A 56,931-nucleotide genomic window follows, 5' to 3' on the forward strand; every position below is an offset into this window, starting at 1 on the left:
ATAATTTTTCTATTTTTTTTACGTTACTTTTTCTTTTTCTGATTATATAATTATAAAATTAATTAGAGAAATACTGTATAGTTAAAAGGGGTATTGCTTATTTTTGTTACATAAATTAAGGGATATTTATATAAGATGAAAAATATTAAATAAAATATATTATGAGAGTATAATTTGCTCTTGTATTAAAAAAAAAAACCTCATTGTGTAATTATGAAAGTTTTATTTAATTTGTTATTTTAAATATGATGATAATTATCGCTTATCTAAATATATTTTGATCACTAAAATTATAATATATTACAAATTAAACATATTAAATTAAATTAATATTATTTTTATTAAAAGTTACACATACAAGATTAAAAGATTGTGATTTATAAATTGGTTAAAAGTACTCATTAATGGATATTATATTAATATGTATTTTGATTTTTTATTCAATTTATACAGTAATATTTTTAATTTATTAAAATTATGTAATTTTGATTGCTTTTTGTTGAAATGTTTATCAAATATAAAAATTCTAAAAAATTTAAAATATGAAAAGTCAACGTATAAATATGAGATAAATGAAAAATAATTAAAATAAATAAAAATGATCACTATTTTAAAAATAAAGAATTAGAACATATCCAACTGTATTGGAAATATTTTTAATGAAAAATATAAATAAAAAAAAGAAACTTATCAAACCACCTAAATTCTATGTATATAGAACTAGCTCCTAACTCCTTATTGTAAATATTCTTCAATCTAACATTGTAGTGGTAAATGAAAAAAAGAGCTAAATGTCCTAACAAATAATACTCAATGTGTCATAATTTTAATTGAGAGTATCCCTTATCGGCCCCATCATCTTCTCAGGTAGGTAATTCTGCAAAGAAAAAGTGGGACCCTTAATGGCTTTTCTGCAGCCCTCACCATCTGCACCGAATAGAAAATCAAATCTATCCAAAACAGCTTCTTTTTTTAATCAAACAGCAAAACTTAAGTCATTCATTCTGCTGTGGTCCCATCTCCACGTACTCTTCCATCCCATAAACACTGTCCTTCACATTCTGCTGATCCATCAGAGACTGCACGTTGAGTGTGCAGCGCAAACAAAATTACCTATTCTACTTCAATATATATACATAAAATAAGACATAACTAGAATATGGTTTGGTTCGTTTTACTTATGGCTATTTTATTATATCACCATTGACCAAAGCAAGTGCAATGGAAAGGCATACGATCAATGAAGGGGTGTACTTGCCATCCATTACTAAAACCAGAAGTACTAATAACATGTTATTTTAAACATACTATTAACTAACTATTTGTCATTGATCAGTTTAAAAAAAAAGTCATTTTTAATAAGACACAATTTAGATAGAGTTGTTTGGACATTGTTGATGTTGTTTGCTAAACAATTTTAGAGTTTTTAATCGTTACTCATAGCATCTATAAAACATCACCTAATTCTTTTTTTTCCTTTTTAAAAGGTTATCAATTTATGAGATGAGAGCTTTATTATTATTTTTAAATGATCAATCACAAAAAATAGACTTTGTAAATGGAGTTTTTCATGGATCGTATTAGCTGAAAATCTAATTAAAGAGAGAGGAGATTATTTCATTTTATTGGATGTTAAACTTTTAATCGAAATAACTTCTCTCAGTTGATAGATGTTTTTTTGGTTTCTTTTGTTTAATGATTGAATATATGTCTCAGCCATTAATAAAAGCTATTTACAATGATATTTTCAAATAATGTATTGATAAAAATAATAGTTAATTAGAATATTTGAATCGAAAACTTTTGAGTGTGAAGAGCAAAGTTAAGAGGATAGGGCTGTATGCCGATATGCGGAGTTAATACAGACCTAACAGTTTCTTACAATTAATATATTGATATTGATTTCATTCTAATAAACGCTATTAATATTCATAAAACGATAGGAACCTACCTCCACTTTCCAAATTTTATTACAAGAGACTGATTTGCAGGTAGTAGGCTCTGCTACCATTATTTCCTTATTATATGTGCGCCATCGAAGAGTTAATGCATTGCCTTACAGACAAGTATTATTATACAATAAAAAATCAATAAATAATAATCTCTTATTCATTTAATATTATTAATGTATTAAATTTTATAATCTTTTAACGTTTGACTTTGAATATAGAATAGATTTAAGAAAATCATAATAATAATAAAGTAAATAAGTGAAATTAAACACAGCTTACATAGTTACATTTACTTCACACGTGACATGAAGCGAGCAAATCGTAAATTTTGCTCGATGCCATGCCATGTCCTCTCACATTGAAGTTTGAAGACTGAAATAAATTTTGACAAAGGTTACTTCAATCAAAAGCAGTTTTCAATTGTGTAATGTGGTACTGTGGCAGATAGGAGGAGTGGAAAATAGTGTGGATGTATGCTAATTGCTAAGGTAGAACAGTAGATAGTGAATTTCTGACAGTTTCTAAAATGCGAGAAGTGATTGAAAGAGAGAGAGAGAGAGAGAGGAACATAAATGAAGAGATGGGAAGGTGGGTTGGGAACTTTTAACAGAGGAAAGAGTGACGAAGAAAGATGAGGAAGAAAGCAAGGTTGCTTCATGCTGGTCACTGTTCAAGTCTGCATTTATGTGAATTCAAAGTGGTTTAATGAAGGCAGGTGAACTTGTTTGAGATTCAACATTGAACCCTACATCTCTTTCTCAATGCCTTTAATGGCCCGGTAGGTAGGACCCTTTTTTCCTTCTCCCATTTCTCTTCCTTTTCAAATTTCTCATTTCTCAATTTCAAATGTTTTTTCTTTCTTAAGTTAGAATAATATTATCTTTAATTTTAGTATTTTAGTTTGATTATTAATATATTCATTTTTTATTTAAGAATTATTAATTAGGTTTTTATATTTTAATAATTAATAATTAATTGATTCCCATTTTATTTAATAAATTAAGTTAAGGTTAAAGTTGAGACATAATATCCTTCATTTAGGATTCTATATAAGTTAGATAAAATATTCTTCATTTGTGTTATAATACAGAGATTTAATTAGAATTCGTATGAGTTCCCATAAGTAACGTTTGGTTACAGGAAAGAGACACTTAGACGGAAACACGAAAGCACGCGTATTATGTTTAGTTAGTATCTCGTTGGAGAGTCCGAAATACAAAAGACATGCAGAACACAAATTCAAAGAATATCAGTATACCTCCTAGAAAAAGGGACATTAGTGCCCCAGTTTTAGAGACACGGAGGTAAACTTTTGAAAATAAAAATACTTCTCACAATTTTTTAAAATTGTATAGACTATCCTTATAATATTTATATCTAAACACAATACAAGATGCAATACACTACATTTTTTTTCACTTCCAAACACAATACACAGACACAAACATGAGTGTCTTTGTCCTTCATTATCATAGTGTCTCTATTTCCCGTGTCTAAAGATAGTATCTAAACGCTACTATACTTAAGCTTGGATCAAGATCGAATTATATCCTATCCTATAATTTTAAATTTTAGAATTGATTAGCTGGAGTAACTTATTGGATCGAGTTATGATCAAGCCAGTAGTCTAAATATCCTAAAAGAATGGTTAGATAAAAAAAATTAGTAAAATCAAAATCAAAATTGGATGAGTTAGTGTTAATTAACCTGTCTAAACTTTTTTTTAAAAGAAAGTTTTGCAGGTTTTTGATTTTTTTTAAAACAAGTAAATGTTTATGTATGACTTGCTAATATTTATATATTTATTGTAAAAAAATTTATCTTATAAATATTTAAATTATGATGAATTTAACCCTAATTCAATAATATGTGTTTTAACTATTGAACGATAAATTACTGTCTTTGTTGATTCAATCACAAGTCTAATTTTAAAAATATTGCTCCATCCAACTCTTACAAAACCATAAATTCATAGGTTTAATTAAAAGTATTTTATAAGTTAAGTGTTTTAACTACAAAATTTTAAACACCGAGACTTATTAAGATATATACTCCATTCACCATTATTGATCGAGAACATGAAAAAAAAGTAAATAATAATGAGAAAATTAAACGTAGGATTCGCCTTGCAGTACATGACGAATATCTTTGTGACAAGCAACAAACTTCGTGGTGTTAACTTAAATATCCATTTGAGGGCTCTCGTCAAATTTATTTAGTAGTGGTGAACTTTGGCGAAGACACACGTCGACCCCTAAATATAGAAGAAGAACCCAAAACTCATTTTATATCAGATAATGTTTTGGCACATTTTGCCTGGCATCTTTTTTTTTTTTTCATTTGATTTTATAATTAATGATTTGAATGTGTATTTCATTGAATAATACAACGAATTTAGATCCATTCATTTTGTTAAATTGCAGGATATAATCATATAAACGAGATAACCTAAAAATACAACATTTATTAAAGGATCTATATTATTAGTTACTTTCTTATAAAAATTATTTTTTCTCTAATATAATCATGGGAGGAATAGTTGTTCATGATAATGAGAATCAGAGTAGTTTATCATAATGGTATATGGATATACTAGACTAAAATATTATGACATAATTACATTAGATTTTCAAGGCATACCATCCGATGGACCCTTGATTTGTATATAGTATATGTAGAAGCATGTGCAAATTAACAAACATTTGTCTCATTGTCTTTTACACGTCTGAGTTGCATATAATGACGATTGCATAATTGTTTTGCTGTTTCAAGGAAACGAATACATGAAAGCACAGTTGTCAATATCTTGGGAGGAAGTGGGCAAGTATCTGTGAGCATGAAATCCAGCTGCAAGAATCAGGGGTGGTGATGGGAAGTGGTTGTTCTAAACATTTATTTAGGAGAGAAGGAACAATAAATTTCCTTTTTTTTTTTTGGAGTAACTTCATAGGACTTGGTTGATTTAATGGTCGAGGGAGCTGAGAGCCTTTATTTCTAATGTGTTAAAGAGCATAGGTCACCCAATGGATGTGGATCAGTTTGTTTTAATGGCTGCAAAGGAAGTTGATGGCTTTGATGTCTTTAGATTTAGTGAAGTCTTAAATGTCAGTGAAAATTTTGATAGTGGATATATATATTCTTGCCAAATGTAAAAGATTTCTCGTGATATTTAAAAATTACAGATATTGACATACAAGATTAAAAAAATATGGGTAATAAATTTTTGTAGCGATTATTATCACTTTTATATACTACTCTAATTTGATTTTTTTTATGTAAAATATTTTTACTAGTGCTATATTTTTTAACAAAAAATTATTATTGTAGACTTTTTTGTTGTGCTTTCTTGTGCAAACATTAAAATTTTTTGTTGATATATTAGTCATTTTCAAGAATTTACTCTCTCCATTTTTTATTTTGTTTTAAAAAGTTATCATTTTAGAAATTCAAGACTTAATTTAATTTAATTTTTTCAATCATTTTCTCATTTAATAATTATATGAATAAATTGTTTAAAATTATGTCAACTAAGTAACAGGGTACAAAATATTTACACTATAATTATATTTTTACTCAATTAAATTCATTAAATAAAGATGTTATTTTAGTAAAATGTAATAATAAGATTTTACATCAATTAACGGTTTTTTAAATCTCTGTGTCTTAAACTTAAAAAACAATATAGTTTTTAAATAAAGGGAGAAAAATTAAGTATTACAGTGACCAACATTTGTTATTCCTAAAAATAAGGAGAGTTTTAGCATTTCAATAATCTAATTTTGTTGTTAATTATTCTAATGAACTAATTTTTATTTCTTAATTTTGGAATGAACTAATTGGGGAAGTTGGAGTTATTATCGACATTAAAGAACCATTGTCATCCGAGACCTTCCCTTCAACTGTATGCAGACTCCCAACATTAATGACTGTGCCATACATCTCCTTCTTCCTCCTTTCACACCGACTTTCATGATCATAAGTACCAAATTAATTTATAACATGTCATGTCATGGAGAAGCAAAATTAAATTTACCCTAAGATTAGTGTAGCGGATTTGTTTTCGTTGGTGCTACATATTTATATAAATGGTGCTTTAAAGTGTAAAACTCATGCATGGGAAGTATTGGAATTTTTTTGACTTAATATGTGTTGGTTAAAATTTCACATATATTAGGCATGATTCATTTATTATATGATCTTCAACCCTACTCTTTGCAAGAGTACTTTAGAAGCGGGAAAGTGCATGAACCAATTTTTTGTATTCAAGAATGAGACAATGCTAGTAAAAACCAAACTCGTAGCATTATGATCTTAATAAAATAACTTAAAGCTTAAGCTGTGAAAGTGTGTACTATGAAAGATTAGGCAACTTGAAATGCACGTCACAGTTCACACGTACGTAGGCAAAGACCACCTATTTTGATTTTTGACGCTTCGACCTTCAAGTTCTGCCACCTACTACTATATAACCACCTCAAACTTTTCATATATTTCACTTACTCAGATACGAAAACCTCACTCTTTACATTTAAGCTATGGTCTCCTTTCACAAAGTGCTGGTTGAGACCCCCAAAACTGATCCTCCTTCAGAATTTGAAGCCTTACCACACAAGAGAAAGTTTGATGAAAAAAAACTCACTGAAGAATTCTTCAAGCAGGATCAAACATATTCAGAGAAGAGAAAACCCACCTTTGATATAGAGCTAAACCTGGAAACACCATTATCTTCCTATCAATTGCATCAATACCTCACTATCCAGGTATATATATATTTTTTGGTAAATACTAGGAAATCAGAAGTGATTTTTTTTTTTTTTTTGTAAAAAATGTTATTGTATGATTTTTAATGGATTTCTAACGTAATTTTTATTTAATAATCTATCTTCTTCTTTTTTTATTCTTTAATCGGTGTGTTGAGGTACTGATTAGCAAGAGTCATCTTATATACTGGAGAACTTTATTGAAGGCTTACTTTTGGTTCTCTTGAGTATATCTAATCAAATGTCTCATCTTCTTTGTGCAGTCAGGGCAGATACACTTGTGTAACACAAAGATGAACAAAACAGCGGATTCAAAGGGAAACCTTGAGGTTGGTCAAATGAGCCTAGACCTTGAACTGAACTTGACATGTGAATCATTGAAGAAAAAAGAAGAGAGTTATGACATAAATGAGAAGAAGAATTCTGGTTCCCCCCGTAATTTTGGTGAAGGTGATCTATTGAATGAATCAATCAATCATAAAAGGGATTCATGTGCTTTAACTCGAACTCCATCATGGTTATCATCAGAAGGTGATCACAAAGAGATGATTGCAACTGTTTGTATGAGATGTCACATGTTGGTCATGCTGTGCAAATCATCCCCATCTTGTCCTAATTGCAAATTCATGCACCCACCAGATCAGAACCCTTCCAAATTCTTGAAGAGAAGAAGGTGCAGCCTCTTGTGCTAATTAATTAGCAACATAATTTCTAAGGAAATGGCCCAAGCCTATATTATCTTCTAATTCCCTCTTGAATATATGGTCCAAGTTTATTTATATTTTATATAGCTATGTTAAAAACAAGGGGTATTTAATCGACCTCTATGTAGTGGTAAATTAACTGTTAGGATAGATGAGTAATGGGTGATTGATAAGAAACTAACCTAGTGTATCATAATCATATCTATGTACATATAATTAAGGGTGTTCTTGATCATCCTGAATTTATGGCTATTTCAGGATTTGAAATTAAGAAAGATCATTTTCCCTGACGAGGCCTCTTAGCTCAATCACTACTGCATGTTTCTTCAAGTTGTAGCAAATGTTCTATGTATTGTCATTTTCTTTTCCAGTTACTAGAACAGAGGCTTTGACATGTTGCAGGGTCACTTATCTTTTATGTAAATCAAGTTTGTGTTAATGTGCTAATTTCGATACAAAATCAGAAGGCTTTATTCTTGTTTCTCTTTTCCCGCTTTTCGGCCTTATAGAAGGATAGCTATTTTTGAGGCTTCATGGTAATTAATAAATATTTCTCATTCCTTTTGCTCCTGAACAACAAAAGAATACAAGTTAATGATTGAATCGTATATCATGTCAAAATAAGGACATACATTTCCCTGAAAGGAAGATCATGCAGCAAGAAAAATTATTACCCAAACACTCAGAAAATGTTTATGTAATCACTAAGCATATGCTGCAGCAATATCCAAAAGTCATTGTTAAGTAATACTCTAAAGAGATCGCTTAAATAATTAAATAATAAAAATATTTAAATGTATTAAAATCATTCGATAAAAGCTAATTAGTATTTTAAGGACAAGGATTAAAAAGTTCAAAGATTTTTAAAAAAATATTATTAAACACTTATTTCTTAATTTTAATAAAAAATAATTTTAAATCGTTAACAATGCTCTTATTTCTAAAAATTGGTTAACAAAATCTTAATTATTATTCTTTAACTAATGCCTAAAGAGGATGTTAATATTATTGAATTATAGTTTTTAATATATGTCAATCATTACCATGGCATTTAAATATGCTAATTTGGTACGTTATAAGACATTTAAATATGACTCATAGTTTTTAATAATATGATACCATGGCATAAGTAATCAAGAATCCATAATTTCTTTAAAACATTTCTTTTGACATTATTTTATTAGTTAAGATTTATTAAAAATTATAAATATATGAGTAAATTATTAAATTAACTGTAAAAATAACTATATTAGAAGTAAGATTTATGTAATTTTTATTTTTAATAAATTTTATTTAATCATTAATTTAATACTAATATTCCTCTTTTACCTAATTCAAAAAACAATTTAGCTTACCTTAAAAACAGTAAAGGGTATTGAATAGCTGAAAGTACGCATTTATCATGAGAAGCTAAATAAATTGTATTGAATAACTTGTCGCTTCTGTCATGGTTTTGAAAAACTTTTAACTTATTTATTTTTAACGTGTTCAGTTTCATCTCAAATCTAGTACTTTACTGTGCATTGGCTTGAATTCTTACTAGTTTTGCCTTCAGATTTATTGACTCACTTACTTTCTTAGGTTGATATTGACTGTAGTAAAAGAGAATGATATGCTTATTAATTATTTGGTAAATACAGTGTGGTATTTGTGGTTACATAGAAATAGAATTGTGTTTTCTAATGGTGTTTTGGATGAGAGGGAAGTCCTAGATTCTATTATTCTGAGGTCCTAGAAATGATTATCACTTGTTAGTAAGGGAGAAACTATTTTGTTAGCTGATTGGTATTTGAACTCACGAAATTGCATCCGTCTTAGTTTTGTATAAATATATTTTTACTTTTTATTTCTCTGAGTAAATAATTTTTTTTCTATGTAAATAGATTTTGAGTTCTCTTTAAACTTTCTCTAATAATATATATTTTACTTATACAAAATAAAAATAAGAAGCTAAATAAATAGTGGTATAAAAAGTGCAAAACTAAGTACCTAAAAATTCGTGTAACTGGAAATGTTGTGAGTGAGATTATGATAACCCTTTCGTCTAAAATTAGCTAATCTAATTGTAATGACCTTGATCATCACTCCACCCGAAGTGGAGAAAAGACTATAATTAATGACAGCAAATGAATATCTGAAAAATAGCAATTGCATTAATTAGCTTACGTCGGTTATAATACGTTTTCATTCACATTAAATGCGTATTGAGCGTTATGGTGTAGCGTCATACTCATTTACATTTCTTGCTCCATAAATTCCAGATAGCGAAGTAATAATTGGTTTTGTTATATTTTTTTAATAATTTTTTAACCAATATAACACTATATATTATAAATAATAATTTTTATTGAAAAAATAACATTTAATAGTATTAATATTTCAAATTCTATATTTTAATAAAAAAATATTATATATAAATTCCTATTTCGTAATAAAAAATATTTTTAATAATTTTTCTATTTTATAAAATAAATATCAAACAAACGATAGGAAAATTTAAAAATATTCAACAATAAATAGTTGATGCTTACGTATTCCACATTAAATACTCAGTTATAAAATTCAAGAAAAAGGGAGAACTAAGTAGTAAGTTTATTGTCAGCTAAGTAGTAGTGCATTGATTCTTGAATTTAGATGGATTAATATGTCGATGGACAATAATAAATGAAGAATACTGTAACGAGTATTTGTAGAATATTGGTTAAGAAATAGAAATATTTACATATTGATATATTTTATTAAAATAAAATATCATTTTTATAAAATGATTTTAGTTTAATTATATTTTTAGTGCATATTTTAATTATGTCTACATTTGATCCATTTAAGTTTAATATTTCATATTTAGTGTTTTTTATTTTTGATTATTTAAATTAATTTTTTATATTAAGGTATCTTAAATAATTAATAAAAATGTAAGACAAGTAGTTAAGAAAAAGTAAGTATAACATTTTATTAATCTATATAAATTAATAAAAAAAACATAAATTATTCAAATAAAAATAATAAATAATATGTATAAAATATATTTATTTTTAATTTAATTTTTTATATTTTTTTTGTGAATTTATATAAATATATAGTATATTATATTTTATCATATTTATATTATTGAAATTTTTTTTTATGTAAGAGACTTAGTTCGAATAATTACATATTTTTAAAAACTATACGTGAACAATTAATATTAAAGAGATTGAAATAAAGAATAACCTAAAATACAAAGATTAAAATTGTAATAAAGAAAAAGCACACAAATCAAAATTCAATCATAAATATGACTATAAAGTCTTAAACTAATTTACAAAAAGTTTAATTTTAATAAATTTTGCTATAAAACATATAACATAAATTTAGAAATTTAGCAAAAAATATGAGGCACTTATATAAAACGTAAGAAAACTCTTTAAACATCTCTTTAGTGTGTGAGACACAAACTGATCTTTAGTTTGTTCATAAAAATGCTAAACTCCTTTTGGATGGAGGAACTACCGAGTCAGCCGCATTTATGGAATGCTTCATCGTCTGAGGCGATGGATAATTCTCTGCTGCAGTTACGAAATTCTTTCTAGAATTTCTTTTTCATTTTCTATTCCTACTCTTCACAAAAATTGATGTATTCAATATTTTAAAATAATAAAAACATTTAGCATTTATTGTTTTGTAAGTAAAAAATTAATTAGTAAAATTTATAATTTTTCTTTTAATTTTTGGAGACCAATAATAAAATAATAAATAACATTTTATGAAGAATTAATTGAAAAGAAAGAAAAAACAGAAACATATTTCATTTTTACAAGTAGTGTAAATATAAAGCAACGATGTTTTATTTTTAAAAAAATTCTATAGTAAAATTTTGTATGTAATATAATAATTTTTACTCAAATAAAATTTAATTTATATAAATATGGTTTTCTTTTTATTTTATCCTTTCTAATTTTTCGTTTTATTCACCATACATTTTTTTAAGAAATACTTATTATTATTATTGTTTATTTATTTAAAAAAACCTTAAAAGTTAAAATTAATATTTTTCATAAAAATAATAGAACTCATAAAACAAGCTATTCAGTCCAATTGAACCAATCTACTGTAGATGAGTTTTAGCGGGTCCAATTAAAAATGTCCAAATTTAATTTAAGGTTGCCAAAATAATATTTAAAAATGACTAAACCTCAATTTTTACATGCCTAATCCACATTAAACATAATCCGATCAAGCTAAAAAAGCCTATATATAATTTGGACTAAAAAATAAAATTTAAATCCTATATTTTCTTAGACCGGTGGAGATCGATTTAGTTAAAAAATATCATTTTAGTAGTCGTAAACAATAAATTTTAGATAAGTTTAAAAATATAAAATAGTATTTTTTTATTAAAACAATATAATATTTATTATATTTTTCATTCTCGGAATAATAAATAATTTTTAAATAAAAATTGACAATTTTTTTTTACTTATCATGAATTCTATGAACCAGGTTAACATTTTTGACGAGAAAGAAAAAGCAGTGTATTTTAATTTTTTGAAGGCAACTCTAGTGGTCTACCTCATTAATATCAAAGAAGTTGCCCTTTCACTATCTCCTACCTCTTACTTTGTTGGTTTCTAGTTGGAAAGACACTTATCCAAATCAAAGAAAACCGTGTGAGATGTATTCCTTTTTTATTAGCTTTCCCCTTCTTTATGCGTTTTTAAGATCATAATAATTGAAAAAAATCGTTCATCTATATCCATTAATTCTATCTTAGATGCAAATATAGAAATTTAAAATTTAATAATACGATATCTTTCTTTTGCAAACAAGATATTATATCATAGCATATATTAAAAAGGTTACGATCTCATGCATATAGTTATTGGGAGAATTTAGTTTTCCTTTATTTTAAAGTAAGATACTCGATAAATATTATGCATTTTATAATTTAAAATTAAAAAAAAAAGAAATTACTAAATAAAAAAAGATAATTTATAAATGTTAAATAAAGGAAGGTTTTGAAACATGCATGCTCCTAATTCTTTTGAGCAGGCTTTGGCTTGCTACGGGAATTTGGCGAATGCTTTGATCCAGTCAAGTCAAAGTAGAACAAAGGTTGATGTTTATTGGATGATGATGGAAGTTATTGGAGAATGCTTAGTGTTCAGTGGTGGGAGAACATATAAAGGCATTCTCACATTAAAAGAAAAGAAGTTAGTAAGAATTTGAGTAGAGTAACAATATATGAAAATGTCTCTTACCCAGTGATGTAAGGGTCAGCTTCTTCTATATATAGAGTTTGAATGTGAGTGAGTGAAGCGCCTCTAGAGATAAAGTCTAATAATGCCTTGTAATTGTTGAATTAGAAGTTCATAGCTTAGGGTGTGTGGCTTGATAGCTATGATTCTCTACTACAAGGTGTTTAGTCTTTTTAACGAAATATTTGTGTAACAAACATAAATTTGCTAACGATTCCTTATAAATTAGGAGGTAATTTTTATAATCTCCAAAATAATTATCATGATTAATTCTATATCAATAAACAGTAGAGTTGATAGTTTATTTAGGAAAAAATATAAATTATTTAATCTCTACAATATTAAAAAAATTACAACTACAAATTTAAAGATGATATAAAATATTTTTTCAAAAGTTTAAGAATACTATAACATTCACCTAAATTTATTTAATAAAGTAAATAAAATGAACAATTGCTAACATTTTTTAAAATACTACTCTGTTTTCATTTTTTTTATATCCTTTTATATTTCCGCTTTTATCTATTTAGTTTTTAAAAATACAATATCTCTTTCTATATTATGTTCAATTTTCAAAACACCTCACAAATTTTTTTTAAAACTACTAAAATATAATATTTTTTATATATTTTTATTTAACAAAATCATCAAATCTTAGTTATTTATAACATAAAATTGAAAAATTTAAAATATGATTTTTTATACTATCAAATTTCATTTAATAAACAATATTTAAATAAGAATAAAATTGAAAAAAAATCCTAATTTTTAAGATGGTAAATAATTTTAAAAAACTTAAATATGAAGTTTAATAATTATTTTAAAAAGTATATGATTATTTAAAATAAATTTTTGTCAAGAATATTAATTATACTGTTTATCTATTATATATTTCTTAAGTAGTTGTCAAACACTTTTAGTTTAATTAATTAATTAATTAACTTTTATCTTTTGACTTTTACTTAGCTTTTTGAGCTAATGTTTTACTTTTTAAATAACTTGTGCATGCATGGTAGTGTTGTGTGTTTGGTAATTGAGAAGCTCAACATGCCACGGTAGTTCTGGCTCAATTAAATGGTGAACAATGAGTCTTTAACCTTTTTGATAGCCTCGCCAGAGCTAGAGGATAGGATATGCCATACCAATGCCTGCTCCTCGCATGTAATTTCATCCTTTCTGCACACACAAAAAAATAAAAAATAAAAAATAAAAAATTTAGTTTTACAGTTGAATAAATGAGAAAATAGACAGTGTACATATTAACACAACAAATTCATCAACAGATAAAGTAACTCGGGCTCAATAACAAGTAAATAACAAGGTTCTACCAAAGTAGCAACAGTAATAAATTAACAAGGGTAACTATACAAGTATGATTTAATTTTAAATTGCACTTGTAATCGTGACATTACAATTTTAAAGTCTCTGCTAAAAAGGAATAAGCACGTGTTTAATTCTTTTTAAAATTTCAATATTTTTAAAGAATCTCTTGGAATTGATAAAATAATTATTTAACGTGATATATTTAAGAGCGCAGAATAAAAAATTAATAAATAATGAATTTTATTTAAAAATATTATATTTCATAATATGAATTTATTGAACTCAATATCATATAAATTTTAATAAAAAATATATATTACATTAAAATAAAAGAATATAATAAATAATTTTTAATAACGTTTATTATTTTTATATGTTAAACAAAAAGAAAAATTGAAACAAGGGGGCGGGAAGAGAGAATGTTTGTTAAGCCACGTGTCAGAGAAGAAAATTTTGGGCACGATTGTGATATTAAAAGTAAAAAGCAGCAGAGATAGCCAGAGATAGTGAGAGCGAGAGGGAGAGTGTAAGACAATGGAAAAGGATGAGAAGAAGTGTGTGAAATCGGAAACGACACTGCGTCGCTGCGGAAAAGCCGCATTGCTTCTCTATGCCTTGAAATCCACCAACTCCGAAGAACAACAGGTTCTTCTCTATACTATACCCTTAACCTACTCAATTTCTTTCTCTGTTTCTCTAATTGATTCTTTCAGGCGATGTGGAAGAGGGAAATTCATGACCTGAAGATTCAGTTGCTGAAGGAGCGTTTCAAAAACGCCAGCATAAAGCTCTGCGCCTTCTTTGAGCTACTTGTTCAGCTCCTCTTGTTGCTCACTCTTTGGACCTTCTTCTTGCTCTTTTTCTTCAAACCTCGTTGATCTGTGTCTCTACGCGTGAACCAATCCAACTTCCCAAAGCTTCTTCTTTGGTCTCTTGTAGTTCCGCTCAGGCTATTTTCTTGTATGGTTTTAGGCTACGCTTAATGCATGTCATGTCAATGGATGTTGCTGAGTCATGCCATTAAATCAGGTTTTGAGTAAAAACAAAATATTGCTCTGATTTAAAATTTAACTTGCCTTGGGTTAATATGGAGATTTTTTTTTTTAATTTTTTGCTCCAATAAAAATTAATTAATTAAGACAGTATAGTGGTGGGGTTTTAGGCGATAAATGTGACTAAGAAATTGGCCGGTCATAGATTATAAAAGAATGATTGGAGCAGTCCTAATAATTGTTTTCTTATACACATTCATTCCGGTGAGAATCTGGGTAACTCAGCATCTTAATGATGAGATAGTCTTGAATGATTCCTCTCATTTGATAATTGAGCATTTAACTTATATGTAATAAGCTATCCGTGGATGAAATTACCTCTTTTATTGTTAGTGTTCGTTAAAATTGGATAAATATATTTTCAATCCTCGTAGATATAGTTAATTTTAATTTTATTTTATAATTTTTTAATAACAGTTGAATTGATGAAATTTAATATAAAAAAAACTATCAATAATTCTTAAGACTTAGATAAGCAAGTAATAGTAAAATTTCATTAAAAAATTATTTATTATATTTTTTTAACTTTAATATAATAAATATATATTTTTTAATAAATTTTTTATTTATAGATATTTAAACTAAGAGCTAAAGTATAACTCTTATATATTAATTACGTAATTATTAACTAACTTTTAGTCCATATATACAAAGTGCAATTTACAGCCATGTTCCATATATCATGAAATTATTCGTGATATGATAGTGACATTTCATTTACAAAACAATCTCCAAGCCCGTTCAATAGAGACAGACTCCGCAAACAGCTGGCAATTTTGTTTTAACAAATCACAAGGTGGAACTAACATATAGTCATATCACTTGAATAGATCCACCACTTGCTCTTTTCTGTCGTCGGCTGCAGTAGAGTCTGACCAGAAGAAATAGAATTTACTCCAGCTTGATGATTTCAATCTTCATTCCATTTTCCGACCTATTCACATATTGGTCGATCCTGAGCAGCAAAAATAAAATGGAAAGTTATAGAAGCCATGGATCAATCGAGTAGTCCATTGGTAGGTACCCTTCAAAAGAAATGAATTGCTAGGTCGCAAGTTAAATCCCTACTCTCACACATTACAATGAGTATCACACACATGCACGCAGAGAGAGAGAAAGGGGTGAGGGGCATATACATATAATAGGGATTAGGTATAAAGCTTTGCTATAATCTTAAATTTGAAAGATAAGAAAAGTTTCAGATAGTTTATACATCAAAGAAAGGCGCCAAATCCATAGACATTCATTCCATTTGATCAAGGGCAGCTGTTGCCAGCCAGACAAACTTATTCAGAGAAATGGATAAAATTCTAGTCCTACAAAATCCAGGGAGCGGGGATGATGATCTTGTCGAAGTGAATTTTGAATGTAGGATAAACAAATAATATGCTTAATTCATGTCATAATTCCTCAATCTAAACAAAGAATGGCAACTTCTCTTTTCCAACTGTGGGGTAATACCAATACCTGGTGAACAACCTGCCATGTAACATATTCAAGGTGCCTGTGTATCAAAATTACCAAAAACGAAGTGACAAAAAAGGTATTAACCGGAACTCATAAGATCTACTAACAATCCTAAGAAACTATGATAATATTGTTCAATTTCAACTCAGCTTGGCTATTTTTTGGGTCCTATACAACTGTATCTTAATCTATAACTTATATATTGTAATGGTATTCAAGAAAATAGCAATCCATGCCCAGTGGAAAATCAAAAAGCAGTCAAGGAAAAAGGGACAGTCACTCAAGTAGACTACACTTTTATGAACCATAAGAAAGCCTTTAGCCAACTATTAGTTCATTAGCTAATATTTCAGAACTGGAAATGTGCTGACGGTGTAATTTGCATAATGTAACATAGGTATGCAATTACTCTTATAAAATTAGTCTTCTAAAATTTTCATGTGGTTGAAGGACACAGCATATAGAGTACACATTTTCCAATAGTATTCTAGGTTTATGGGAGACAAAAATGTAACTGAAAAGAGGATAAAAGTGAACCAAGTAACTGTGGGCTGTAATTCAAATTCAAGGTATTTATTCCCTGGTAGAGGCTATGACCGAGAGTCTGAGACAACAAATTATTGAATTGCAAGGAACAGTACTCAGTCATTGCATGGAGTCTATTTTAATTTAAGCATATCTTAAAACAGTGCATAGGAAGCTTTGAATGGGCTTTAGTTCTTATGGCTTTTCGTAGGAACTAGGAAGAAGCGTCATATTTCAAAGGAAATAAAATTTAGGATTACAGTAATTGTTTCTAAATACCTCTAATCAAATGCATAAGGATCATCTGCATATGGATTGAGAGACCCTTCTGAAAATAAATCACCGATGTTTGAAGGATGAGGATGTCCTCCACCTTTGATGCTCTGCATCAATGTGATGTAAAAAAGTAAAATTATTTACAAGCTATTACTACAGCACCCAGGGAATAAGCAAAGCATATGGAGAAACATTTATTTGTCACCTTAAACAAAAGTTTGTACAATTGTTCAAAGATTAATATCCCATCAGTTTATCCTAAATTCTTTTAGAAACCAAAGGAGAAAAAAAAAAATCTCAGCACAAACCCTTTGTCTTTTTGCTTTTGTTGAAATTATGGTATTTTAGGTATAGAGGGATGGACGAAGAAAGATAAAAAGATTATTGATATTAATTGAGATGCATAATAAATTTACAATGTGATGGGATATTCATAAAACTTACAGCACTAACTCCAATTTATACAAATTATTAATTAAAGAAATGAATCATGATAACAAAATATGGCAACTAATCTTAAGAGATAACAAGGAAATGGGCAAACTAATCCTGGAGGATAACATGAGATATGATAAGATGTAATTAAATAATTCTGAATATTTTTGTATATTCTAACGCTTCTAATTGTACCATTTTGGTAGGCATTAGATGCAACAACTCAATACATATTGTGGCAAAACAATTGGACCTAAGAATATTTAAAAGCATAAGGTTTTTATAGAACTAATTACAACCTTGCATTTACTGAGAAAAGCTATATAGTTTACACATCAAATAATCAACAAGGAAAAGATTCAAATTTCAAAAAAATTAACTGGATTAAATATAATCTTTAAACTAACAAGGCTATATTAGCTCCTAACCATTGTTATTTCTGGTAGCATCAGAATTGTATAATAATGAAAATTAAATTGTTGAAGTTTAAGAGCTTTCTACCTTGATATTTTAAAGAAATAATGCTAAGAGAAAGCCATACATGACATTCTGATAAAAGAGAAAATTTAGCTGAGTTGATTACCTTAACAATACTTCCAGGGGTATTTACTTTTGGGGTATTAATCTTTTGATTTCTGGGGTCCTGATAAGGATAAGAAATTCAATATTTACAGCATGTAAGAAGTCTTCACTTGGAAGTCAAGAGATCTTCTGTGATAATGTAGTTCATGTGTAAATGTAAGTGTTAATAGCATATAGAGAAACAGATACATGCCTCAAACATGACAGTACTTCTTGTTTTCCTTTTCTTTGTAATAGTTCTTCCATTAGAAGTCTCAACTTCGTATTCGTGACGAGTTACCTGCCCATTAAGGAGCTAAGGGAATTTCCAAATATCATAAGTTATTTACTTCTACTTTCTTTTCACGCCATTGTTAGATATCTGTATAAGCTCATCAGTTCTATGTAATTGCTGCAATATAAGTTTCCTTCCTCTGGGCCATAAGTTCATAGAGAAACAAGTCACCTTTCTATGATGGTTAGGAATGCTCGTTGCACTTCCTGTTTTCACATTCTCCATTTTCTTCAACAACTTTGGCACTGGTGTCTGTGTTGCTTCAAAGTAAGGAGAGTCCTATGAAAAGGGGGAAGGATAAAAAATTAGGTGACTTGGTGAGATCATTATATTAACATGTTATGAAGGAAGGATAAAGTAATATTTCATTTTCTCAAATTCCATTCTTACCAGTTCACGCTGCCTTCTTTTGCCACCACAAGAACTCCTTCTTTTAATTGATGAAATGGAGTAATCCTATCATATGAAAAACATTATGCTAATTTTGCATGTTCAATAGAAATCCTATCATATGAACTCTGGCTAATGTATTCTAACACCTATCTACCAGATTGTCATCATTTTCACATGTTCATTGCATTTTCCAAAAATGGAAATTGCTTAAGATCTTAGTCACTCATAATCCATCTTTCAGGAGAATTTTCTAGCATATATATGAAATCAGAATAGAAAAGAGAATATTGCAATAACCTTATACTCATGAATTCACTAGCAAGTAAGTGCCATTACTTTCTCTAGCGTTCATCTTTAAGATAATAAGGAGCTTGAAATGACATGTGATTACAGTAACCAATACCAGATAACAACCAAACTAATATCTATCACCTAAAAAAATAAAAACACAATATTTTCTGCTCCAACATGAAGCCTTTGGAGATCTGTCTCAATCTTTCCGTCTGTGTTGAGCAAAATCATTAATAAAACTTTTAAATTTAAATCTTAAATCTATCTAATAGCATGTCAATAAATAGTCATTAAATAAGTATGCTATCAGTAACCAGATTATGCTTGCTTATAAGTGACAACATTACAATGAAGAAAATACATATGTTGACATTGGTTCCTTATTTGCATCACCCTGCTATGCATTTTCATAATTCATAGACTTTTGTTGAAAGAATTATAAAAGAATATTAAGTTACAACATCATACATGCAATGTCTTCTCTTTTCCTCAACTGTGCCTACCGAAAGATAAATGTAATATGTCAAACCCAAGGTATCCAAACATGCAAATTAACCAATATGACATCTATGAGTTTGGAGACCGACACAGGCAAAGAGATTGGAAACACTAGTAAACCTGTTTTGAATTCACTTCTTGGTCCTCTTTTGGCTTGTCACTCATCACTTTCCACTGCAACTGCAACAAAGCCCTTTGCCTCTCTTCCTGCAATATATTCCAAAAATAATAGTAGTAAAAGTAGTGATGAAATTAATTATTATATCTGGTATTCCATACTTTGGATTTCTGAAGATGCAACTCCTCTTCTAGCTTCCGACACTCATCTTCAAGTTCACACCTCAATGCTTTTATCTGAGCTTCATGGTCATTCCTCAGAAACATTGTTTTCTACATATAGTCAAGGAGTTACTCGGAGAAGTAATTTTTAAACAAATTTTCACTTAGACGTAAGTGTGTGTGTGTGTTTTGCACCTCTCTGAGTTCATTTTCAGCTTCCAGTTGGCTACGCTTTAGTTGTTCGTTTTGTTCAGCTATCAGGCTTAGTTGCCTCTTCTCCTGCTCCTGCTGCATTTGAGTTACCTGTAAATTGAGAATGAAATCAAGTGACCTAGTGCCTGGAAGTTTTGCAATTTAATGTTAAGAAAATTTCATCAAAAGAAAAGTAATGATGCAATAACATTCCTGCAAGTCACGGGAGGTACATACCCCATAAAAAAAGAGTAGATGACAATAATACTCAAAGACAAGCTTCAATGTACTTGGACCAATTTACACAATCACTTGAAATTTTGATGCATTTACATAATAAACTGAATATAGTAATTATTAATATCATGAATTAAATATCCCAAAAACTTAAGTTGTCTGGTGAAAACACATGCGTGATTTTATATTAACATGCCATTCATGCAAGCAAGATTCATTTGGGCTTGAACCATGGATAATGCACAAGTCCACCAACTATGAGCTGAAATTCAACCCTTCATTAAAAGAATAAAAGCAGAAAGGATTGAGCTCTAGATCGCTTAGCCATAGAGGCTTCAACACCTCGCTATGAATCAAATATCCCTAAAGCTTAAGCTGTTAGGTGAAGACACGTGAATGACTTTATATAACATCTCTAACAATAACTAATCACAAATTAACTTTATTTAAACAGGACTATTTGAAGAAAATAACACATACAAAATTAGAAGTACCAGCCAAGACAAATCAGACCAATTATAATCACATGTAATAGAAAATGCAATGCTAGAACCCAGAATACTTCTAAGTAGTCCATAATTTCAATTTCTAGTCATTTTGTTCGCATACCAACAAAGTGTGTTCCTCCTGAATGTGGATCAACTGCTGCCTTGATTCTTCTTTGCATTCTGCAAGTTTTTGGCCACACTTTCCCTCAATTTCTTCAATAGCTTTATGAGCCTGAAGGTTCAATTTGGTCAGAAACGTGTCAATGGATATTATATGCTAAAATGCCAGCATATCATGTCAAACCTTGTCTTTTTCCATGTTGACAATTTCCATCTTCTCCAATTCATACTTCCTCTTAATGTCATTAATAGCCTGTTAAAATAATGGAATTTTCATGTGAAGTTAGTGCACAATACATCAAGCACCTATGGTAGGTAACCGGTTATATGTAAGACCTGATCATTTCTCTGAGATATTTCTTTCAAATGCCTTGATAATTCTAACTGCTTATTCTCTACCATTTGATCATATTGCTTTTTAGCTTCTGAAAGTTTACTTTCAGCGGCAGTCAATAATGATTGATTCTGCAAAGTCATGCAGAAACCTTAAGTAATACAAAAAAGTCAGTTAGGATTAGGCAGTATGCGCTATATGTTTGCTCCAAAACCTCTGTGATCTGATCTTCAAGCTTCTTTTCCTGTTCCTTATACTGTAAAATACACTGTTCTTTTTCATCTAAGACATTATGAAGCTGGATGACTTCTTTATCAAGAGAATCTGCATGCTGCTCTAGTTTCATTCTCTCCTTTTGCAAAGTATCTATTTCCTCTGATTTCTTCAATAAATCTGCCTGCAGTCTTTCTTCATTTTCTTTGTTTTCAGTCTCTAATGCTGAAACCTTCAGCAATAAACTTTGCTGCAAAGCATTAGCTATCTCAATAAAGTACCAGAAAATGTATGTTAATAGGAAATTAAGTTACAATTAAATAGAGCAGCTTAGTTGCCATACCATTTTGTTGTCTGATGATCTAGAACTTTCTAACAGATTTTCAACTTTCTCCTCTAATTTGCAAATGAAGACCTCTGCTTCTGCATTTTTTGAGATTAAAGTTTCAGCTTCTGACTCCAAACTTTGAATTCTCTCAGCAGCTAATTGAGATTGCATCACATGTTGAGCTATAGTAGACTCTTGGACTTTCTGAAGTTCATTCACAGTTTTGCTTAACTCACAATTTTTCATTTCAATTACATTTTTTTCTGATGCCAAGATCAAAAAATTATTATTAAGATCATTATACTTGTATTGAGCATGCTTCAAGTATGTTTCCCTCTCTTGCTGAAGCAATTTGAAGCAAGAACCATAGACCAAGTTCATTTCATCAAACTTGCTCAAAAGGTTCAGGCTTTCTTTGTCTAAATTTAACAAATGTGCGGCCAATGCCTGAATTGATCCTTCCAGGTTTTTTATTTCCTGAAGTGACATGTTGAGTTTTTCAGTAAGCCCAGCATTATTCAACTGAAGATCATTCTTTTCTTTCTCCAATTTCTCTTGACTGGTTATGTGATTCATATTTTCATCTTCTTTGACTTTTAACTGATGGTGTACCTCTCCCAACTTTGAGTTCAAATTCTCTGTAGCCAGTTTACTAGCTGTTAACATTTCTTCTAAATTTGTTATCATTGTATCTGTAAAAAAATTAGCATTCAAATCAAATCAGTAGCAAGTTGGCGGAACTGGATATTCAGTCTCCTGAAAATTATGAGGATTTAAGTAAGGAAGAAATGAGACTCAATAATCTGAAACTGATCAATTTGATGTGATACAAAAGACAGAGTACTAACCCCAGTATGACATGAGATGAAAGCCACTTGATATTATTTTATTCTCATGACATTTATCATACAATCTTTCCGTTAGATATCAAAATAATGTTATTTTTAAGCTAAAACATCAGTTACTTTCACATCTTTGTTCTTAGGGAATATATCATATCATTAAGCAATCAAGAACTCTTATGCATAATAATTTGTTAATTGTAGTACACCTAAAGCAAAGAATATGCATGTACTTAGTTGTGATACCAGTATAAAACGAGGTATAGAAACATTCTAAGAACTTAATGAATATAGTGTATTCTCTCTATTCAAATATATTATATTTTATCTTTCTCTTCCGAAAACTTGTGTTTTTCGACATTGGTACAAGCACTATTAATAACTTCAAAACCTTGCCCTGCAATAGCTTTCTCTAAAATACAACCACCACCACTAAACCTTATTTCATCAGGGGAGGTTGGCTACATGAAACACACGGCTCATTGAGTTCGATCAAAAATTAAATTTTTAGAAATTTAGTTAATCAAAATGTCTTATTTAATAATTTCGTCTAAGGTTCTTTTGGGTCTCTTTCGACCCCTCTTTATCAAACTAAGAGTTATGCAATTCACTCTCTTTACTAACGCCTTTCAAAGGTCTTCTTTGCACATGACTAAAATATCTTAGAAACAATTTTTACCCATGTTTTCCACTATAAGTGTTACTCTAATATTCTATCATATACTATTATTTGTATTCTGTCCTTTCTCATGTATCCACTCATCCACCTCAACATTCTCATTTTTGTTACTCCCACTTTTTTCTTATATTGTTCCTTTAAAACACAACACTCACTACCATAAAGAATAGTCAATCGTATTGTCGTACGGTAAAATTTTTCTTTCAGCTTGATAGGTACTTTACGGTCACAAATAACTCTCGATGTCTTTCTCTATTTTAACTACCCAACTTGTATTCTCTAACTAACATCATTAATTTTTTCATTATTTTGTATAATCGATCCCAAGTACCTGAAACTAACAATTTGTGGTATAATATTATCTCCAAGTTTAAATTTTAACATATGATCCTCATCTTATTTTTTGCTAAACCTACAATGCATGTATTCTATAGTCTCATTCTATAACTAAAGTTTAACATTAACTTCTTCTTTCAATTTCTCGACCAACACTATATCATCTGCAAATAGCATACACTAAAGGATAATCATTTGTATGTCATATGTAAGCACATCTAAAATAAGATTAAACAAGGGCTCAAAACATAGCCTTGATGTAAACCTATTCCTACTGGGAAGTCTTTAGGTACGCTTCCAAAAGTTCTCACACATGTAATTACCCTCTTATACATGTCTTGTATAGACCGAATATATGCTACACAAACCCCTTTCTTTCCTAAAGTCTATCATAACACTTCACTTGGTACTCCATTATATGTCTTTTTTAAGTCAATAAAAACCATGTGTAAGTCTCTTTCCTTGTAGCGATAACTTTCCGTCATCTTTCGTAAAAGATATATACCTTCTGTTGTAAACCTTCCTGGCATAAAACCAAATTGATTTTCTTTAATCTTAGTTTCCTCCTATATTCTATGTTCAATCATGTTTTGCTACAACTTCACTTTTCTAAAATGAAAAGGAAAAAATATTCCTATTAACTTCCATGGTTTTGATTGCCTTATATCATGCATATCACATAGTTTCAAGGATATATGTATTTTGCAGTAAGAGTTAAACTGATTTCACCTTAGGTTATTTATTACAAATTTCTTGCTTTTCTCTCCGCCCAGTGGTTTGTGCCTATATGAGCTCTTGGTGATAAATGGTTGCTTCTAGCACATAAAATGTTGACTTAGTTTACTTGTTAGCTCTTTTTTAAATGTAAGCATAGAATGACTGAATGAGGGCTCAAACATCATAAGAGTTGCTGGTTACATGTTGATCTACAGCGTTTATGTTTTCAAGTAATTGTTGAATTGTTCAAACAGAGGTATATATTGTATTTTTTTCTGTTCCAAATATGTACTATCCCATTCTTCAACCAACATCAATGAAATGAGTGAATTGTGATAACAGCATATAATAGGATAGATTATAAATCATTACTATTATTGTTTACTACAATTCTGTGCATTTAGATGAAAACTGAAAAGTTCCATTAACAATCTAAATAAACTATGTACATGATATAAATAGATATAGAAAGACATACAGAAATATAAGTCTACTCTTCAATTCAACTCAATACTCTTTAACTTATTATCAGCTCCAAGTGCAAGTATCCTTACCTTAGATAAGCATGACCAAAGGAATTTTACAACTCTTAATGCCAATACACCTTCTAGGTTTGAAATGTACTCAGAGGGGATCGTCACTACATTGTGCTGAATCTTCTACTGCTTATGACTAGAGTTCCATTATGGAACCTTCTATTAAGTATGGAAGTGACAGTAAACATTCCCAAAAATAAATTCATTAAAGAAAGGCTAGTATAAGTACTGAATAAGATAATAATAAACCATTAATGTTAGAAAAGAAAAGACAACTACGATCATAATATTGCTGTATGCACCTATATATGTGTATATATATAGATAAATAAACTCAACTCATGACCGTAGTGGACCAAAATTGTTTACTAATGACCACCCTAATCTGAAACTGTTTAACTACACATTACCAAGCAATCCTGTATTCCATAAAATGAAACATTAAACACAATCATATAAATTCTTAGCAATTGTAATTTACAATTTAATCCTCACCCTTTTCTTGTACAATAGTGGCAGCTCTGCACTGTTCATCTCTGTGAAACTTCTCCCTTTCTTCTGTAGCAAATTTGAGTTTCTCTAGCTCATTATCACCTATATTAGGGATAACAGTATATGATATATTGGAACATCACAAATATAATAAATCAAACCATTCTACATTTCAAACCAGCTTTTCACCAAAGTTCTAAATTAACAAAAAGAACTTACGGGATCTAATTGTTTCCAGAGAAGAATCTAGCTTCAAAGACAAACCATCCATCTGCTTATTCAAGCTATCAAGAGCTTCTGAACTTGACGACAATTTATTTTCCAATGTTTCCTTATCTTTCTCGGCTATACCAGCAAGAAAAAACAATTGACTCATTAAGGAAAAATAAAAGAAAGAAAAAGAAAAAATAAATAGAAAACACAAGGAAAATGAATATTCATACCATCCTGAACCAGACCAGCCAAATGCTGTAAAGTCTCAGTAAGTTGATCACACAAAGTCTTAGTAGACGAGAACTTAGACTCCAATCCTTTCCAGAGTTTTTCATCTTCGTTCTGCTTGACCTTGAGCTTGGCATTCTCATTAAAGGCATTCTGCAATTTTTCTTCTAAAGCATGGATATGCTCCTGCGATTTCTTAAGCTTAGCATTCTGTACAGGAACAGCAAGAAAGCAACAACAGTTCAATAAAACAACGAAACCAAACATTAAGCAATATACATATTAACGTAGCGTGCATTCCTCGCCTTAAAGCACAAGCACAATAACAAATAAAAATCTTATTATACCGCATTTTCAAGGTCAGTCTTCACCGATGCTTGCTCTTTCACCAATTTCTCTGCACACGACGAAATCAACGATGCATGGTCATATTACGATCAAAATTTCCTATCAGAATAATCTTCGTCAAGTAGAAAAAGGAAAAATCAGGAAATTGAAGGAAAATTCGGATTAAAACCTGCGGTGAGCTTCAGATTAGCAAAACTCCCCGATGAAATGGAATCTTTGGAAGGACGCGAAGATAATGGCTTCGCAGTTCCGGGTATAGAACCGTACAACGATTTGAATTGGTCGAGGCTCTTGGAGATTGGGAATCCAAGCTTCTTCTGCATTGCGAAGTTCGAAATGGAACCCTAGAAATATGAGAAGTGTTTGAGCGTTTCTAGTCTCCGCCTCGCTACTTCGCTAGGGAATATACAGTTCAGACTTCAGAGTGTAATTGAAATTTAGAAGGCGCCCTGGTGGCGCGGCATTTATACTTTCGCGCCAGCGCCACTTGGCGGTTTGGGTAGACTTTTGAAGTGGTCCCTTCAGATAGAGTGCTCCTATATTTTTTAATCCTGTTCATAATTTTTTATTGATATAATTTGTTTTAAAATAAACCTCATTGAACATCTTTTAAATTTAGTTTCTGTTTTTTCAAAATTTATGGCTTAATTTTATTTAAATTTATGTTTTTATTTTCAAAATGCTTGTTAGATTTAATCTTTTATAAGTTATTGGTCAAACCGTAATTAAGTCCAAATTTCTGAGTATTATCTAAAATTAAGCATCGAGTCATGTTCGAAATACGATTAACGAGTGAAACATGAACCTGTTACATGAATGACTTTTGTGATCGTATGTCATTACAGTTGACATTCTTCTTCCTATTTTCCACAATACTTTTATCGATATTATTTTCCAAAAAATTAAAATTTTGAACAAAATTCTTAACATGTATCGTTAGACAGTCTTTTCTCACATGGAATATTATTTATATATAATTCTTCAAATAAAGTATAGTTTTGATACATAGTTTTTTTTTCTCTATATGATTTTCAATTTCACTTCTTCATATGCCGTTGAACAACTGACACCAGACCTTTTGGTCAAGTTCGCCTTCAATTTGTGCCTTGTCATTTATTTGTGTTTGCATTTGATTAAAATTTTACTACTTGAATTATAATTATGTTTAATTTTAATAATTAGATAATTTTTTATTAAAATATTTAAAACTAAAAAAACTGTTTCAAAATTATTCTAAAAAATTTAAAAGATGACATCTGAAAAAAAAAATACAAATTATATATCATAAAAGTACTTTTTAATATAAAAACTTATTCCAAATTATGTCATAACAATATGATTAACACGATATATTTCATAAACTAGAATTAAAAAAAAATTATGATACTTTAAGTACAATAAACTTAACTTCTGTCTAACTAGTTTGAAATATACAAATTTTTAACAAGATATAGGTAGGGATGGAAACAAGTCAAGCCGCCTAACAAGGTTTGTGGTCTGGCTTGATTTAGGTATAGCTTGACCTGACTTTTTTAATAAAGAAATAAGGCTTAAGCTTTTTTTAAGACTTGTTTAAGTAAACAGGTCAGGCTTGAGCTGTTTATAAAGCCTGTTAAACCTGACAGACTTACCTGCATAATATATATATTATATAATTTAAAAATAGAGTTATCAAAATATATTTAAATAAAAAAGTTATTTAATAATATATATTTTATAATTCTTTTATTTATAATTATAATAAACAAAAATTATATTCTATTAAAAATTAAAAATATTTATACACGATTACACTTTTTAAATAATAAATTTATTTAATAATAAATTATCATATTTAATATATTTAAACAAGTTAAAAAATAGTTAAGTCTTTGAACCGGAATAAGAAGGAATTAAAACTAAACAAAATAAAATTTAAAAATAAAATAATAAAATTATATTAATATATTTTTTATACTCTTAATTTTATTATTATTAATTTAATTATTTAATTATTATAATAATATATTATGTTTAATTTTTTTCTTTATAATAAATAAAAATTATTTAAATATGAATTATATTTTATTCAAAACCAAAATTTTATAAAAAATTGATAAAAAACAAAATAAAAAATTCAATATACAGTATATATATATATATATATATATATATATATATATATATATATATATAATAGGACCACATAATAAATAATATAATTTTAAATAAATTATGTATAATAATATAAACTTTTTATAACTTACTATGTGTTTTAACTTTATTGGTATAAATTTTTTTTACTAAAGTACTTATAAAAGAAAATTAGATATCAGGTCCATAACACATAGTCACACACCTAAATATAAATATGTTAAATTTTAAATAATTATTTTAAATTATATTCACAAATAAAAATATTTATACACAATTGCACATGTTTAAAGAAAATATTTAATCATAAATTATTATATTTGTTACATTTAAATAAGTTGAAGAAAGTTTAAGTCCTTAAACAGAAATAGGACACAGTTAAAACTAAATGAATTAAAATATAAATATAAATATTAATATTCTATTAATATATTTTTTATATTTTAATTTTATTATTATTAATATTCAATTATTATATTAATATATTATGTTATAATTTTTTTTATTTATAATAAATAGAAATTATTTAAATATGAATTATATTTTTTTTAAAGTAAAAATTTATAAAAAATAATAAGAAAATAAAATAAAAAATTATTATAATATATATTAATATATATATATATATATATATATAATCAGACTATGTAACAAATAATATAAATAATATAATTATAAATATATTATATAATAATATATATTTTTGTAACTTGTACGTGTTTTAATTAAATTATTAGTTAATTTATCAATTTATATGTAATATATAAGTATGTTTTAATTTATTGTATCAGTAATATTTTGTATATTACATTAATGTTATAGTGTAGTTAATTTATGTTTATTTGTTAATTTAAAATAATAAATTCATGAAACAAATAAAATTAAATATTTTGTAATTATTTTTTTTAATTTAGTAGTTATTATTATTATTATCATTATATATATATATATATATATTATATTAAGTTTAAATTTATTTATTTTTTAAAACATAATAATTTTCTTTTAATTAATTTAACAAATTGTGTGAATGTTATTTTTTGTAATCAATTTTATGTGTTTACTATAACTTTATTTATTAAATATAAGATGTCTTTAAATAAACAAAATATGTTTCTAAAATAAAACTAAAATCTTTAATATTTAAATTATTTTTAAAAAATAAATCAAGAAAAATATAAATATAAATTTTATTAACATAAAATATTTATAATTAATGCTTAAATAATATTTTAAAAATTATTTATAAAATTATATAAATATTATTATAATTATTTAATAATTATTAATAACATAGATGAAATTAGAAAAATATTTATATTTTTATTAATATTAATTTTTTTTTATAACAAGCTATTGTTAACAGACTTTAGGTCAGGTTAAGCCACTTAAATAGGCTAGACAAGACCTAAAATCAAGTCTTTAACATGTAACAGACTAGACTCAAGCATAATAATTATGTTACAAGTCAAACCTATTTAGAATAAAGTCTGGCCTGACTTGACCTATTTTTATCCTTAGATACAGGCAAGTGTGTACATTATTTATGCCTAAAAGGTAGTATGACTCAACAATTTTTTAAAGATAAATCAACAACTTTTGCATTAAAATGAAAATGGAATGCCTACATTCTCTTTTCAATTGCGTACCCATACATGTAAATAAAAGTCAAATTCTTTCAAGACATGGCATCGTCTGTAATATCCTCGTAATCCGTTTGTAACCTATAGACAAAAAAATCTGTCTGTAAGTTACAGATGGTAAAATTCGTCTGTAATCCGTCCGTGATATATTTTACTATTATTGGTATTTTTTGTTTATGTAGATAGTTATTTCCTGCTGTTCTTGATTATCACAATTTATAAACAAAATAAAAACTATAGATTCGATATCTAAACATTCCAAAATGATTTATAAAATATAAAGTTTAAATGTTATTACAAAGGAAGACAAAAAAACATCTAAATAAATACATTTAAAAATAAAATACAAGTCTTCATCAGAAATAATCTGTATAGTCATCATTCGAAGGAGCATCATCATCAGTAGACGAGGAGTCAGTAGAGGAATGATGCATGAAGGTGAAAACTGGTGGTGCTGGAGCTGGTGGAGGAGGAGGAAGAGGTGTGGAGCTGCTTGCTCTCATGAGCTCAAAATAAGCATGCATCTGCTGTATCTGCATATGTTGTTGCTTCATCTGCTGCTGGACCTCCCTTTGCATTCTCGATGTCACCTTTTTCTCTATCTTCTTCTCCATTTTCTTTGACCACTTCTTCTTCCATGCACTTTCTTTGCTCTTTCACATCTCCTCATTCTGCTTCTGGAGTTCTTCATTGAGGGCATGGACCTGAGTGCGGACCATGTCCTCCACTTCCTCAGGTGCAAGGGAAGGGGCATCTCTAGTGACAGATGCAGGAGACATGGAGTCTGCAAAGCGGCCTCCCATGCCATAAATGCGACCTTTATAAAGGCCACCCACTGTCTGTGACCACATAACATCCTCATCTATTGACTCTAGATCCTGAGAAGATGCTTCCTCAAGCCTTTGAACATAGTCATCCTACAGTTCAGTTCAGATAATTAGATATTAGTTTGGTGAACTATTTAATAAGTCGCTAATAATAACATATATTATCAATAATAATGACTTACATATGTGGCCTGGGATCGTGTATCAACCCACAGGTTTTTGTCCTGCCTGCAAGTGTGTGTCTCCTTAAACAACTCTCCAATCGTAGGTGGCCTTTTCAACGACTTCTCCTGCAATTGGAAATAAATCACAATCTCAAATATGAAATTATAGATAGAGTAAACTGAATTTTAAAATCACATACCAAGTTCACCTTAGTGTCAGCCAAAGTCATAGACCCACCAGTATGCAGTGACCCCCCTTATTAGATGTCCTATTTGTCTTGTTCTTTACAGAGAGATTTTTAAACTCATTTGTATCCCAATACTCCTGCAAGGCATGAAGAAAGTTGGGTGCTATCCAATCAACAGTAGAAGGGTCCTGGCGAGTCACAGTGTATATCTGTCTTAGTCGCTTCGCAGTGCGACTCTTCCAAGCCTTGAAAATCATCTTTTCATCCTGGGGGGAATGGAGAAGTTGCTCTACATAAACACAATTTCATTAGAAGAGGTACAAACAGTTATATGTAATTACACTTAGTTAAAATTAATACACTATTATTACCTTCCAATCTTTGAACCATTCCATCTTTGTATCCTTTGGCACCTTTGCAAAACTTCTGTAAGGCACATCAAACATCTTTTTAATTGTATATGTGACCTGGTGGAGACCTTTCTGTGGTGGTATCCAACTGATAACACAATAAAATAAAACATAACTACTAACATTCACATAAAATACGCAATGTTAGGCATATTTGATTGAATTACTTACCAAGTGGACCCATCCCATCTCAAAGTTTCTAACGATCTCGATGATGCTTGGGTCTGTGATGACTGCTGCCCGCTTACAGCTGTGACAACAGTGGATCCCTCTCCTGTGCCCTGTGTAGCAGGTGACTGTGTGACTTGTGTAGTAGGCGGTGCAGAATGTGAAACTCGCTGTACTGGAGGGGGAGGAGCAATATGCCCAAGATTGGGCACGATGATAAATTGCTCCTATCCCCTAACCTGGGAGGTCTGCACTATTGCTGGTGTGGAGGTCGAAGTCAGAGCAGTGGGTGAAGAAGTGTTGCCACGACCAGGACGCTGAGTTACACCCTTCTTACCTTTACCTGCCATATCTGAATCAAACCATATATATTTTTAGAGACAAATACTATAATCGCTATAAAATATGATTAATATTAGTGATAACTCAAATTATCAATAATCATAGAAACATAGTAAATTGACAAACATACTTACTTTACCTCATTTACTTTGATAGTTCAAGACTACCTTCATCATCATTCGATGAAAGTTCGTCCATAAATCCTTCCTCCTCGTCTTCTATGATGTCATTCATTTCATTATTTCTCATAACTTGGGTAGGAGGGTCAATTATTTCAATTTCATTCAAAGGAGAAGATAAAATTGGAGGGACAACAGTGTCTATTACTACACATAAAGGGATTGAGTCATCAATTTGATATGCATCTTCATCATTTACTTCATCACTTTCAATTCGACCCCTTGGTCAAAAGAACATCATCTTTGTAATACAACATGCAGCCTTTTAAACAATAATCAATTTTGACTTCTTTTAATCCAAGTTTGGAAACTAATTTTTTTGCTTGGTAAAAGTCCTTTGGGATGGAGTAAGGTTGAGGACTAAGCTCACTAATTAATGTAGCCTATTGATCAAATGAACTCTGACTTTGATTGTCTTTTGACTTTATGCTTAACATTCTTACTGCTAAAGATAACTTTGAATGCACACACCCATCCCATAAAGGCTTGTTTGCTGCTTCTAAAACATTATAAAACTTTGCAGCCTCTCCATTAGGTTCTTGTTCAGCTTTAAAATCATGAAAAATTCCAAATTGATGACCAACAACATCATAAACCATTTCTTGATAACGACTATTGCTTTCTTTTCAACTTACATTACCTACATCCTCACCTGATTGCAATATATTTGAATTACTTACTTGATTTTCCAAATTAACTACTTCCCCCTACTCAGTCCATATCCAATAATCGTGTTTAAATCCAAACTTATACAAATTATATCTAATTGAATCAATATCCAAAAACTTTCTATACTTGTACTTAGAACATAGACACCTAACGACCTAATTGGTGATGAATTGCTGCGAATTACAGCAGACGCGTATAAATTTCTCTACACCCTCAAAGAATTCAGGTTTTATTCCACCCCGACTTGGATGCAACCTATCATACATCCACTGACGATTTTTAAGAAACATCTTCCTCAAGAACTATATAAACCTAATACAAATATACAATGTGGTATCAACCTTCTAAAATACATTACAAAAGTTTTTAATATAAATTTTGGCAGAATCTCCCCTAATACATGTCAATTTCCTTACATTTGTTTACCATTTTTTTTACAAAAATCAAAATTTCACCTAAAATAAACTAATAAATTATATAACAATATATTAATCGATACATCAAACATAAACACATCACAATCCTAAACTGTTCTAGAGCACATCCCCTTGTAACTCCACAACATGCATATTCTACAAACTTCACAAACACAAACAATCCCACAGCACACAATAATCGGGTTTAAAGAAGGACCTCTACGCCCTTCCCCCCAGTCATACAATCTCCAATCCTACAACTCTATCTTAAAAATTTTAACTCTCTAAAAAACATAAAAAATTAAAAAATTAAACCGATTAAAAGTTAGAGTATCGTATCAAGAATATAATGATGTAAACAAACTTTCAAATGGTTGCTCCAATCACTCGCCAAGGCCAAAACATTGAGCTCCTAGAAAGAGAGAGAGGGGGGGAGCGAGAGAGAGAGAGAATTCTGAGAAATGAGGAAGGGGAAGGGGAGACGCAGTTTTATGAGTTTCAGTCATTACAGACAAAAAAATTTGTCTGTAATGAGTTTAATGAAACGGTGCATTTCAGGTGGTACCTTACAGACAAATTTTTTTGTCTGTAAATTCGTCAGTTTCATTTACAGATGAAAAAATCTATTTGTAATTTGCCACCTGAAAGGTCGGTTAAAACGGCCATATTTACAGACGAAAAAATCCATCTGTAATTTTCCGCTATAACATTCCCTCCTATTTTCAAATTACAAATGAAAAAATCTGTTTGTAATTCCTGTCTATAATATTTTGCGCCAAGAGGCGGGCAAATTACAGACAGATTGAAATCCATCTGTAATACAGACGGATTTACAGACAGATTTTTTAGAAAAAAAAAAATTTAATCCACAAATTTGTTTGTAAATCCGTCTATATTAAGCACTTTTCTAGTAGTGCTTGGAGTTTTTTCCTAGAAAATTTACAGAAATATGTCGTTACTAAAGATGACATTGGGTTGATTTCTGATCGTCACAAGTCAATTATAGCAGCAATCAGAAGAAGTAATGGCCAGTGGGAACCTCCAAGAGCATTCCACATGTATTGTATTAGGCACATTGCTGTAAATTTCTTGCGTAGATTTAAGGCTCGCAACTTGCATAAACTTATTGTTTGAATGAGTAATAAACTTGATTTTTGTATTTTAAATAATATTATTAATATATTACTATATGACCTTTTTTATGCTAATGAAATTTGATTTTGTTATTTACAGGTTACTCAAGAACCGAGCATGAATTTAATATTCATTATCAACGATTACGGGAGCGTGGATAAGTTTATGAAGATTGGCTTAGTGAAATACTAGGAGAAAAGTGGGTTTTAGCATTTGATGACGGACATCGATGGGGTCATATGACGACGAATCTCGTTGAATGCATTAATTCTGTTTTAAAAGGTGCCCACAATTTGCCTATCACAGCACTTATAAGAGCCACTTACTTCTGGCTGGCACAGTTATTTGCACATAAGGGAAGTGAGGCATATGCACGGAAGAATGTTAGACATTTGTTCTCAGAAAATATTACAAGTTGTCTTCAATTAAACGAGCATGGCTCAAGAAAGCTTCGTGTCACGCAGTTTGACAGACGCAATGAGGCTTTTCATGTTCATGATTTATCCAACAACGAAGAATATCGAGTTCATCTGAGACGAAGTTATTGTGACTGTGGAAACTTGCAAACTGATCGATATCCATGCCACCACGTAATTGTTGCTTCTTATAGTCAAAATATTGTTTGGCATGTTTATGTGAATGAAGTCTATACCATCAATCAAGTATGTAAAGTTTACAAAAAAGAATTTGGGGTTGTAGGGAATGAATCAAAGTGGCACAAATACCGAGGTCCCAAGCTCTGTCCCAACCCCGCCTTAAAGCGTACTTTGAAAGGACGTCCCAAATCAACTCGTTTTATTAATGAAATGGATATGAGACAAATGAGGCGAGCACCACACTGTAGTCTATGTTGAGGCAAAAATCATAGTCGTACCTGTTGTCCTAATGTTGTTGGCCATAGTTCATAAAGATTAATAGTGATGCTTTTTTAGTGTGTTTATGTTGTTGGTATTGATTAACATCAATGTTGTAGTCTTTTATACTGTGTTTGTAAAATTGGTGTGTCATACTTTGTTAATAATGAACGATTGTATACTTTGTTATGGTCTTTGTCAATGATCTTTAAATGTAATCAAATTTTTAAAATTAATCAAAAGTTTAGAAATTTAATCTAAAACATCGTTGATTTTCAATTCCACAAATTACAACTCATAAGTTCAGAAATCTTAATGACAAGTACTGAAACAACTGCGACACAAATTACAGAAACCATAATGACAAGTACTAAAACAAATACAGAATTATTATCCTCATTTTTCCTTTTTCTTCTTTATTAATGAAGGGCTAAATCTATTAGGAGGATGTGTAAATGGACGTAACATACGAGAAAGGAATCCTCTTTATCTTTCGGGTTAAGCTGCATCCTCTACACCACGTTGAGTGTCTATGTCCTCATCTGTTAAATCCATATCTGGTATAGGATTCGGCTGCTGGACATTTTGTGATGGGTGGGTGTCTGTATATTCTTGAGGAATGAAATCCCATGAGCTAATTGGCATAGACCATTGCTCAGGTAGAACATCATACATTGGTTCTGGTCGATACACATCATGCTCATTTACAGGAACATCTTCCATGGTTGCTGCTTCATTTAAGTCAAAGTTTGGACTCAGATTGTTTTGGGAAGGTGAAGGTGCATCTACCACAAAATCATATGTTGGAAAAAAATCCATGAGACTTATTGCTGGTACTACTACAATCAACGGACCTTTGACCTCTTTCCTGCCTGCTTGCTTGCCCACATTGAAAAGGTTGTGGTTGTGTTAATTGTTCATCCCATTGAAAAGGTTGTCACTCTTTCCTTTCAGGTGACCAATAATACTCTTGATTTGGTTGTACATAAGCTGATGGAATGTCTTGTGGCTGGATAGGTGGTGCATCCATAAAAATGTCTTCATGCTCAGAAAGTGACGACTCTATAGGCAACATTTCTTGTTCAGGTACTGGGTCTTCCATCTGTGGGGATAACCATAACCAGTGCATTGCATATAATGTGTACCATGCCTAATATTCATTAGAATGATAGAAATTCTGAGTTTCGACTCCTTTCAAAATACGTTCACGTCGATGCTCCTACATTGTCACCCAATCGTGATGTATGATTGCCTAGTCCTTTGGTTCTTTTGCTCCACGTAGGTCTCTGTTATGGACTCCTTGAAGTTGTTGGAGATGAAGAGAAATAGGCTTAGCATATCCAAATTGACGCATAACACAATTAGTTGCATGCCACTCTATGACTTCAAAACATATAAGAGGACTAACAGTTGACCACACTTGTTGTTCACGCCTCACTTCATCTGGAGTTACTGCATGAATTTCATCATCCACATATGGTCTCCACAAAAATTGCAATAAACATATAAGTTAATGTCAACACCTCATTAACAAAGGGTTTCATGTGTAACATCTTAATAACATTTTGTAAAACTCTTTACCTCATTAAGACCCATTTGATCTAATGCTATTCTAATATTCTGAAGATTCTTAAACGGAGTTTTTGCTGGATATCGCAATCGTCTCCATCTAAGAGCAAGTGAAAATATTAGTGGTTCTCTCAGGGATTGGAGCAAGTCATGGGAGGCGATGCCATGCCCACACCTGCAGAAGTATCAAGCAGCCACAAATTTCTTTAGAATCAAGTCTAGAAGCTCGATCTAAGTCTCTATAAAGAAAGGCCAAGCATGCTGATCCCCAACTATAATTATCAATTTCATTCACATTTGTTAACAACTACAAGAATTTTGTATGCACCACTGATGAATTCACTTTTTATTATATTTTTACTTGCCTTTTTGGTGCTCCTTAATAGAAGAAATGGACTTAGATAGTGCAAATAATATAGAAATCACATTTTGAGTAAATATCATAGGTTTATTAATTTTTGGTTAATTTGCATTTAACTACATAGATATAGATTGCAATTTTAATTATCTTGATGATTTTGCAGAATGCCCAAGTTAAATTTGAGAAATCTTGGTCCTTGGATGAAAGTTGCCCTCAAAGTAGCCACTTTTGGGAGCAAAAGTGGCAACTACAGCAAGTCTGGGCATTAAAAGTTCCAAAGTAGCCACTTTCAAGACCAAGAGTGGCAACTCCAGAAGCTCCAGGGACGCTAAATTGGAAGCATGATGCGCGTGGCCACTATTGCCTCTCAAAGTGGCTACGCACATCCAAAGTAGCCACTTTCAAGACCAAAAGTGGCAACTTCAGAAGCTCCAGGACGCTGATTTTGAAGCCTTCCTGCGCGTGGCCACTATTGGCTCTCATAGTAGCCATGCGCACCAAAGTAGCTACTTTCAGCACAAATAGTGGCAACTCCAGAGAAGCGGCATTCCTTCCATCCTGCACGTGGACACTTTCAAGGCCCAAAGTGGGCCTAAAGTGGACACTTTCAAAGGCAAAAGTGGACACTTTGGTGACATATCATCCACTATAAATAGATTTTAGGAATTAGGGTACGACACTTTTGACACTTTACACAATTTTTCTTTGCCAAATTGGGATAATTTCTTACGACATTGGAGTCTTGGGTGACAGCGAAGGGTCCTCTATAGGTTTTAATTTCCAATTTCTCTTTTGATTGTTGTTGAATTTACATTAATGATGTTTACGTTCTTGCATTTCTTTCTCTCATTCGTGAAGCCTATTCATATGGAGGGCTAAACTTTCTTGTAATTCCTAATCAATGCACATGAATCTTGAATTCTTGGGATTAATTGCAATACAAATCTTTCTTTCCTTGAATTTATTAACCCCAATCTCTGAATGAAATGGAATTTGCATGAAGGGAACATTGCTTAATGAACCCTAATTTACCTAACGAAATTCTAATTCAAAATTGCTTAATTTTGGTTAATCCTTGAGGTTGTTTAATCTTAGGGATAGAGATTGGAGCCCATTAAGATGCTTAATTTTAATTGGGATGTTAAAGTTAGTCTTCGCTTGTTAGATTAACTTAATTTAAGGGAAAGAAAGGGATTATTGAATCATTTGGAAGAATAATGATAGAACTCATTGCTTGACTAGGGATTACTCATTTTGATTGATTGAATTTCATTAATTTACATTTCGTTCTTGATTAAAATCCAGAAATTGACAAACCTCCCCCCAATTTACTTGCTTTAAAATATATGTTTACACTTGTTCGATGTATGTTCCCAACCAAAAATTCCTTGGAGACGACCTAGGATAACACCCTAGTACTGCATTCATTTCTTTGCATATTTGATGAGGATTAACGACAATCTTTTGCATGACGAATAGCTAAATATCGTTTCATCAACCACTAAATTACTTTTATTTTACATCAGAACATGTCCTAACAAGCAAAAAATATACCCACGAGCATGTTGTTGTAACCTAATGTCGGAATTACAAGGAAGCAAACCAAGGTGTTGGGATAGCCACTTTAATTTAATTTCTGATCCGTCAATGTCGTTTGAATCAGGTCGGCCTCCTATTAAATTTTCACACATATCCTGTATAATAACAGTAAAAGGATTTGTAGAACCAATCACTGCTAAACCGCTGATCTTAAGTCTAAGTAACATGTACACATCCTCCAATGTAATTATGCATTCTCCACATACTAAGTGAAATGTGTGTGTTTCAGGCCTCCAACGTTCTACCAGCGCATTTATCAATGAACCATTTATTTGCATTTCACAAAGTTGAGAAATTCGATCAAATCCACCATGTTGTAAAATTTCCATAATTTCAATTCTTAGAGGCGTTATTGACAAGTGACAAAAGCGTAATATTCTCATTACCTGTTATAAATAATTAAAAAACACCATTATTACTAAAACAATTATCTATATTACATAAATCCTAATAAATATTTAAAAAATTATAAAATTCTTATAAAATCAAATTTCATTATAATAATATAATTGACAAAAATATTTACAATAAAATTACAATGTACTTCACATCATATATAATCAATTTTAAATTAACATGATACATTAATGATAATACATTTCAAAATAAAACTTACGAGCTTTTGATTTTAGCCTTTTTTTCAACACAAATTCAGCATTTTTTAATTTTAATTACTATAATATAAATTATTATAAAAAATCCAGATTAATTTTTTACTTACCAAAAAAACCAACTACTATATATTACTAATGTTATATTTTATTTATTAAAAATTAAACCATAATTAAAATACACATAAAAATATATTAAATAACATAGAAAAACTTACATTTAAATTTTGAATTTGTTCCAAAATATGTTTCCTTAGATCAACGATTGTATCTTTAACCATTTTTTCTGCAATTCTAATTTTTCAACTTCTCTCTATTTCTCTGTAATCTCATTTCTTCTTCTTCAACTTTTTCCCGCCCCTTTCTCATATGCAGCAAATATATAAGCTTAAAATCACCATTGGCATTTTAAATTGTTCAAAATCGTCAATGTCAACTTTATAGAGTCAGATTCCTTGCATGGCAGCATTTAACATCGTCAACGACGAGTTCACTGCCCCTGCACCTCTTGCACCCGCCTGCATCGATTTGACGATACAATGCTTTTGACCAAGCTAAAAACGCTTTTGGCAATTTTAGCTTCTGTTATGAACTCTTACATGAACTATTCAAGTCAAAATCGTCAATGACATTTTTTGTTACATTTTAGGCACCTACAGTTCTGTTCTAATCCCTGTCATGCAACTATTTAAGAAATTGCCTTTTACGTTTTTAATATGTCATATTTTTTACATGTGTAGAAAAAGTCATATTTCAGGATTTATAATTTATTAATCCCATATTCCTGGACATGTGCAGAAAAGGTCATATTTCAGGATTTACAATTTATTAATCCCATATTTCAAGAACGAGTTTACTGTAAAAAAGAAACAGAAGTAAACTACAAGACCAAAGTAATAAAAATGTACTTTCAAATTCAGATACTCAGTGGACAAATATTTCTTGTAAACTCAACTGTCCAAATTCAAGGAGGAAGAGGATTCTTCACCAAGTTTTGGTATTCTCAGAGAAGTCCCTAGCAAAATTATCAAAATGAATGAAAGTAACCTAAAAAACAAGAAGTAAATCAGACATTAAGCAATAGAAAGAATTTACATTTCTCATCCAAACCTGAAGAGAGAGTAGAGAATGGATAAATAAAGCTTCTGACATATAGAAAGCAGAGCTGAATACATTGAGCAAAAGACGTTAAGCCTGTTCGTTATCAAGTGTTTGTAACCCACAGTTAGAATATCAAGTCTTGAAATTCTACTCACTGTAAGGAAAATTATCAGCAAGAAACCCTGGTCTAATATTAATCAGAGATCGTTCTATTTGGTCATATTCTTCATACCTTTTGTGAGTTGCAAAAGCTTTTAGATCTTCAGCTGATTCTCCAATTTGCAGTCCGTGGATGATGAGAAACCCCTAGGCGAAAAATGGTGCAGAAGACTTCCAGAAATTCAAGAAGCAATAAAGCACCACCTGTGAGATTTATTTTCATAAAAGAAAAATCAAATCAGTTGTTGATTAGACAATTTACATTAGAGAAAAAAAAATTATGGGGAATGTTCTTACGTGTCAGTTTATCACAACTAAAGTAAGCATGTATGCAAGAGTTGCATCAGCTCAATCAGCATAGCTCCAATGTGTTCAACTTCTAAAAACAGTTCACCTAGAACAGGATTGTGTCATTTCGCCTTTACATTGTAAAAATATTCAAAATATCTTAAATTATTTCAGTTACGTGCTATACCTGTACCCAATTAAATTAGTGATGCACGATTGGACCATTAGATCCTAGAAGGACCTAACACCATCCCTTTTGATTTGCAACAAGCTTGATTATCCACTGTGGTTTACCAATTAAAAATACAATAGATCCCGAGAGTATTCCAAATATCATTCCACATGTATATCCTATTGCTACGACTTTCCAACCAAATCCAAACAACTCTTCATGGCTGAAACTTGATGAATCACCTGGTTTTTCTTCTTGTTTGTGGCATGACTTTGACAAAGGCAACCCACAAAGCCCTGGATTTCCCTGATAGGATTCATTCCGAAATGTGTCGAACTGTTTACCTGTTGGTATCATGCCTTCCAGGTGGTTTTGCGAAAGATTCAAGTAAGAAAGAAAGGAGAGATTGGTCAATGACTCAGGAATCTCACCCATGAGCATGTTTGAGGAAAGGTCTAACCATTCCAGATTTTCTAGACTGCAAAAGGACTGTGGAATAAAACCAGTGATTCTATTGTGAGAAAGGTTAAGCCCTTTCAGTGACTTTAACTCTCCAATGACGGTTGGAATCACTCCATCAAATTTGTTATTTGATAAATCAATAGTTGTGAAAGTAGTTAAGATCCTCTCTAGCTCAAAAGTGTTCCCTTTCATTCTGACTCCCACAGAGTCGTAATAACTATAATAATCACCCAATACACCATTCTCTCTCATATATTGCAAACCACGATCGACATTCATCATCATTCCCTTAAAGTTTTTGACGTATTCTGTTGGCAAAGTGCCACTAAAATTGTTGTTGGAGACGTCAAAAATCCTCAACTTCTTTCAAACAGTCGATAGTACCGTTAAACTTATTTCCACGTAAAACAAGGACTTGTAGCTCTTGAAGGGACTCTAACCAACTAGGAAATATATCTTGTATGTTATTTTCTCCCAAGTCCAGAACTTCTAGTTGTTTGCATTTGGCCACGTCTCGAGGTAATGGTCCCTCCAATTGATTGCCATTAAAATTCATAGTCTCCAATGCTTCTGTCTCAAAATAAGTTTTAGGTATGATTCCAGAAAGGTTGTTCTTTCGCAAATCCAAAACTGACAGATAAGGAAGGGTTCCAAGGCAATGTGGAAGTTTGCCTGTCAAGTTGTTATGGGACAAATTGAGTATATTGGGTACGGTTGCATTACAAATAGCTGAAGAAATGTGTCCAGTCAATTTGTTATTTGAGACAGAAAAGAACAAAGATCCATATAGGGCAATCGGAATACCTCCTTCCAACATGTTGAAGCTGAGATCAATGTAATATATCATTGTGTATGAGAGTGAGAGATGCCCAATGGATGTTAGAAGGTTATGAGAAAGATCCAAATAAAATAATGTATCTTTTGCCGTATTATTAAAACATTTTGGAATCCTCCCATGAATTTGGTTGTTAGATAGGACTAAAGTTTCAAGATATTGCATGCGACAGAGGAAGTTTGGGAAACTATTTATATTATTTGAAGATAAATATAGTTTTATGAGGTTGGAGAAGTTATAGTGACCCCCGGTGTCAAAATTAAGAGAGAGAAAATTATTGTGAGAAAGATCGAGAAGCACTAGGTACTGGAGCTTCGAAAATTTGTAAAAGTCTACAAGGCCACTCAAGTTATTTGATGATAGATGCAACTCTGATAGATTCGGTAGATCAAACACCGACTCTGGATATTACCTTGTAGCTTGTTACAAGAGAGATCACAATAGCTCACAGAAGAATTGGAGAATTCCCCTATGGGCCCACTCAGCTGGTTGCCATTTAGAGATAACTCAAACAACGATGGCAAAGAAAAACACCAAAGCGGAATTGTTCCATTCAATAAGTTATTGGACAAAGTTAGAAACTCTAAATTTGGAAGTCCACTACTTCTGTTCGGAATTGGGCCAACTAATTTATTGTCTGAACATTCAAAATCACGAAGCTGAGTCAGATCAAAAACTGATGATGGCAATGTGCCTACAAGATTATTTGAGGAAAGAGATAAAAGTTCTAATTTGCTAAGCTTGCCAAAAAAATCGGGGATCTCATCACCAAAATTATTTTCTGAAAGATCTAGGGAAGTAAGATGTTGAAAGTTGGAAAACAATGATGGAATCTCACCACTAAAATTATTCATTGCAAGGCTGAGATAATTTAGTTGGGTAAGGTTCCCCACACTTTGTGGAATTGGTCCCTTAAAGTCATTGTTAGAAAGATCCAAGACAGTGAGATTTTGAAGACTTGAAAATGATAAAGGAATCTCTCCGCTGAATTTGTTCCTACCAAGGTCCAAGTGTTTTAGTTGTGTAAGATTTGACAAAAATTGAAGAATAGGTCCTTCAAACTGAGAACCCTCAAAATTCAAATAGTTAAGAGACTTCAGACCACTAATGGAACTGGGAACATTTCCTGAGAAAACAGTGTGAGAGAGATCCAAGTGTCTGAGAGGAGCGCTCCAATTGAACTTAGGAAGTTCACCTTTGAGAATATCATTCGAAGACAGATCAAGCTTTTGAAGATTGGGTAAACAGAGTATTTTGTTTGGTAACGTCCCTTCCAACCCAGTATAACTAAGACTAAGAGAGGCCAAAGAGGATGAAAAATTCAGTAGCAAAGATAGAGAACTTGGTTTAATGGAAGACATATCCAGGTCATCAAGAGTGAGCTCCCTTAGCTCACTTGCGTTTACAATGAGCTTTACCAAAGTTGATTCTCTAATTGTCATTTCGTATGAGGAGAGATCAAGTGAGACTAAGTGTGAAAGGCGAGCGATTTTGGAGGGAATAACACCACTGAAACCAGAAGAAGATACGTTTAGATGTGTAAGAGTGAGAAGATTACCAAATCCAGAAGGCACTGGAGAATTATAAAAAGAATTGAAAGCAAGGTTGAGCGTTTGAAGATGAGTGAGTTGGAAGAGAGTTGTGTTGGGATGAAAAAAGCCTTGAAGGCAACTACAGCTAAGCTCTATGCCAATCACATGCCCTGACTTTGTGTCACAACTCACCCCTTCCCACAAGCAGCAATCGGTATCATTTTTCCATGATTCTGTCTTCGGATATGAAGACTCGCCAATTGCAGCACAGTGATTGGAAGAGTCGGAAGAGCCATTGAGACTAAATGAGTTTTTGAATTGAAGCAAGGCAGAGGCTTCATCATGGTGGCACAATGGCACCAATGAAGAAGTGTGAGAAGGAAAATGGAAAAGCAAGAAACTCAATTGGAAAAGAAACAGAAACCACCCCATAAATATGTAAATAGTTTTGCAAAACAGATTTGAAGGCTCTTTAGAATTTCTAACACAGAAAGTAAGATGGTGATGCTATAAAGCATTTGGATGAACGTATTTATAGCCAACTACGTAAGAAACAACACATTACGCTAATGATCAAATCGATTAGACCTGTGATTTGAAGGAGCTGGTCTTTCTCTCTGCCATTGTAAGGTCTCATAGTTGGAAAATCTGCTCCAACAATTAAATCTGGCGTATGGAAAAGGGCTCAGTGTTTGAATTACAGGTTCTTGACTCACACTTGATAATTAGTATGTAATTATTGATAGAGACCATTAATGGAAGACAACAAAAATGATAAAACCAAAAGAGAAAGAATTTATGTAAAGAACCAATGGCAAGCACGACTTGCAAAACGGAGAAATTTATAAAAGAAAATGACACATTTCTGTTCTATCTTTAACATGTTATTTTTTTATTAAATCATTTTAAAAAATCACATTATTTATTTTAAAGTATGCTCTGTAAAATATAAATTAGAAAGCTCATCTAGATTAAGAATATTTTAATGTTCATTTTTTAGACTTCTTCTAACTACTTTTACATAAAAATCAGTTACAAGTACAATTTCTACTCATTTTAAAATAACAAATAAACTTAGCATGGTTAAATTCTTGAAACTGGGAATTTGTATAATACAGAATGAAGTCGAACTTGACTTAGAAGACCACAGCTTGTAATAAAGGGTATACTTGCATTTAATGAGTTGTTATGAAAGTGATCCCATGAATCAAGTATCTATGCTAGCAAAGGAAGCCTACAGGAAGACAAGCAACACAATTCTCTAATGACTTGATATGTTAGTTTTTCGGGAAATGGAAAATATGCTCAACTTTGATCTAATGGCTATGAACTCATTTTGTCATGCTATATAGTTAAAACCTAATAATACAATAAAGATGGTATATAACTTAAATTCATAAATAAATTAGTAAATTTTTTGTATATTGTGTGGATATTATGAAATCAAAATAAATTATTTGAATGAAAAATCAAAGTTATTATATAATATTTCTTAAAATTTTATAAGTTTTAAAATTAGTGCTTATTTTAATTACTAAAAATAAATATTATATTATATAAGACTAAATTAAAACCTAATAACTATCTTGCCATGGCGTATCGTTAAAACCTAATAATATAATAAATACTGTGTAAATTCTCGTACTCTCCATACTTATTTGACAATTAATTATACAAGTTATAAGATCTTAGTATATAAATTCATCATATAATTAAGTTTAAGTGCTTGTGTTGTTTTTGAACAAAACTCAAATTTCAATTTGATCATCATACGAAAAAATTAGTACAAACAAATTTTTAAATGAATTTTTTTTAAATGGTTCATACTATGGTTAGACAGACATTATATTACCATTATTTTACAATACATATTTTTTAATTTAATCCTTACATATTTTTTAAAAAAAGTAGAATCTATACTTTCAGGAATAAAATTAAGAAAGAACTTCTATTATTCCCTCCGATGAAAAGGTTAAAAGTAGCTTTGTGACAAAAACTTTGCTCACATTCTGTCCTTTTGATTTACTATAACAAATAAAATTAAAGCTTTTTTCACTAATTTTAAATACTACCTTCTTGTAATAATTTCTGTAGTCACCTCATGCTTTGTTTAAATTAAGTTAATAAATCACCATTTATAACTTGTGATGATTCATCATAACTATCAAGTAATAATCTCTATAGTCACCTCATGTAATAATAATTTTGTTTAAATTAAGTTAATAAATCACCATCTATAACTTGTCATGACTCACCATAACTATCAAGTAATGCTACCTTTGAACTTGGAATGTTTACATATTTCTTGTGTTATTACTCCCTGTAATTACCTTACTCATTTGTTTAGAACATGTCAAATCTCTTCAATTTCTTATCATGATCTAGCTAGAAAAGGAGAAAATGAATTTAGCTTTTGTTATATGTATTGCAAGGGCTGTGTCAAACTTTCATTTTAATAATAGAAAATAGGAATATCGTATTCACATTTTCGTTTAATATTTAATACTTTCATACCATTATTTTTTAAGTCTATTGAAATATATATATATATATTCTTAACCTACTTAACTCGAAGACTCTTAGTTACTTATATAAATATCAATTTCTTACATATTTATAAAAGTTTCTTCCATTAAGTATTGTCCTTATTACAACTAATAAAACAAAATTTTATTTCTAAACATATTTCATTACGTAATTCATTTTAAATTTTAACTTAGAGAGTATTTTTCAATCAAACCGTAAATTATAAATCAAGTTCTGCGTGATCAAAACATAACAAATATTAAGAATAGAAAAGAATTGTTAACATTGATAAGAAAGAAAAATATTAACAAATGTATTTCAAAATATACATTAGAATGTTTTAGTTATATTCAATCTCAACTAAGAAGAGATTAAATGCTTATTGTCATAAGTAACTTCATATAGAAATAAAGGAAGAAACTAGTCTCTACTCTGGGCTCCAAAGAATGATGGAAGAAAATATTGCCCTTTCAAAATTATATGAAAAATTCTCTTTTTCTTTGTATTTATTTTCTACATTGATACACAAAATGTATCTTTTTTAATTCCAAATTTACTTAAGCACTTTAAATTCACTTAATCGAATTACTTTTTTATTTTATATTTGGCTTAAGTCATTTTCTAAATAGTTTAAGTGAACTTCAACGCTGGAACTTAAGACTTCCGTCCACAATGATTCTTTTTCTCGGCAATGCTTTTGTAACTCTTTTTCTAATACTAGTATCCATCAATCTTATATAATAAGGTCCCACAATGCGGAAATTCAGCTCATAATTCTGGCCTGTGGAGCAAGGCACAATGTACGAGTTATATTTTGCTAGATACTTAGCTTAATCATTGATAGAAACCATAAAAGGATTCAAAGGAAGGAATCAATAGTATGCAAGACGTGCAAGACCCAACATTTTGTTAAACTCGAGTTTTCTCTTCTATGCCTTTGTAGACACGAGGAATGAGGATGACTAAGAAATGTTCAATACTCTAACTCTTTTTACCTTTACACCGCTCACTACGTTGAAGGAATGATGAAACAGAGGCAAATAAAATAAATGACCACAAGAAACAAGGTTTAGCATTATCCTATTTTCATATTCCTACAAAGACTTCTGCAATCAATTCAGTCATGCATAAAATGATGTCTTTGGTACAAGTCTACACCAATTAATTTTCAATGAAAAACTTATTCAAAGAGGAAAAATGGTTATGAATTTAAAACAAATAAAGATTTATATGTTTGAGTTAGATATTAAATTAAAAGGAGACAAAAAAAAAAAAAAACTTTCGTAGATGATTAAATCATTGGTCAAAACATTTGCTGATGAGATTCAATATTTCCACTACCAAGTCCCCACACTTAGAATACAAGGACCTAAACAGCAATCCATACATCTTTATTTAAGGGTGCATGCCCAAAATAACCTTGGGAACTAGAAGACAAGATCAAAACTGTCTCAAATAAATTAAATTTTTCATAGAATTAATCACAGCAGCATATCATATTGCATGAAAGCCTCTTTCCTAGAAGATAATGCTCTTGAAGCAGAATATAACTCAACAGGCAATTAATCGCCAATTCATGACACCTTAACTTTTCCAAAATATCATATTGATAGCATATTCAAGTCTCAACTTATGTTTACCTTATATACAACTCAAGTGAATGGAGTAAGACAAGATACCACAAAATCCTTTCTGTGGAATGAAGGACAATGATAACTAATTAAAAAGAATATTGCAATAATTCTATATTGCCTAAACTTACCCTGCCTAAAATTTTAGTAAAACAGCAAAGGACATTAATCTTTCAAGCAAACTCTTGGTTTTATCAGCCAAATCAATTTGAAATATAGAAAGTTGTTTTGAATAGCAGTTTGAAGGGTAAATCTACACATTCTAACCACATAAAGGCAAATTACAAAGCAACTTTAAGATCTTAGTGGATAGTGTTAAATACCAAAATACAATAACATATTAACAAGGGTGAGCTACAAAAGAGAACAGATTAAAATGTCATTTGTCAAATGCAAAAGTTTTCTTATATATCTTTCGCAGATTCTCCAATTTTGCAGTCCTTGGAGACACCAATTCCTTCGTCATGTCACAAAGTTCATGCTTTCTTTCCTTCATATCCCTGTCCCATGGATCATGGATGCCTGTGTGTGAAAATAAATATGTATCATTCTCATGTATCACTCCTAATTAAGACAACGCTGCAAAAAAAAAAAAAAAATCAATTATTTTTTAAGAATTAAATTGATTGTGGGCAGGCATTTCATTTGAGAAACAATTTGTGCCTAGTGTTCTTAAAACTCAGTTTTCTTCCTAAAGCAAGCATATTCAAGTGCACCACTTATTAGGCTTGTACAATATGTAATTAATCTATTCAAAGACCTTCATCCAAGAAGTATCTTCAAAATATCAATTGAAAGAGTACACTTATTTCAACATGTTTAACATCACATTCATGAACATATCGTCAGAAATTAAAAGAAAAAAAGGTTATAAGGATGAGGATTTAACTCCTCTAAAGCAAAAGAATGTATGAAGTAAGAAAGTGAAGCTTTATCTACCCTTAATTTGAATTTAAAATATTTCATAAACATAACTAACTTTAAATTAATGGTAGATAAATTCTCACTTTCTTATTTTATATTTTTCCTTCCTTTAAAAGAGCAAAATCCAACTAATGGACATCAACTAACAGCAATAATATGACACTTGGATTTGTGCAAATATTGGATTAAGGATCATCAAAGTTAGTATCATATTAAAATTTTATATAATTTAAAACACATCACCATTTCACTTACCTGCTACACCCAGTTAAGTCAGTACTGTTACCACTGGACCGATTTTCATATTCTGTCGGCTTCGATTTGCGTAAAATCTATAATTATTGGGTAGATTAAACAGTAACTTGGGATATTACCTTCCAGCTTGTTCGTATGATAAAATTCACAATATTGCAAAGAAAAACAAACAAACAAAAAATTCACCAATTGGCCCAATAAACAAGTTCTCACTGTCATACTATAGTTGTACAGGGTATGTTATGTAGACATTCAAACTGGATATTGAAATTTCATTACTCTTAACCCATATAATGTTGGCAAAAACACCAATGAAAAACTATTCCAGTTAGCAAGTTATTGGTCAAAGTAATTGGTCAAATCTAAAGAAACATTTTATTTTATTTTTTGAAAGTCCTCTGATTTATTTATTTATTTTAGAATTGACCTACTAAATTATTGCTTGAACATTCTAAATGACAAAGTTGAGTTAGAAAATTAATTGATCAGAGTGTTTATTCTCAATTTATTGAACATTAATTGAGTTAGAACATTAATTTGAGGGTAAATTTTAATGAAAATTTAGAGACTAATTTCAAATGTAACAACAACTTTTATAGGAATCAAAATCTTATTTAAAATTAATAATGGAATGGTTAATTTATCCTATATGTTCTATAACTCTTTGAAAATTTGTAAAGATGTCCCAATATTTTAAAAGTTTATAAATAGGTTCATAAACTTTTAATTAAATAATATTTAATTAGCTTTCTAGCCACATTTTTTTTTTTTGGATTCCGTTAAGAGACTTACAAATTTTGAAATAATTTAGGGACTAAATCACAAGTTTAATGATTCAATAAGTCCTTGAATTGTTTGAAAATGTGTAAGAAATTTCGTGCACTTAACAGAACTCTAATAAAAGTGTGACTAAGAACTCAATTAAAAAAAAATAAAAGTTGGAACACTACTTAATGCTTATAAACTTATTTATAGCTTTTTTGGGAAACTAAAATGTAATTAAACTTAATAAAACGATACATATATGTGTAACGCATGAGTGCATTGTCTAATTCCCAAACAAAAATCGCCTAATACATCTCTTAATTTTAGTTTTAATTTTTAAAAGTTGTTGTTGAATTATATATATTGGTTAAATTTGTATAATTTGTCTAAATAAGTTTTATATGATTAGTCAACTAATTTAAATTTTGAATGGTATGTTTAACTAGCATCGTCACTGATTTGGATATATGAAATATTATTTTTAATTTTTAATTTAATTTCAATTTGACTTCGATCTTGACATGTAATTGAACAACTGATCACTGAAATTTAACCTCCATTTATTTCCCTCACCCAACCGAGTTTATGCACTTTTTACAATTCAAAAACTTTAAAAATATGCGGTAAATTAATCTTAAATCTGAGTCATGTCATGCCTCGGAATTCTTCTGTTAAGACTTATACGACAGTTGGGTTAGTAATCTGAAGAAATATATTTTGTCCAGAATACCGTGGTAGTAGCACATATACTATTTGGATTGATTTCTCAGAGTATAGGATCAGAAGAAGTGATAAAAAGTGGAAAAAAATGTTTTTGGTAATCTTCTGCCATGATGATATTGACAAAATAAAGGAGAATGAAATTTTTGCCCCGCTATGCTGGCATGATTGTTTCTTTCTTCCTTTCTGGCAATATGAACTTCCTTGTGTCTAGATACTTCAGTACTACTCCTACCATGCATTAAATATTAAATGATAAAAGAAGAGTTTAATTGGCACATGAAATTGATCAATCCTCTTCAATTTGGTATGATTTTGTCGTTACAGGAGAGATAGACATAATGGTTCGTCCCTGTGTAGGAAATGCCAATGTCATGCTTCAACCTGCACATACATGGCTCATGTACATAAATACTTTAGTCAATTTGAACAAATAAAATATATTAAGAAACTAGGATCTATATATATATATATAAAGATGGTTAAAATAAAAGTGTACGCACCAAGTTGTGGCAATTGAAGGGAAACCTTTGGATGGTATGGTTCTTTTTGAGACACGATCCATACTCTAGCATTCTTTCCTCTTTACAAGTGTTTGGCTGATACCGTAAATTATGGGCATGCAACTACTTGGTTGCAATATTTACAAAATCATATTACATATTAAATCAGATTCTCTGCACTCATCTCAATGAATGATGATAATCTGGAATTTACATAAGCAGCTCACTGAAGGGGGTAGTCTTGACTCTTGACTGACAGAATGAAAGTTGCGCCATAAAGGTGAGAGATTTTGGAGGGAATAACCCCACACAGAGAAATTCACTGACTCAAATAATACTCTTGACATAATGAAAGTTGTGCTATACAGGCAAGTCTTTGACACTAATCATATCAAGGCAAATTATTAGTAAGAAATCCAAGTCTACTATTAAATTACATATTACAACTTTTCATTTGGTTATAACACAATTAGTGAACGACATTCCACTAAATCTTCACATCCATTGAAGTTAACTAACTAAACATCAGCAGTGTAAAGCAAGTTTAAGACTCCAATGAAAAGTGTAAAATACCAAAAACATTAATAAGGGTGATCAGCAAAAGAAAGGAAACTAAAATACCTTCTATGAGCTACAAAAGCTAAAAGAGACACCAGCTAGCTTCTTCAGCAATTCTCAAAACTTTATGCTCTCTTTCCAACCCTGGGCATCCTCTCACAGAAGCCTAACTACATTAGCATAAACCCGTCAATATATTACATAGGAAAACTAAACATGACACAATTGGTCAATGGTAAACAATAATCGAAATTTGTATCCATTCGCCGAGTATGAGTGGAGAAGACCTATAGAAATTCAAAAAGCCGCAACACCTTAGGACTGTGCTACAAGTTTTACCTAATTAAAAAATGAACAACCAAATCAGTTTTTGACACAATTACGTTTGAGAAAAATTTCGTAGGGAATTCGAAGCATGTAAAGCATGGAAAAAATTTACCGAAAAATCTTCTGACAACAGACGGGAAAGGATGCATTCCAGCAGAATAACACATTCTTGTCTTCCACGAGACAGCATTAAACCCACATCACAAAAAGGCAATGAATAATTAACCTCTGTCTGCAAGAGTGAAGCAAATACCAGATTAAGCATCACAAAGCAATTCAAAATAACATCTAACTTCTCAATTTTAAAACACATGCGAGCTATGCCTTTACCCTGTTAAGTCTGTGATGCAAGATTGTACCAAATCTCAGATCCTTCAAGGACCATAACACTATCCCCTTCTATTTGAAATATATCTGCAGCTCTTCCTTCTAACTCTTCGATTAGAAACATCTCCAATAAGCTAGATTATCCACTGTGGTTTACCAATTAAAAATACAATAGATCCCAAGAGTATTCCAAATACCATTCCACATGCGTATCCTATTGCTACGACTTTCCAACCAAATCCAAACAACTCTTCATGGCTGAAACTCGATGAATCACCCGGCTGTTCTTGTTTGTGGCATGACTTTGACAAAGGCAACCCACATAGCCCTGGATTTCCCTGATAGGATTCATTCTGAAATGTGTCGAACTGTTTACCTGTTGGTATCATCCCTTCCAGGTGGTTTTGGGAAAGATTCAAGTAAGAAAGAAATGAGAGATGGGTCAATGACTCAGGAATCTCACCCATGAGCATGTTTGAGGAAAGGTCTAACCATTCCAGATTTTCTAGACTGCCAAAGGACTGTGGAATAAAACCAGTGATTCTATTGTGAGAAAGGTTAAGCCCTTTCAGTGACTTTAACTCTCCAATGACGGTTGGAATCACTCCATCAAATTTGTTATTTGATAAATCAATAGTTGTGAAAGTAGTTAATATCCTCTCTAGCTCAAAAATGTTCCCTTTCATTCTGACTGCCACAGAGTCGTTGTAACTAGATGAAAAAAAGAATGTAGAATTCCTTTTCATATAGTTCAAGCCATCATTGACATTCATCATCATTCCCTTGAAGTTTTTGATGAAGGTTGTTGGCAAAGTGCCACTAAAATTGTTGTTGGAGACGTCAAAAATCCTCAACTTAGGAAAGATATTCCTGGCTTTCAAACAGTCAATAGTACCGTTAAACTTATTTCCACGTAAAACAAGGACTTGTAGCTCTTGAAGGGACTCTAACCAACTAGGAAATGTATCTTGTATGTCATTTTCCCCCAAGTCCAGAACTTTTAGTTGTTTGCATTTGGCCACGTCTCGAGGTAATGGTCCCTCCAATTGATTGCCATTAAAATTCATAGTCTCCAACGCTTCTGTCTCAAAATAAGTTTTAGGTATGATTCCAGAAAGGTTGTTCTTTCGCAAATCCAAAACTGAGAGATAAGGAAGGGTTCCAAGGCAATGTGGAAGCTTGCCTGTCAAGTTGTTATGGGACAAATTGAGTATACTGGGGACGGTTGCATTGCAAATAGCTGAAGAAATGTGTCCAGTCAATTTGTTATTTGAGACAGAAAAGAAGTAAGATCCATATAGGGCAATCGGAAGACCTCCTTCCAACATGTTGAAGCTGAGATCAACGTATGTCGTTGTCCATGAGAGTGAGAGATGCCCAAGGGATGTTAGAAGGTTATGAGAAAGATCCAAATAAAATAATGTATCTTTTGCCGTATTATTAAAACATTTTGGAATCCTCCCATGAATTTGGTTGTTAGATAGGACTAAAGTTTCAAGATATTGCATGCGACAGAGGAAGTTTGGGAAACTATTTATATTATTTGAAGATAAATATATTGCTTTGAGGTTGGAGAAGTTGTAGTGACCCCCAGTGTCAAAATTAAGGGAGAGAAAATTATTGTAAGAAAGATCGAGAAGCTCTAGGTACTGGAGCTTTGAAAATTTGTAAAAGTCTACGAGGCCACTCAAGTTATTTGATGATAGACGCAACCCTGATAGATTCGGTAGATCAAACACCGACTCTGGGATATTACCTTGTAGCTTGTTATAAGAGAGATCACAATAAATCAAAGAAAAATAAGAGAATTCACCTATGGGCCCACTCAGGTGGTTGCCATTTAGAGATAACTGAATCAATGATGGCAAAGAAAAACACCAAAGCGGAATTGTTCCATTCAATAAGTTATTGGACAAAGTTAGAAACTCTAAATTTGGAAGTCCACTACTTCTGTTCGGAATTGGGCCAACTAATTTATTGTCTGAACATTCAAAATCACGAAGCTGAGTCAAACCAAAAACTGATGATGGCAATGTGCCTACAAGATTATTTGAGGAAAGAGATACATATTCTAATTTGCTAAGCTTGCCAAACAAATCGGGGATCTCACCACCAAACTTATTTCCTGAAAGATCCAAGGAAATGAGATGTTGAAATTTGAAAATCAACGATGGAATCTCACCACTAAAATTATTCATTGCAAGGTGCAGATAATTTAGTTGGGTAAGGTTCCCCACACTTTGTGGAATTGGTCCCTTGAAGTCAAAGTTAGAAAGATCCAAGTAAGTGAGATTTTGAAGATTTGAAAATGATAAAGGAATCTCTCCGCTGAATTTGTTGCAACCAAGGTTCAAGTGTTTTAGTTGTGTGAGATTTGACAAAAATTGAAGAATGGGTCCTTCGAACATAGAATCACCAAAATTCAAATAGTTAAGAGACTTCAAACGACTAATGGAACTGGGAACATTTCCTGAGAAAGCAGTGAAGGAGAGATCCAAGTGTCTGAGAGGAGTGCTCGAATTGTTGAACTTAGGAAGTTCACCTGTGAGAATATAATTCCAAGACAGATCAAGCTTTTGAAGATTGGGTAAACAGAGTATTTTGTTTGGTAACGTCCCTTCCAACCCAGTATAACTAAGACTAAGAGAGGCCAAAGAGGATGAAAAATTCAGTAGCAAAGATAGAGAGCTTAGTTTAACGGAAGACATATTCAGGTGATCAAGAGTTAGCTCCCTTAGCTCGCTTGCGTTTACAATGAGCTTTACCAAAGTTGATTCTCTAATTGTCATTTCGTATGAGGAGAGATCAAGTGAGACTAAGTGTGAAAGGCGAGCGATTTTGGAGGGAATAACACCACTGAAACCAGAAGAATATACGTTTAGATGTGTAAGAGTGAGAAGATTACCAAATCCAGAAGGCATTGGAGAATTAAAAAAAGAATTGAAAGCAAGGTTGAGCGTTTGAAGATGAGTGAGTTGGAAGAGAGTGGTGTTGGGATGAAAATGGCCTTGAAGGCAACTACAGCTAAGCTCTATGCCAATCACATGCCCTGACTTTGTGTCACAACTCACCCCTTCCCACAAGCAGCAATTCGTATCATTTTTCCATGATTCTGTCTTCGGATATGAAGACTCGCCAATTGCAGCACTGTATATAGAAGACAAAGAGCTATTGAGACTAAATGAGTTTTTGAATTGAAGCAAGGCAGAGGCTTCATCATGGTGGCACAATGGCATCAATGAAGAAGTGTAAGAAGGAAAATGGAAAAGCAAGAAACTCAATTGGAAAAGAAACAGAAACCACCCCATAAATATATAAATAGTTTCGCAAAACAGATTTGAAGGCTCTTTAGAAGTTCTAACACATAAAGTAAGATGGTGATGCTATAAAGCATTTGGATGAACGTATTTATAATAATTACGTAATGATAAGTTTATATTTTGATATATTTTATGACTTATATTTATATACTTAAATTCTATTATATATATATTTGTACTAATTATATTATTAATTATTACAATTTAGCTGGAAGTTGTTATTAGTACATTATGAATATATTTTAGATAAAAATTAGATATTTTTAGTCTTTGACAGTGCTATCTGAAGTTGAATTTGAATTTTGAATTTAAAATTTAAATTTAGATATGAAGATTTAGAGCGATTCTGATTGTGGATAAAATCGATTTGAAACTCAACCAATTCAAAACTCAGGTCACAACCTATATAAAGAGGCCTTATGCTCCATACTTGACACTTCGACTTCTTTATATACCTTCTTCCCTTTCTTAGTTCTAACTACACTCATATTTGAGAGTCATTAGATACCATTGGGAAGGACGACGAGCTTCCTCTTGGAATCCAAGCAACTGATTGAGCACCCTTCAGAGAATGAGATCTTTTTTTATCTTTTTCCTTTCTGGGTTTCTTTTGTTTGAGTTTTTCTTTGTAATTATCGGTTTATTTATCACGTTTTTCGTAGTTTATTTTGTTATGAGTAACTAAACCCACAGCTAGGACTACGGCGAATCTTACTACAAACTTTAGTGATTTTTACTTTAATATTGGTATTAGTTTTCTTTTAATGTTTAGTTTTATTCTATTGAATTATATTATGTATGTTAAGATTTAATCACCCTTAGCATCTCATAGTTAGTTGCATTGTAAGCGATCGTACCATTTGTAATTAACGAAACTATAGAATAAAACGAGATAAGGGGTTAGGTTA

General features: G+C 30.8%; 4 protein-coding genes and 1 pseudogene across 5 annotated transcripts; 2 read left to right on the forward strand and 3 right to left on the reverse strand.

Moving 5' to 3' along the window:
• Nucleotides 1-6,446: 6,446 nt before the first annotated feature.
• Nucleotides 6,447-7,902, forward strand: LOC113847818. Of its 2 annotated transcripts, XM_027477110.1 has the most exons (3): nucleotides 6,466-6,712; nucleotides 6,976-7,385; nucleotides 7,675-7,835. In XM_027477110.1, exons 1-3 carry the CDS (start codon nucleotides 6,488-6,490, stop codon nucleotides 7,679-7,681), a joined length of 642 nt encoding a protein of 213 aa, XP_027332911.1. In that variant the 5' UTR covers nucleotides 6,466-6,487; the 3' UTR covers nucleotides 7,682-7,835. The 2 variants fall into 2 exon arrangements, with proteins under 2 accessions (XP_027332910.1, XP_027332911.1); XM_027477109.1 differs by having other exon boundaries at nucleotides 6,447-6,712; nucleotides 6,976-7,902.
• Nucleotides 7,903-15,851: 7,949 nt separating this feature from the next.
• On the reverse strand, nucleotides 15,852-26,674 carry LOC113874357 (synaptonemal complex protein 1-like). The gene is made up of 19 exons (XM_027512582.1): nucleotides 26,521-26,674; nucleotides 26,351-26,400; nucleotides 26,006-26,213; nucleotides 25,782-25,907; nucleotides 25,566-25,664; nucleotides 21,976-22,652; nucleotides 21,634-21,882; nucleotides 21,422-21,550; nucleotides 21,270-21,338; nucleotides 21,087-21,197; nucleotides 20,244-20,351; nucleotides 20,049-20,159; nucleotides 19,890-19,976; nucleotides 18,978-19,043; nucleotides 18,759-18,866; nucleotides 18,507-18,593; nucleotides 18,315-18,374; nucleotides 17,300-17,403; nucleotides 15,852-15,983 (listed from the first exon to the last, which is right to left on the reverse strand). The coding sequence occupies exons 1-18, from the start codon at nucleotides 26,672-26,674 to the stop codon at nucleotides 17,302-17,304; spliced, it is 2,601 nt and encodes an 866-aa protein (XP_027368383.1). The 3' UTR covers nucleotides 15,852-15,983; nucleotides 17,300-17,301.
• An 8,189-nt stretch (nucleotides 26,675-34,863) lies between these two features.
• Nucleotides 34,864-35,478, forward strand: LOC113874358. The gene has a single exon (XM_027512583.1). It carries the CDS (start codon nucleotides 34,864-34,866, stop codon nucleotides 35,476-35,478), a length of 615 nt encoding a protein of 204 aa, XP_027368384.1.
• Nucleotides 35,479-35,976: 498 nt separating this feature from the next.
• LOC113874359 lies at nucleotides 35,977-44,599 on the reverse strand (annotated as a pseudogene).
• Nucleotides 44,600-52,837: 8,238 nt separating this feature from the next.
• LOC113847910 (receptor-like protein 6) lies at nucleotides 52,838-56,011 on the reverse strand. The gene is made up of 3 exons (XM_027477242.1): nucleotides 55,171-56,011; nucleotides 54,889-54,954; nucleotides 52,838-54,828 (listed from the first exon to the last, which is right to left on the reverse strand). Exons 1-3 carry the CDS (start codon nucleotides 56,009-56,011, stop codon nucleotides 52,838-52,840), a joined length of 2,898 nt encoding a protein of 965 aa, XP_027333043.1.
• Nucleotides 56,012-56,931: the final 920 nt, after the last annotated feature.

This window comes from Abrus precatorius, unplaced genomic scaffold (assembly GCF_003935025.1).
Source record: "Abrus precatorius isolate BTA unplaced genomic scaffold, Abrus_2018 Scaffold8, whole genome shotgun sequence".
In the NCBI taxonomy this organism is placed as follows: Eukaryota; Viridiplantae; Streptophyta; class Magnoliopsida; order Fabales; family Fabaceae; genus Abrus; species Abrus precatorius.

Bases quoted from the DNA above. Each gene is read 5' to 3' on its own strand.
- LOC113847910 (XM_027477242.1), bottom strand. From the start codon at position 56,011: ATGGGGTGGTTTCTGTTTCTTTTCCAATTGAGTTTCTTGCTTTTCCAT. The intron at 54,955-55,170 runs ATGTTCCCAGTT...ACTTCAAGGGAC, and splicing joins CTTCACTGCTTTCTCAGGAA to CAATTCCACAAAGTGTGGGG. The intron at 54,829-54,888 runs GTGGTGAGATTC...TGGATCTTTCAG, and splicing joins CCTTGCAATGAATAATTTTA to GAAATAAGTTTGGTGGTGAG.
- LOC113874357 (XM_027512582.1), bottom strand. From the start codon at position 26,674: ATGCAGAAGAAGCTTGGATTCCCAATCTCCAAGAGCCTCGACCAATTC. The intron at 25,908-26,005 runs GTATGAATATTC...TTGCTGGTATAG, and splicing joins GGCTGGTCTGGTTCAGGATG to CCGAGAAAGATAAGGAAACA. The intron at 19,977-20,048 runs GTATGGAATACC...AATATATTGCAG, and splicing joins TGCATCTTCAGAAATCCAAA to GAAGAGAGGCAAAGGGCTTT.
- LOC113847818 (XM_027477109.1), top strand. From the start codon at position 6,488: ATGGTCTCCTTTCACAAAGTGCTGGTTGAGACCCCCAAAACTGATCCT. The intron at 6,713-6,975 runs GTATATATATAT...TTCTTTGTGCAG, and splicing joins ATCAATACCTCACTATCCAG to TCAGGGCAGATACACTTGTG.
- LOC113874358 (XM_027512583.1), top strand. From the start codon at position 34,864: ATGACGACGAATCTCGTTGAATGCATTAATTCTGTTTTAAAAGGTGCC.